Below are 72,089 nucleotides of genomic sequence, written 5' to 3'. Positions count from 1 at the left end.
CCCTGTGCTATGGATACTATGACCTTGTTTTGCACGTGTGACTATTAAAAACAAATAAGAAATGCAAATAACATAAACCCTGAATTATTTCATGAGACACTATCATCAATGCCTTCTACTAAAATACAAAAGCAAAGGCAGAATGGGTTTGTTTCCCATGGCACTGTTATGAGCCAAGCAGTACACTGGCCTTGGTTTTACATTGCTACTACTTGATGACTTGAACCTTTAATTAAATAAATGCAGGAAGCTTTTTAAAACCCCTTTTCAATTACTATTTATGTTTGTTTTAATCATGTCTGACTTTGACTTCCTTCTGGTTGTACATCTCACTCCTATGTAATGACCCAAGAAGTGTTTAAGTCATCATAAGCATATTGCTGTTATTATTGCTTCAATTCTTTTTCTTTCTTCAGTGGTATTTGGCTTTGAAGCTTCAAACCTCAAGCTTACTAGGCAGACAGTCTCCCATATGACACAGATCCCCAGCCCTTTCTTGCTTGGTTTATTTTTGAATAGAGTTTCATGTTGCCTGGCATGGCTTCAGACAGAGATCCTTCTACCTACGCATCCCATGTAGCTTAGATTATAGATATGAACTACTACACCTTACTTACTTGTTGATAGCATTTCACTTTTTTTGTCGGTTGTGGGCTTGAACTCTGGGCCTGGGCTCTGTCCATCAGCTCTTCAGAGCAATGCAGGGGCATTTCACTAACTTTTGACATGGGCTGGTCTGGAAGTACAATCCTCCTGGTCTCTGCTTCCTGACAGCCTAGACTATAGTCATCCATCACTGCACCCAGCCCTGATTTAACTTTCAGAATTGGTCACCTAATTACTATTCAGTCTAAAAAGCCAAGTTTTGCCTTTAAGCATGACGGACTTCAAGAGAAATAAATTCAACCATTTATTTTGCCAAGATTAAAGCTATATATTTACTATATATTCCTTATTTTTGCTGGGAACAGTGTTGGAGGATGAACCATGGAGAGTGATCTGATACCTATCACCCCTCTGTATATCACCTTTATAATAACAATAAAAATTGAAAGAAAAATAAAAATTAATTAAAAATTCTGGAAGGCAAAAGCTGTGGCTGTGATTCCTGAAAGCACAAGGAAGTGAGCAGGGGTTTTGGTGGGAATCAGTAACACTGCATCAAGGACAGGAGCCATTGCCCCTGTGAACCAGCATGCTCTGTGCAGGGGAACCAGCCTTGAGCAGAAATAGTTATTAAAAAGCTTCCATTGGAGGAGGAAGAGGACCACCTGGGGAGGAGGGGCACCTAGTAGCTGATCCTGACCTCTGGAGTGGATTGAAGTCACAAAGGACGGAACGGAAATTAATTGCAATTGGTTGTGTTCAGTGGATGTTTTCAGGATATCCACCAGAGGGCGCCAGACATTAAAGAATCAATATTTGGCCACACCATGCTGCCCACAGTTCATCATGGGGTTAGACAGCCTCTCCGTTGTTCTCTTCGAAATAGAAAATTAACCCAGCCTGGCCATACTGTGGCCCAGAGGTAGGTAAGCTGAATCTACAGCTGTAAATAAAATAGGTGTTGATATCAGATTACATTGGAACATTTAAAATCTGAAAATGGGCAGACAACAGGGCAGCCTGTGCCGGACCCTAGAGCATAGCACATAGCATGCCCTAGGCCCTGGCTTTGGTCTGTGTTAACAAAGCTTCAAGTTGGCTTCTGCTCTGGAGAGCCCACTGGAGCCCAGCTGTGAGCAAGGTACTGAGAGGAGGGGAAGGGGGCATTTTTCTTTCTCTGGTGCAGTCTGGAGGTGGGTGCTAGGCCAGGATGCTTAGTGCAGAACTGGTTCTGTCTGGATGGTCTGTCTGGCTCCAGCTAGCCTCAAGCTTTGAAGCTTCTGCCAAACATGGAGAGAGCAGGAAAAGTCGCATTGCACATTCTGGTCTGAAGGGGCAGAATGAGCAGCAGGAGCTGGGTAGGGTGCACCCAGTGGATGCCTGCCCAGGATGTGGTACCAATGATTATTTCTTTATGAATGGTGCATATGCCAGTTTTATCATGGGTGGGATGCTTCCTAATTCACCCGAATGGTTAGCTATTCTGATTTGAAATTCTACCCTGAAATAATAGAGCTGGCTCAAAAAAAGGTGGTTTTTCATGACTAGAACAAAAACACTGAATGATAATGCTAGCTCATCTCCAGTGGGGGGGGGGGGGAGAGGGGAGACATTATCTTGTGCCACACCTCCAAAGGCTCCCAAAGAGGCTTCTGTGCGAAGGCATCATTTGTGACAGGCCCTGAGTCAATAAGAGTTATTAGGACCTGTCATTGCCTAGCAGCAACCCAGAAGGTTCCATAAGGGAAAATCATGAGGACAAATTCTGAGCCTGCCCCAAGTGTGTTGAGGTAACTCCTAACCACAGACAGGTAACTTGATTCTGCTAAATCTCATTAAAATAATGCAAAAAAAATGATAAAACAGTCTAAGAGGCAGCTAATGATAGGGTCATGCAGAGCCCTGAGCCTTCTTCTATTTATTTAACACGTGCTAATTAGAAGACATAACTGATCCTCATGACGTCATGCTCTGTTTGTGGAGAGCAGAAGTTTAGAGCCCATTCTACCAAGAGCTTGTTCTGGTGAGACACATTCTTGGTAAAATCTCTCTTCATCAAATAGAGGGTTCTTTATGTTCTGGTTGTGCCAGTACTAGGCCTTAAACTCAGGACCTTCTGCTTTCACGCAGGTATTTTACTCAAAGTTCTCTCTCCACCATTTAAACCACCCGAATCATCGGATCTTTTGCTGGTTATTTGGAAATAAGAGTCTCTTGGATTTGTGTGGTTGGATGCATCTTAACCTTAATCCTCAGAACTCAGCCTCCTGAGTAGCTAGAATTATAGGCAGCATCTATCTTTTAAATTTCGCACTGATGAGCGCCAAAATATGTGAGTCACTGTGAGCTTTCAGCAACAGAGACCTAAGTATGGAAATCAAAACTGATTATGATTATTTTATTACAACAGTTGTCGTGTGGAATGAAAAGGAGGAGCCATTTGTAACATTGAGAAACATTTTTAAATAATTTAGATACAATTCATTCAACAAATATTCATGGAGGCCTATTTTGTGTCCCAGATACATGCTACAATAAATGCAGACTTTTTTAAAAACATTTTTTATCTATATGGAAGGTGTTTGGGGACATCTTTGACAAAGGATGCTTCTGGAATAATTTCTTCTATGGTGATGAGTCTCTTGCTGATCTCTTGCTATGTTTTTAAGTATTTCCAGGAGAGATGGAGAGAGAGGGTGGGACCGCATCATTGTGTCCTCCTCTGAAGGAAGTAGGCCGGGGATTCACCATACCAACTGCCGAGCCCATACTCCCAACACGGCCAAGGAAAAGCCAGAAAGTCTGTTGCTAAAGAATAAAGAATGTAGGAGAGAAAATGAGCATTAATAAACTAGGAGATTTCATCATGAAGATAAAACCAGAGAAAGAGAGATACAAGAATGACAACGTTTCCTTGAGGAAAAAACAATGGATTATAGGTGGATGACCATTGTCAAGTGGGTTCACTTGACATTCTATTGAAATTCACTTCAAATTCTGGAATAGTACATTCTATGGAGAAAACACCACTGTGATGTTTTTATTGCACTGAAACCATAAGGCACCCAGCTGGGGGGAAAGACTCAGAAAAGGGGATGGGAAAAGCTACTGAAGAAAAGGCATCAATTGTACCCTCAGAGGCATCAAAGCCCCTCAGAGTCACCTGGGAAAGTTTTCTCTTAAATTTTCTAAACTACCCAAGTGAAACTCATCCACTCCCACATCCAGTCCAGCTTCTCCCCCCTCCTCCACACCCATGCCTTCTTTCCTATCTTATTCCAGTTTTAGTCTCCACCATTCACCCCACCACACTCCTGATACTCATCACATTAACTTTGCCTTTCTGGTCTCTAAAACTAAGGTGTCTAATGCCACAGTCTAACATCTGAAACATGAGCATCGCCCCCTAACCAGTCCCCATCTCTCCCCATCTGCTGCTGAGTGGCAGATAGCTCAAGGCTAAATCAGGGGGGTCAGGGTCCTGCCTACTTTAAAAAGCATTCAGTCCTCTGAATAAAGATCACTCAACAGAGAATTCAAGTTCTTTCAGACCAGTCACAGTGATACTGATCTCTCTCTCCTTCTCTCTCCTTCTCTCCCTCTCTCTCTCATACACACACACACACACACACACACACACACACACACACACACACACACACACACACACATCTACTTGATGATATTCAAGAATCACTCCTTGGTGGGTTTGATCCCTTTGTTCTGTTTTTTTTCTATTTGCTTGCTTTCCTGATGAAGCTTCATCGTTTGCAGACTTCAAGGCACCTCCTCTGTCCCAGGAAGAGGGCTTGCTGGCCACATTGTGCTGTGGCCCCAGGTATGTTCCTCCTTAGTACTCAGCACGCAACTGGCAGCACAAATGTGTGTGTGCAGATAATAGTAGAGCCGGGGTTGCGCTATGCTAGAAAATGAACGAAGGCCAAGAGAGGTGGTTTATCCATATAACCTTAGCTATTTAAGAGGCATTAGTAAGAAAATCATAGTTCAGGCCAACCTGGACCAAACCAAGATATTCTAGATGCAAAACAAAACAACAACAACAAAAAAAAAACTGAAACATAAAAAGAATGGGAGAATGGCTCAGGGGGTAGAACACCTGCCTAGCAAACACACTGAGTTCAAACCTTAGTACTGAAGGGAAAATAAAGCACAGAAAACCACCAAAGAAACAAGATGATGTGGTTTTAAAGGAACACAATGGACGTGAATGAAACAAAGAAGAAAGTAATCATTGGAATGGGGCCAGTGAAGCATACCACAAATGAGAGCTAAGATGGTTTTTATTTTCAAGTGACTTGCCCTGATGTTCTGTTCCGTTTTGCTGTGAGCCCTGGGACCCCGCCATCCTTCCTTCTAAAGAATGAGGGCGCCCTTCATTTCCACATTCCAGAAACACATAATGTGGCCACATGCCTAGAAAACAACCTGATTTCCTCAAAACTGTCACACTAACTGAATAAGGATGTGGGCTAGTAAAAATCAAAACAATGTCTGTCACATGTTTTTTTTTTTTCTGTTTACCCACAGGGACAAAATATTGAGGCAGATGATGCATTGGAATTTTTAAAGAAAGCCCATTTCCCTTCTTCCATACACTAATAATGACGAAACCCTGACTATGGGCCAAATTCTATTAAATTACTTTTAGATGTAGCACACCAATGTTGAAGGTCTTGCCTTCAGTGACAGGGGAGGAGGTAGAAGAGGAAACTGGTGGTAGACTAGCTCTCTTTTTCCATCTTCTACTGGGAAGGAAAGCTATCTTTTTTACATCAGTAGTATCCAGCATCTCCAAGTGGCATGTGGAGAGTTATGCTCACTTCTTTATTCAGAAAAACAAACAAACTGACCGAGGTGGCATTCTGCTGCAGGGAGAATGGCAGACAGAAGATGACGCAATGTGTTGAAGGCTTGCCATCAACCCATGACAAGAGGTGCCCTTTTTATTTTGCAGTTGCAGCCCCTGGTGGAAATTTCTCGGAAAAGAACCGTGAAGAGTGAGTGGAAAATTGAGTTCTTTAAGGAAAGGCCTTCCAACATGGGTTGACATGTTGGATAAAAGCTAAGTCCAACCAAGACTTCCTTATTGTTGGGTCACTTTGGACTGTTTATCATTTCTCACACTCAACACCTAGGTTTTTCAAAGCTTTGTCGTTCTCTGTCTCTTCTTGGATGACTTTCTGTGACTCATAAAGTCTGGTTAGTCCTTTATAACCCAGGGTAACTGTCACTTCAATGACCCTCCCACCTTACCCTGTGTCCCCGGAAACAGCACTCTGCACATACCTTTAATGTAATGTTTATCTCATCGTGGTGAGTGTTCTATGTCTCTGTTTCCCTAGAAACCAGGCCAGCTTCCTCCTCCAGTTACTAGCACCAAGCTTATGGAGGAATGGATTAATGCAGACATGGAAAGAAACATTGAATGCATTTAATTTCCCTAGTCTTAGGTGTCAGCATCCCTTAGTTATAAGAAAATGCCAGGAAGTGGCACTGTGGCTCAAATGGTAGAGCGCTCGCCTTGAGCTGAAGAGCACAGGGACAGCACCCAGGCCCAGAGTTCAAGCCCCACGACTGATCAAAAAAAAAAAAGAAAGAAAAAAAGAAAATGCCAGTAGCTGCTTTCTAAAATAATCCTACTATACAATAACTATGTAATAATGATAACTGTACAACTACAACTTTAGGACTCTAAAGTACCGTTCTGTATTAGTTACTCATTGCTGCGTAACATATGGCCCCAAGAATAAGCTTAGCTATTCTTTCCATAGTTTGAGTAGCAGTCCTTTTGCCTGTTTTATCTAGGCTCATGCATGAGCTGGCTTGCACAGAAAGTCTAAGATAAACTCATGGCACGTCAGGGGCCATTAGCTGGATGCCGAGTTTCCCTTCGAAGAGTTCCCTGGTCCCCATACATAGCTTCCTCGGACAAACTCCAATGCACAAGCAATTATCAAGCCTCTACTTAAGACATGCTAGGATCCCATTGACCAAGGCAAGTCACATGACCAAACCTAGTCAGTGGGGGAGGAAACAAAGCCACAAAGAATTTGTACTCATTTTTAATTAACTATAATTTCCAAGATACCCTATAAAGTTCATTTTGCTGTTGCTGCCATTGTGAACACATTTTTTTTCTATTTTTGCCTCATCCTGTCAGTGTTTGCCTTTAAATTAGAATCCTTCTCCAACTGAATGGTTTCATTCTTGAAGGTCAATGTCAAAAAGTAGTTACAAAGGAACTCCCTCTGAGAAACCAGCCTTGATCCCATCTAAGAACAATGTCCCCAATGAGTTATTCACCCGGGACTACCCACTCCATAACCCAGCACAACTGTCAGCTGACCTGGGCTCTGAGACTAAGTCCAGACTAAACCCTTTAAAGACTGGCCTACTGGAGCCAGAAAACCAAAAGAAATGCTATTGTCTTCTTGAGTTACTAAATTTTGATGTAATTTTTACATAGCAAAGGCCAATTGATTGAATACTTTACATCTTTAAGGTATGTGGAGCCTTGCTGTGAGATCTGAACAGGACTGAGAGATTGGAATTCCATTTCTAAGGAAACTCTCAGAAGGCTGGGGGTTGCCCTGAAGAGATCAAGCAAGGTGAGGCTCAAGTTTCTACCTCATGTGTGAACTGTTTGGGATGAGAGTCAGTGCTAAGGTTAGAATGTTTATTGCTTCCCTCCACTTCCTAAGATAAGGAAGTCAATTATCACTTGTATTCAAACTATGCCCGTTAATGGTTGTAACCCAAGCCTAACTACAGTGCCCTCCCCCTGCACTAAACTCAATAAAAATGCTTGTTAATGGGATCTCAGGATCCAATAGCTGGTGAATTGCTTCAAGTCCCCTGGTACCTCAAATCTCAGTTCTTCGGCTAGGTCTCCCATCATTGTATTGTCCTCAGTCACGTCAGATAGTGAAAAAGATAGACTACATGAAGTCAGGTGCTAGTAGCTCTCTCCTATATCCTAGTTACACAGTAGTCTGGGATGTGAGAATTTTAGTTCATAGTCAGCCCAAGCAGAAAAGCCCATGAGACTCTTACCTCCAATTAACCACCAAAAAGCTGGAGGTGAAGCTGTGGCTCAAATGGTAGAATACGAGCCTTCAGAGAAAAACCTGCTCAGGCTCTAAGTTCAAGCCCTAGTACTGGAATGTACACACACACATACACCCCCCCACACACACACACAATTACACATATGTATAATCAGTTTGGCTGTACTCATATTAATTAGGAAAACCCATTGCCAAGTTCCCTAATGTCTCTTGCAATTGGATTACAAATATGTCACATCTGTTGTTCCTCACCGATGTCCTCCTCCTCTCTCTTACTTTCCTCTAATCATGCAGTATAAAATTCACACACTCTAGGTTTTACTCAAGAAACTTCCTCCTCTCCTAACCATAAATAGATAAGGATGTTGCCTCCATGCAGTAGATTTTATTGCCTGTACAATCAGTAACTTTTCACAGGCAATGTGACTAACTAGTGATGTAGTGAGGACTCTGCATCCAAAGTCATTATGCCTGCTGACAGGTTTCCCAGATGACTAATCCTCTCAATCTATCCCCAAGTCATCTGACAATATTCCCTAAGCAGAAGAGGGAGGGCACATCTCCCAATTAATTAAGTCTATTATTTAGGACAGTCAGTAGCTAAGCAACATCATGAATAAAATTGTCCATGAATTATACTTGAAAGGATGCAATTGTCTGAGAGGTTTCAAACATATTTAAATCAAACACAAATAATATATACCTGGTATCTGATAACAGCATAAGGCATGGGTTGGCCTTGACCTTTAGAAAACAACCTTTTTATTTTGTATTTTCCTTTTCCTACCCATTGGCTTTTGCATCCCCTTCAGTGTCATTTTATTATCCTATTTGGAATTTGATGTTCAGATCAGCCAGTTAGATCTAAATAGTAGAATTAAGAAATGCTCAATTATATTTTGAATGAGTAAAGGGTTCAATAGCAGAGCATTTGCATAGTATGTATGAGGCCATGGGTTTGATCCATAGCATTTTGAATGACTGGGAGAAAAAAATTAATTGGCTTTAGACTCTTGTATCAAAGCTGTCCAGATCTAACTTCTTAGGTTTATACAACCCCTTTGCGAAACTAACTCAATTTAAAAAGTGGCTACATTTTGGGGCTGGGAAGGTGGGTCAGTGGTAGAGCGCTTGCCTTGCATGCATGAGGCCCTGGGTTCGATTCCTCAGCACCACATAAGAAAAAAGAAAAAAGCTGGAAGTGGTGCTGTGGCTCAAGTGGTAGAGCGCTGGCCTTGAGCTGAAGAGCTGAGAGATAGTGCCCAGGCCCAGAGTTCAGGCCCCACGACTGGACCCCCCCCCCAAAAAAAATGTGGCTACATTTTTAACACTTGAATTTGACTAAATGAATTAATAACTTGGGTCTAAGAACAAAGGGGAAAAAGTAAAAGAAGATGGGTTATTGCTAATATTCCATGCTCTGGATTGGTTTATAGATTGTATACCCTAGTTTTGAGATCAAACCCTATGTTGACTGTTCATCATTTCAATTTTTTTTTCCTTTTGTTTCTTTGCTTTCTTTTTGACAGCACCAGAGCTTAAATTCAGGACACCATGTTTGCTCAGCTTGCTTGGTTAGCTGATGCTCTACTATTTGAGATGGGCTTCTTGCCCAGCTTTTTGCTCATTACTTTAGAGATGGAGTCTCAAAGATTTTTTTGTCTAGACTGGCTTAGAATCATGAACCTTAAGACTGAATCTGAACCTTAAGACTTCTGAGTAACTAGGATGACAGACATGAGCCACCAGTGCCTGACTTCAATATATACACAGTATTGTTTGAAACTCTTTGAGAATAGTAGGTTCCCATTTTTAACCTACTTTCATTTTCTAAAATAGTTTCATTATCTTTAAGTAGTTATACAAAGGAGTTGCCATTCAACAAGGCAGTTTATGTCTCTGTATTCACATCTAGCCCTCCCAATCACTCCTTCCCTGACTTTCCATAATCTCCCACACTCATTTTTAATATGTTTGGGGAACACAAGCTGAAGAGTTCTAACAAGGTTGGAATGTAATAGTATTCAATTACAGATCATCATGTTTGTTAATCTAAACACAAGTACTATCTGTAAGTGCTTACTCCATGCTGTATATTTTATAAAGGTCATTTCATTTCTTATAGAAATCCTCCTGAGCAGAGACACTTCTGGAGAGATGAGAACACCACGCCCCCAAAGCACAGGAAGCATAGCAGAGCCTGGTTCATCAGATTTGAATTGTGCCAGCTTTGACACAAATCACAGTCACTTCATTGGTCTGAAAGTCACTTTTCTCCCCTGCACCAGGGCACTCAATCAGGGCAATGAGAGGCTTAGCATCCATGTTCTCTAAGTGTCTTTCAGCCTCATTATTTGTTGACTTATCCCATTTCCCTATTGCTGGGTGTTCAGGGTGTGTCTTAGTCTCTTCGGACTTGTAACGGGGTCAGGAACCCAAGAATCCCAAGGCAGTTGTTCACGTGTTAGGTTACTATTGATCCAAGTGAACCGAAAAACTGATAAAATACCTTCCTGAGGGCAGCCAGTTTCACAAACAACTGACAAGTTTTACAAGTTGAGCAGGTTCCTTCTTGAATTGAATCCACAGTGTGGAGGGGGGTGGAGAATGCTGAATGGATGAGAAAAATGTTTCCCCACCCCAAAAGTTGAACCTTAGAAGCATCTCTATTTTTAACATTCACTTTGTAACTATTAGATTTTTACTAAGTCTGTCACCCACACAAAGGCACGCATGTTTGAAACCAGGATGCAAGTGTAAAGGATATAGCTTCTCTCGCCTTCAGTCAGCAAAATGAAATGTAACCCACTTCTGTCTGGGTGAGGACAGACAGCAGTAGGAGAGGAAAAAAACTTTCCAGTCCAGCTCCATTCTACTCTTAGCAATGAGCCATGAGGAATAACGAGGCTCCACCCCTCAGTGCATCATTGTCCAGGGCAGAGATTATGAGACTCTAAATTTAAAGAGGGAGACACTTGTCTATATATTCTTTATTCATTCCCAAGTCTGGAGGGCCTGTCCATCAAAACTATTTGCTCAGAGGATTAAGTTTTATTTCATCCAAGATAATTAGGTCCAATGGGGTGGGCAATAGTTTATGTAAAACATTTTTAAGCTACATCTTTTACTTCCTACTTAAAATTCTTTTATTTATTTATGTCCATCAAAACTACTTGCTCAGAGGATTAAGTTTTATTTCATCGAAGATAATTAGGTCTGATGGGGTGGGCAATAGTTTATGTAAAACATTTTTAAGCTAAATTTTTTACTTCCTACTTAAAATGTATTTATTTATTTATTTATTTATTTATTTTGTTGGTCATGGGGCTTGACCTCTGGGCTTGGGCGCTGTCCCTCAGCAATTCAGCTCAAGGCAAGCACTCGACCACTTGAGCCACAGCACCACTGCCAATTTTCTAGTGGTTTATTGGAGATAAGAGTCTCACAGAGTTTCCTGGCCCAGCTGGCTTTGAACCATGATCCTCAGATCTCAGCCTCCTGAGTAGCTAGGATTACAAGCGTGAGCCACCGTCATGGATTAGCTATATAGAATTTTGGTCTGTTATAAGGCATAGCACATCTCTGGTACATGGCTCAGAATCTGCATAGCAGACAGCTTAAACACATTCTTAGATCATCATTCATGGGATTGTCTGACCTGCTTAGTTAGCTACCACAAGGGAACAAGATTCAGATTTTCAGCAGGGAAAATAAAGAGAAAATATGCTTTTTTTTTTTTTTGGTCAGTTGTGAGGCTTGAACTTGGGGCTTGGGTGCTGTTCTCAGCTTTTCAGCTCAAGGCTAATGCTCTACCACTTGAGCCACAGTACCACTTCTGGTTTTCTAGTGGTTTATTGAGGATAAGAGTCTCATGGACCTTCCTGCCCAGATGGCTTTGAACTGTGATCCTCAGATGATCTCAGCCTCCTAAGTAGCTAGGATTATAGGCATGAGCCACTGACACTCAGCAAAAATATCCTTCTTAATAATTCTCTGTATATTGTGCTCACTGGGATGACAATGTGTTTTAAAATGACCTCCAGAAAGAAAACCTAAAGTAAAATTGAGAGGTACATTTTTTTTGAAGCAAACAGAGCAAGTGTATTTGAAAGTGAAAGGAAAGCCACAAAAGGAAAGTATCAAGACTCTCCAAAGAGAAGGACTTGGAAAAGGAGTTCCAGGAGGTATAATCAAGTTCAAACGTAGATTGAAGTGGAAATATTCTCATGAAGTTCAAAATCACTGCCAGATCTGAAGCTGGAGGGGCATGACAGATTTATGTGCTGACTTTTTGAAACTGCTGTTGTTGCCATGTTTCTGTATCATTCAGAAATGTGACAACTCTTAGAAACCCAGAAAACACTATGCTACTTTCTTTTGGGATATAAGCAGGTTATTTATTACACCAGCATTTCTGTGACTCATCTGTGTCTAACAGCAAAGTATAATTTAGCTCTTCTAGTTTTCTTGTAAGATTAGGCCTGGTTATGGCCATAGATACTGTATCTGCATTATTATAGGAGAAAAAATTTCTATTGATAACAGCTTTATTTACAACTGTCAAAAGGTAAAAGCAATAGTATCCATTACAAAAGCAGTATCCATTAACACATGGATGGATAAACAAAATGTAGTATATATATATATATATATATATATATATATACTACATATATATATATACACACACATTTAAATTCTGCACAGATAATCCTTGAAGACATTTTAAGTAAACCAATTACCAAAAGACAAATACGCTATAGTTCTACTTATACAAGGTATCGAGAGCAGCCACATTCATAGAGACAAAGAATAACACTTACCATGTGAAGAGGAAGAGATGATTAGAAGAACACAGATGTTTTGTTTTGCACAGTTTTCATTTTTCTTACTGGGACTGGGGCTTGAATTCAGGTCCTCTCACTCTTCTTCAACTTACTTGCTCATGGCTGGTGATTTTACTTGAGCTATACTTCCAGCCCTGTTTTTTGCTAGTTACCATGGAGGTGGAGTCTCAGGGACTTTTCTGCTCAGACTTCGACCCAAGATTCTCTTATCTCAGCCTCCTGAGTAGCTAGTTACAGATCTGAGCTTTTAATCTTAACTGACACCACCTGACTACAAGATTGAAAGAGTTTTGGAGGTTGGTTTACATACCAATGAATTAACTTAGCAGTACTGAACTGTGCACTTAAAAATGGTTAAAATAGCCAGTTGTTGGTGGCGCACATCTCTAATCCTAGTGACTTAGGAGGCTGAGATCTGAGGGTCAAGGTTCGAAGTCAGCCTGGGCAAGAAAGTCCATGAGACTCTGATCTCCAATTTAACCACCAAAACCAAAAACTGAAGTGGAGCTGTAACTCAAGTGACAGAATGCTAGTCTTGAGCACAAAAGCTCAGGGACAATGCCCGGCCCAGAACTCCAATTCTAGGACAGGCACACGCACACACACACACACACACACACACACACACACACACACACACACACACACACACACACACACACACACACACACACACACATGGTTAAGATGGGGCTAGGGATATAGCTCAGTGATAGAGTGCTTTTCCTGGTACACTATAGACCCTGACTTCATCCCCAACACCATAAATAGACAGGAGCAACACAAGTGATTAAGACGTTATTTGTCATTTTCTATAATTTTAAAGACTGCTGTATATCTTCATTTTTTGTTACTATGTAGCAATCTCACAAAACTTCATTTATTTAACAAGTATTGAAACCAATAACCTGCAACACCTCTATCAGGCCCTTTGTTTCTAAGGTCCTGAAGAATGAGTCCAGAGATACAAGAGGAAGAAGTAAAACGACAAGGATTTATTGAAGAAAAAGATAAACATAGCAGCTGCTAGACAGGAGAGGTTCCAAGGAAGGCTACCTTCCCAGGATGGGTTATGCAGGAGTGAATAAGGTATCTCTGGGAGAGAGCTGTGATTTTGTTACATGACCCTCAAAGATGATTGGGCAGCTTGTGGGCCATACCAGTCCCCAGAGCCAATCAGAGGCTCCACACAGCCTACACCATCTCTCCATGCATTATGTAACCCCTCTGACTGGGTGCCCATCTGGGTTCATATCTCTGGGGTCTAATTGGTCTGCTGTTCACAGGCAAGTCTTCCCAGACAAAGGGCAATGACAAGATGCCCAGAGACCTGCATGTGCAACTACTCAAAGCCATGGGGAGGGATGCTGCACATTTATGGGAGGGAGCCTTTGCCCTGATTGCCCAGCCAGACTTTCTGTTTACTTCCAGGATGTCTAGGAACTGAAATAAAGAAGTGAGAGAGAGACAGAGAGAGAGAGAGAGAGAGAGAGAGAGAGAGAGAGAGAGAGAGAGAGAGAGAGACAGAGACAGAGACAGAGACAGAGACAGAGAGAGACAGAGAGAGACAGAGAGAGACAGAGAGAGACAGAGACAGAGACAGAGACAGAGACAGAGAGACAAAGAGACAGACAGAGAGACAGAGAGACAGACAGAGAGACAGAGAGACAGAGACAGAGAGAGAGAGAGAGAGAGAGAGAGAGAGAGAGAGAGAGAGAGAGAGAGAGAGATCAGTAAGCTCTTCACATTTACAGTACAGTGGCTAAACCAAACTAAATCAACAGGTATATAGTAAGAAAATATTCAGTAGTGACAAATGTTACCAAGAAAACAAATTAAGTGATGTGACACTGAGCTACTTGAGAAGACTTTTAACTGGATTTCAGAAGTTATTTATTTTCTTTTTAAAAAAAATTTTATTGTGAAAATACTGTACAGAGGGGTTACAATTACATGGGCAAGATAATGCCCCTCAGTAGATGAATGGATCAAGAAAATGTGGTATATATACACAATGGAATTCTATGCCTCTATCAGAAAGAATGACGTTGTCCCATTTGTTAGGAAATGGAAAGACTTGGAAAAAAATTATATTAAATGAAGTAAGCCAGACCCAAAGAAAAATAGGTCCCATGGTTTCCCTTATTTGCAATAACTAGTATATGTCTGAGTCAAGCAGAAAGGTCAGATAAGTTGATGTTAGGGAAATGAACCCTAAGATATGTATTCAAATGTTTTTTTCTTTCATGCGATTGTTTCTAACACATTTATAAGTTATTTATTTTCTACAACATTAGAGAATGACTGACGTTTTAATATCTTTTATAACTAGGTGTGAACTGAATTTCCCATTGGGAGGCTGGCAATGGTCTCTTGGCTTATCTTTGGAAGGTAAAGTGGGAAGATATGGGCTAAGGACTCTGAGAAATTGTCACAGTGGATCTGGTGAAACCTTCTTGACCCACTTGGTTCTAGCACGACTTTCTATGATGCTGTTACTGCGGAAAGTGGCAACTGTGTTCTAGGCACAAACTGAGGTCCAGCCTGGGCAGGTGACAGGAGACCCAGTCTCAGTCTAGTCAGGTAGGGTCCTACAATCTAGCCTAAACTTTGAGACAGAGTCAATAGATTGCATGAGGGCAGGGCCCATGTTAAGCAAAGAGAGTTGTTATACAACTAAGGATGAGCCCATACAAACTTTAACCTCAGCCATAACCCATTTTACCACTCTGATCCATGCTGTGTGTCTAATTCGCCGTTATGATGAACTTGGGGCCAATGCAAAAAGATGCCAGCTCTATAGTTGTGTCCTGGGTGTAGCACAACCTCTTCTTTTATTGTCACAGCATGAGGCTCACGTCTACTACTCTGTCACATTTCTGGATGTGTGGGATTATGTGCTAACTGAGGACACAGTCATATGCAAGCAAACACCTTTGTCCATGCAGCCATCTGTAAGCTGGTTCTATGGACATTGTGGGAGAACAGAGGACCCAAAAGCTGGTTGAGAAGGACAATTACCAAGACTGTCTTAAGGGCAGAGGATAAAAAATAAGCATAAGTACTGAGCAATTATGGCAGGTATTATTTTGTGCCCATACTGAGGCTTGAATTTAGGTCAGGAGGCCGTCCCTTAGCTTTTTCACTCAAGGCCAGTGCTCAGTCACCTAAACCACAGCTCCACTTCTGGCTTTTTGCTGGTTAGGTAAGATTCTCATAAACTTTCTTGCCCAGGCTGGCTTCCAACCATGATCCTCAGATCTCAGCCTCCTGGATAGCTAGAATTACAGGTGTGTGCCACCAGCACCTGAACTAGAACAAGGTAATATAGTCTAGGTGAAGAAACCATCTGAGAGAAGAATGGATCCAAGCATTCATGCTTTGTGGTTGAGAAGCTGGAGAGCTGATCACTATGGAAAGACAATGGCTTATGTAAATATAGAAGAAAAGGAGACACAAGCTTTGGGAAAATGGGAGGAAAATGCCTTTTTCCTGGTCAAAGCATAAGAAAGAGGAGAGCGCTGGTGGTGATGGGGAGTGGAGTGAAGAGCATAGAACTGGAATCTATCCCTGGAGCTAGACAGTAGAGGCTTCCTGAAGAGTTAAAACAATACTTTATTCCTATTATTATTATTATTATTATTATTATTATTATTATTATTATTATTATTTGGCAGGATTGAGGTTTAAACACAGAGTCTTGCCAGGCAAATGCTCTACCACTGAAGCCACATCCTCAGCTCTTTCTGGAGTTGTTTTTGCTGGGGGCTGGCTTTTGTCAAGACCCTGATACCCTTGCCTCCATCCTAGCTGGTATTACAGACATGCTTCATCACACCTGGCTTTCATATAGGGTCTCACTAGTTTGGATTTTTTTTCTTTTTACTTTTAACTTTATGGCCAGGGATGGCCTCAAATCACAATCCTTCTAGCTTTACCTTTTGAGTAACTAGGATTACACGTATGATCCCCAGCCCCTGGCCTTATATTTGAATTTTACATGCATACTAGATTAAATAGGAGTCAGCTTCAGAGGCAAGATAAAAGAAAGACAGGCAGTAGAAGCCAGGTGCTGGTAGCTCATGCTTGTAATCCTAGCTACTCAGAAGGCTGATGTCTGAGGATCACAGTTCAAAGCCAACCTGGGCAGGAAAGTCCATTAGACTCTTATCTCCAATAAACTGCTCATAAAGCTGGAAGTGGTGCTGTGGTTCAAGTGGTAGAGTTCTAGCCTTGAGGGGAAAAAAGGCAGAAGGAAAGTGGAAGACCTGAAGAGAATTAGAAGGTAGAACATACAGGATCCTTTCCCTCACATAAGTAAAAAGTATTGAGAAAGAGGACTCAGGACATATTGTACTATTCTAAACCACAATAATTTAAACCTCAAGGCAGAGGAAATTGTAAAGTGCATTCAAAAGCAGAATATTTAAAAATCCTCCCTAAGTCCAGGGGCTTATAAACACACGGAGTCCATCAGATTCCATTGTTCTTTCTGTGGATCACTATGTAATAGGACTGGCCCATGGCCTAGGAATCCATCCCAGGTGATTCCTATGATCTGAATAATTGGAGGACTGTTGCACATTGAGGACAAACTGACATTGTCTTACATACTGTCTATATGTGTCTCCCTATGACAAAATTCTAGAAAATACAATCAACTAGTACTGACAGAAAGCAAGTCAGCGTGCCTGGCATAGTTATGTACATTTGTAATCACAGCACTTAGGAAGGTGATCTAGGGCTCTATACCAAATCTCTGTCACACACACACACACACATACACACACAGAATAGATCAGAGGCTCCTGGGGAATAGGACTGGCAGGGAGAGATGAAAGAAAGATAATCTAGAGCTGGTTTTACAGGTGTGTACACTTGTCAAAGGTAATGTGCACAGTGTATTGTATGTCACTTATACCTTGGTTATATGCATTTTATGGACTGTTGCTTACACCTCTGCTAAGAGAAAAGTTTAGACCAAAGACTCCTGTAAACTCTTTTATGTGCTGCAGTCTTTTCTGAGTCTCTTAGATGCTACAACCCCACCTGCCTGGATAATTTGCCTGAGGTGATATTTACTACTTGCTGTCCAGCAGGAGGATTGATTAGCTCTCTGGTTGGGGTCAGGACAGAAGGAAACCTCTGAGTCAGTCTCTTAGAGAATTTATGACCCAAGCCTGGGGTCATAACCTTGCAGGTATTGTTACTGAGCTGTCTAGATCTACACACTCTGATCCTGGAGAGGCCCCAAAGGCCTTGTTGGTATTTGTAGTCAAGCCATAAACCTTGGCAAGCAAGGCTTTCAGTTTTAGTGAAAGAGCCTTAGTTTCAGGTGTTACACTAATTATCAAAGTCTGGCATTCACTGAAGACCATGATGGCTGAAGTCTATAGATGGTGACTCTGGAAGATGCCTTTTAGTTAGTGGTCGAAATGTTAGCTAATCACTATGGAAGCAGCAAGGCTTGGCAATCTGAGCAAACAACTGCTCCAGGAAGAGATAAAAACAAACTCACTCAACTATACCATCCATGCCATTGGTCTTGAGGTAAATTGGGTATCAACAGAGCCACTAAAAATATGTCTCTCCTTTCTCCATTCTTTATACAAATATCTGTGTAAATCCACAGGAAGATACCATCACACTTACCACCATCTTTCACAATGAAATAAAGGCCAAAACACATTTGAAGGGCAGGGGACATGGCTGAAGTAGTAACAACATCTACTTAACAAACTCAAGGATCTGAATTCAAACCCTGGTACCATTTTTTAAAGTATTTTTTGGAACCATAATAAAAATAAATAGAATTCTCTCCGAAGATCCATTTAAACCAAAGGTAATCAGGAAAATTAACATTCGTGTATATAGATTCATGGGAACCTAAAATGACACCACTTCTATGTAACAGTATGGTGGTTCCTTTAAAAAAAAATTAAATTACCCTACAACACAGCAACTCCATTTCTGGGCATATACCATGAACAAGTAAAACCAAGATGCAAAAAGATGTTAGTACCCTCATGCTTCTAATAGCATGGATGATGATAGCTAAAAGGTATAAGCTACCCATGTCCATTGACAGATGATGGGTAAACACAGGTGGAATGCATACTATGAAATATTACTCATCCTTGAAAAAAATAAGGAAATTCTGACATGTGTTACACTGTAGTTGAACCCTTGAGGACATTTTGCTCAATGAATAAGCCACAACTACTGTGATTCCATTTGTACAAAGTACCTATAATAGTTAAATCACAGAGATAAAGTAGAACAGTGGTTGTTGGGAGATAGAGAGGACTGGGAAGTTATTATTTATTCGAGTCAGAGTTTCAGTCTGAGAGGATTCAAAAGTTCTGGGGATGGATGTGGATGAAGCTTGCACAACATGGATAAACACTTAATGCCATTTAACTGTACCGTTACACACGGTTATACCAACATAGGTTATAATATGTATTTTAGCACATTAAAAAAACTTAAACATTTTAAAAAAGAAAATAATTCCCATCTCTGGAATTTTACACTTTAGAATATGAAAAATTATGACAAACCAATCGATTCTTACAAACGGCTTTAATTCTAACAAATTATATAGATAATACATTTCTGTTATAAGACATAAGGCAAATAGAGTCAGGCGTGGTGGAGCATTTACTGAAATCTCTGAGAGGCAGAGATTGAGAGGATAGAAGAAGTTCTGGGTCAACCCTGTCAAAAAACAGGAGTGTCTCAACCAACCAGCCAGGCGCAATGGCACCTGGGTGCAGTTTCATCCAATTATAGAGCAAACATTCAAGGGCATAGTTGAAAAATCAATATATAGTGTATACCATATTGCTAGTCCTGGGCCTGAACTCTGGATCTGGGCTCTTGTGCTCAAGGACCGTGCTTTCTCACTTGGGCCACAGTTCCACTTCCAGCGTTTCAGTGATTAATTGTTGATTAGAATCTCTTGGTCTTTCCGGTCAGGACTATCTTGGAGCTCCTGAATAGCTAGGTTTTATAGACATGAGCCATGGGCGCCGGGCGTGTAAATTTTAAAGGAGTAAAAATCATTGCCGCTTAAGTATAAAATATAAAATAAATATGTTCCAAATAGTTTAACGAGGGGGGAAAAACAGCATGACGTCACAAGCAGTTCAATGGAGAACGCAAACAACTCCTATGTAGGATACAACAGTAAACTGAATTTAGTAAACTGAATTCAGTAAACTGAATCAGTGCTTAAGTAGCGAGCGCGCACGCGCGCGCGCGCGCGCGCGCGCGCGCACACACACACACACACACACACACACACACCTGGAAATAGAAAACCCACGTATAACCCGTCCATCCAGAAATGCACTCCCCCTAGATTGCTTTCACTTAAACTGAATCCGGAGCTGGAGCCTTTAAACGAGTTTTTAGCAAGCAACACGAGTGCAGCAACTTTTGGGGACCCACTTCTCCTCCGATGCGGCCTTTGGCGCCCATCTGCCCAGCGCACCCCCGGCCTCGGGTTCCCCACCCTCACCCCCCGGCTCTGGAGCCGGCCGGGAGGGGACGGACAAGCTCCGTCCGCGGGGCAAAGACGCCTGGAGAAACTTTCCCCGGAGAGATCGCTGGGTAGCGGGGACGCCGCGCCGCCACCCGACAGGTGTCCGGGGTGGGGGGGCAGGTAGGGCAACTGGAGCGGCACCGCCCCTTTGCCTTCCCCGCCCACGGCCAGCTGGGCGGCCGAGGGCGGCTTCGGGGAATCCGGGCGGGGAGACCTTTAGACCTTTGCTCGGTCTCCGAGCCACCGGGGCCGGGCGGAGAGGAGGGCCTGATTGCGGGGTGGGGTGTCGGAGTCCCCGCTCGCCCCGGGCCCGGGGGGTCGGGTCGCCCGGTGGCGCGCCCCTCCCTCCGAGCTGGGCTTGGCCGCCAGGGGCCGCACCCGGGCGCGCGGTTTCGGTCGGCCCTACCTCCGAGCTGGTTTCGATTAGGGACCGCGGTGTCCCGGCGGGAGGGCGGAGCGGCCGGGGCGCGAGGAGGGGACTAAGGGCGAGCGGCGGAGCGGGGACGGCCCCGGGCCGGAGACACCGATCAGCTCGCCCCGAGACCGCAGAGCGCAGCCCCGCCAGCCCGCCTCGCGGCCAGGCGCTGCCCTCGGTGAGCTTGGAGACGGCGGCAGGTGAGCGGTGCCAGGATGCGGACGCCGGTGGTCATGACGCTGGGCATGGTGCTGTCGCCCTGCGGGCTGCTGCTCAACCTGATCAGCACGCTGGCCCCGGGCTGGCGGCTGGTGAAGGGGTTCCTGGACCAGCCCGTGGACGTGGTGCTGTTCCAGGGCCTGTGGGACATGTGCCGCGAGCAGAGCAGCCGCGAGCGCCAGTGCGGCCAGCCCGACGAGTGGGGCTACTTCGAGGCGCAGCCGGTGCTCGTGGCGCGGGCGCTGATGGTCACGTCGCTGGCCGTCGCCGCGCTGGGGCTGCTGCTGGCGTCGCTGGGTGTGCGCTGCTGGCAGGACGAGCCCCACTTCGCGCTGGCCGGCCTGTCGGGCCTGGTGCTTTTCATCGCGGGCCTCTTCAGCCTCATCCCGGTCTCATGGTACACGCACTTCTTGGGGGATCGCACGGTGCTGCCCGCCCCCGCCAGCCCGGTCACCGTGCAGGTGAGTTACAGCCTGGTGCTGGGCTACCTGGGCAGCTGCCTGCTGCTGCTGGGCGGCTTCTCGCTGGCGCTCAGCTGGGCGCCCTGGTGCGAGGAGCGCTGCCGCCGCAAGGCGCCCCCCGCCGGCCCGCGCCGCAGCAGCATCAGCACCGTCTACGTGGACTGGCCCGAGCCCGCGCTCCCACCCGCCATCAAGTACTACAGCGGGGGCCAGCACCGCCCGCCGCCCGCCGCCGAGCCCGCCGCCCCCGGGAAACTCAAGGTGGGCTTTCCCATGCCGCGCCCCGCGCCCAGGTCCTACACCAACCCCGTGGACGTGCTGGACGGGGAGCGGGAGCCCCAGGCGGCCGCCTCGCAGGGCGCCTCCTCCCGCAGCACGCGGCCCTGCCACAGCTCGCTCCCCTGCGACTCAGACCTGTAGACGTCGCCCGGGTCTCACCCCGGCTCCGGGCTCCATCCCGGGGCCAAGGGTGAAGAAGGACTGGTTTCCACTCGGCCCAGCCTTCAACTGTGTGCTGTGTCTGCGGCTCTCCCGGCATGGAGATGGATGGAGCTCTGCGTCTGGAGGGCGATCTCCCTTGCCCCGTAGCCCCGCGAGACTCTTGGGACGTTTATTTCAAGTTTCTTTCAGCTTTGGTTTATACAGTTTTCTTTTCCTGTCCAGAGGGATCAGGTCTTCTTGTGGGATGACAAGCTTCTCACAGGTACAAGTTGAAGGAGATCTGGAACGGGTGGCGTTTTGAATCAGGTGGACCAGGTTCAATGTCAACAAGGCTCAAAACAACAACAACAACAACAAGGCAAGACAAAAATTCAACGGGTGGCTGGTGTCTCAGGACTGTAATCTTAGCTACTCAAGAGGCTGTGAGTTCTGAGGATCATGGTTCTAAGCCAACCCTGGCAGGAAGTCCGTGAAATCCACCACCAAAAAGACTAGAGTGGAGCTGTGGAGCAAGTGGTAGGGTGTTAGCCTTCAGTAAAAAAAAAGCTAAAGAGAGCTCCCTGGACACGTTCAAGTTTCAATACTGGCATATATGCACACACAACACCTAGAAACTACAGTATTCTAAAATACTAATGGATTTTACTGTTATTGTTTTTTTTCCTACTTTATAACTCATAAAAGTGTTAACTTTAAAACTCTCCAGGGGCAATCTGTAACTGCCTGGGTTTGAGGCTCTTAAACTTAGGGTCATTCAAAGCTTAGCAGAGGTAGTGGCTTCTATAAAATGAAATAACTTGGTTGACTCTGATACATGTCTTTCTGCATACATAATAGTATGAGGTAGGAGGACAAACCCTAAAAGATTTAACTTGTGTGTTTTTTTAAATCACTTATTTTGGTGAGAAATTGAGGTGGTTCCAGTTTCTTTTCAAGAAGCCAAAAGAATGAAGACATTAACACTATATTATTGTTCCATTCTATAGATACCTCACAGCAAACAGTAGATTGAATATTTTCTACAAAATAAAACCTGTTAGTCACATTTGGTTAGCGTTCATATATATATATATATATATATATATATATGTTATTTATAAATAAAAGTCCTAAAACATCATTTTCAGTATGCTCATAAAAGCGTATTTGTCTCAGCACTACCTTGGGGAGTTTCAGCATTCATTACCAGCAGTTTCCTGGCTGCCTGGGCACCGTTCTGAAATCTAGAACTCACATCTTTGCACTTCTTCACATAAGATTACTAAAAGGAGCCAAGGGGCCCCACCACAATCCCTGGTTGCTTTGTTTTCTGTGCCAGCCAAGTCTATTGTCAAAAAAGAAAAACTAGGAGCACCAGTTTTCACTTGAGGGGAGAGCAGAAATCTTTTCCACTTCTTGCCCTGGGGCTCAAAGTCACAGGTAGGCAGCTCTATGTTCCATGAGAGACAAGTCTTCATAGGGCTGGTTTTCATTCAAAGCTATTGACTTCAAGGTGCTTTAACTGAGCTGAATCCCACTTCCCAAACCTATCCTTCAGAAGTACAAATGGTCAGTCCAATAGGCCCCAGTAATAGAAAGCTGTGATAGAACTCGTTAAACAGCACAAGCTGCTTGTACAATGGATGGTATAACACCTATTCAAGTCCCCCGCTATGTTTTAGTGCTATTTGCTTTTTGAGACACAACTCTAATATGCAGGCAGATTACTTTGTGACTCTGTGTGTGTGTGTGTGTGTGTGAGAGAGAGAGAGAGAGAGAGAGAGAGAAGAGAGAGAGAGAGAGAGAGAGAGAGAGAGAAAGAGAGAGAGAGAGAGAGAGAGAGAGAGAGAGAGAGAGAGAGAGAGAGAGAGAGAGAGAGAGAGAGAGAGAGAGTTGGTACTAGGGCTTCAGCTCAGGGCTTGGGCCCTGTCCCCTAGCACTTTCTCTCATGGCTAGAGCTCTACTACTTGAGACAGAACTCCATTTCTGGCTTTTTGCTGCTTAACTGGAGAGTCTCATGGACTTTCTTGCCCTGATGGCTTTGAACCAAGATCCTTAGATCTCAGCACTTTGTGTCTGTTTCTCAAATGTAGATTCTGCCTCCCTGGGTCTGGAGCCCTAAAATTGATTTCCTCTGTGGCTAGAAGCAGGGGTCAGTGCTGATGGTCATGGACCCCACTTAAGGTTGACCAGCATTAAGTGTACTCTGATGCATTTATAGTCCCATCTGGTGATGACTGTGAATGTTGCCTTTGAGCCCTCTGTCACCCAGATGTTTTTGAGGGTTTGCTATGTGGAAAAGAGATTAAAGGCAGAAGGGGCATCCGGGATATTTCAGCTAGTACTTTGAAAGACAGCAATTAGGGGCTTGAGAAATCAGAACACAGCAGGCAATATAAGACCCTAAGCTTCTAGCTAGTTCTGTCTCTTCCTCAAATCACATTTCCAAGTGTGTCTAGAGAAGTCTCTGGTAAACACAAAGCCAGCATTTTGTGTGTGTCTTACCCACCCCCACCCACAACTATTCCCCATTGGTTTATGTGTGAAACACCTTTACTCTGAGGATTAAGACTTTCTTACTGAGTTTTAAAACTGAGTATTTTTTTTTGCCCTATCTAAAGAAATGTTCCTTTTAAAAAACACTTCTTTTTGCTATAAAGGACAGCATGAAGGAGGTGGAAGCCTGGGTGGGTGTTAGGGTCATTCTCTGCTGAACATACTGAGAGTGGGCTGAGACAAGAGGCTGGAGGAGGCAGAGTCTCAGGGTGGGGCTTCCTGTGTGGGTGGGAATCTGTCCTAAAGGGATACTGGCCAGCCAGGCTTGCGCACAGCAGGGAGCCCACCTACGTGAGTATTCTGCCACCTCACCTCAGGCTCTTCCATCCGGGATGCTCTATTACACCCACTTCCACTCTCCCCATCAGCACTGGAACTGTGTGTCCCCATTTAATCTGTCAACTCTTTCTACCATTACTCAAGTTTGCCTAGAGATCCAAAGGGCCTGGGGAAGTCTGGCAGGAAGCTTTCTCCCCAGCTGCTCTGCCTGTTCCCCAAGCTGGCTCTCCTAGGCTGCAGGCCTCATTAAGGATGGGTGTGGTGTATCCACCCTGGAAGATGTGGGAGGGGCTGCCAGGTGCTCCCAAAGTCACCCCCCTCTCCCATTGCATAGGTCTCCACTGTTCACAGCAGATGACATTTTGCAAACAGGCTCACCCCTGTAACCCCAGCTACTCAGGGGGCTGAGATCTGAGGATCATGGCTTAAAGCCAGCCTGGGCAGGGAGGTCCATGAGAATCTCTTCTCCAGTTAACCACCAAAAAGTTGGAAGTAGAGCTGTGGCTCAAGTGGTAGAGCAATAGCCTTGAGCATAAGAGCTCAAGGACAGTGCCCAGGCCCTGAGTTCAAGCCCCAGGATCAGCACACACACACACGGATGGTTTATTTTATATAGTACCTGTAGTCATAGGTCGAGGACTTCTCACTGGACTTCCTGGCCTACACAAACTCATTCGGAAAGACATTGAATACAAAAGAAAAGATCCAAGCAAGAAAAAGCTTCCAAGCAAAGTTGATTTATTACTATTTAAACTTATGCTATTAGATTCAGGTGCTGTGTGGAGCCGTGCACATGTATTTTCTTTCCACATCCAATGGGCCTGATGATATAAACTTTTATAATCTCATTTCTGGCACTGAGGATAAAGGTTCAATACCAAGGGATTTGCCTAGGTTGCTATAACCAAGTTTAAGACCAGACTCTTTTTTGTGACCTTATCTACTATCATAAATTTAATACTCTTTATTCTTTACTTGGGTGTAAGCACAGTAGAAACCTGGGAAGACAAGCAGAGGCATTAGCAGGCCAAGCAATGGGTCATCCCCAGCAGGGAGAGCTACCTGAGATAAATCCTGGCGTACATCTACTCCATGCTGCTAACTGTAGCATCACTAACTTCATTATAAATAAGACTTACACAAACCATGTTTCCATAACCATAAAGTATATCTGCTTGCTCTTTTAAATTCAGGATTGAATAACATCATAAGAGAAAGACTTTTCATAAATTCTAAGTGCCAATGTGTACAAACTTAGTAAAGTATATAGGAGAGAAGAAGAAAATAGGGAAATAACACGTGAATACTTGGTACTTTGCAGAAACTTATCCTAAAGACAAAGTGACCACTACTTCTGGTAAAATTAGGAAAATAGATTCTGCAGTTTAACTAGCTCAAAGTTAGCTCCAGAGTTGACATTCAAATCTTCTAGAGCTTCTAATTAGTATTGGGATAGATACCTTACGTTAGAAAACCCTATGACTGACTTCCAACCTACACTACGTGGAGACAGTTCTGATCATACCTATGAATATTCAGTTTTCTGAAACTCACTAACAAACCCAGACAAATTTGTCCAATTTAAAAATTAGTTAAACAAGTAATTAACATGTATCACAAACTGTTACGGAAGTTAAAACAGCACACGATAAAATGCATAAGCAGGTTTTATTTTTATTTAATTGGAGGCGGGTTCAATTCTTTTTTGCATAAGATCAGTCAGTTTGCAAAGGAGTTAGCAAGTCCTGTGGAAAGGAGAGTTGAAGTTAGAGAATATACATTATTTTAAAACAAAACAAAAGTATAGAGATAGTTCACATCTCTATATGTGATGTAGAAAAGTATAGAGATGCTTCACATCTATGATTCTAGCTGAGAATTGAGGTTTGAAGCCAGCTTGGGCAAACAAATCTGAGAGACCCTTACATTTAATTTGACCAGTAAAAAAACTGGAAGTAGAGCTGAGGCTCAAGTGATAGAGCACTAGCTGTGAGTAGAAAAAGCTTGAGGCCTGAGTTCGAGCCCCAGTACTCATGCACACATGCACACACACACATACACACACACACACACACACAAAATTGTATAGATGACAATGGACTAATATCTTAGGGTAAAAGAGCCTACCCTACTCTACCATAGGATGGAGACCTTAGAAATGGACAAAAAGCCAAGATTCTTGCTTATAGTATACAAATCTGTTCCATGCATGTTTCAGCTATTCAACCTTTATTCAAGCCAGACCCTGAAGAAAGAGTTGCCTCACAGTAGGTTAATACACATAATAGAAACAGTCAAGGTTAAAATGAAAACATTAACTACTTTCTGAAAGCTGGACACTTTTAGAAGAGTTACTGTTTAACTGCATCCCAGAATTCATTTTCCTCAAAGAGACTTACCCAACTTCCTCAACATACCTGTTCATCATAGGCTTCATTCACGAAAATCTCACTATTCATTAAATTTTCTTCTTCTTGCTTATTTTCCTCATCACGGTCCAAATTTCTTGCTGATGTCCTAAAACCAAAGAAAGTCAGAAGTAGCTATTTGAGGCAGAAGCTGAGATTGGGGTATCATTACAAAAGGTCAACTTACCTCTTATCAAAGGTTAATGTTATAGAAACTGTACCCTACTTTAATAATCTCCCATTAGAGCAAATAATTGGGAATGGGCAATACTGGAGCAGATTGCTATGTGTTACTAGGCAATCACTTAACTTAAGAAATGGTCTCCCTTCTCAATGGAGGAAATGTAAATAACTGGAGTCCAAGGACAAGTAAGTGGTAGCTGGACCCAACTGAGCAGGGAATATGGCAGGAGAACATGAGGTGTGAAGGGATGTGATCAGAGCCCAAAGGCTGACCAATTATCAGATACTAACTAGCTTGACTTAGGAAAAGATATGCCAATTCTCCTGGCCTATCTTTCAGTCTGTGAAGCTATGGCAGTAGAGAAATATATTGAGATACCCTAAATCCATATAAGTTAGACTGTACTACAGGGTTTCTGATACATTGTGGTAAGCTACGTGCCAGTAATGCTAGCTACTTAGGAAACAGATCTGAGCATCAAAGTTTAAAGCCAGTCTGGACAGGCAACTTCTCAAGACTCTTATCTTCAATTAACCAGGAAAAATCTGGAACTGGAGTTATAACTCAAGGGGTATAGCACCAGCCTCCAGTGAAAAAGCAAAATAAGAATGCAAAGCCTTGAATTCCAAGCCCTAGTACTGGCACCAAGAAGGAAGAGAAGGAGGAGGAGGGAGCAGAGGAAGAAGATGGGAAGAGGAGGAGGAGATTTGAGCACCGTGATATGTGAAGACAAAAGAGAAACTGGCCATCTGCAAAGCAAGGAGAGAACCTACAAAAGATAGGAATCCTGCTGATACCTTGATCTTAAACATCTAGCCTTCTCTGAGAAGATACATTATGTGTTAATGATGTCCCATCTCTGGATCTGTGTTATGGCTCCCCTAGCTAGCAAATACTCATACTAACAAATATTTCCTCCCATTCCTAGCCCTGAACTTGCTCTCTTACTGAAGGGGAGCTCTGCATTTCATTCCTGAGACTTCACCTCTGTACAAATGCCTCACATCACACATAATATTGTTGGTCTGGGGGGGGTCTCACTTGAAGAGAGTTTCAATTCCTATTTTCTAAGTCATGTAACCAGTGAGACCGATTCATCACCTAAATACTTCCTCAGGATTCAAATGTTTATAGTGACTTTATATCTTCAATCCCACTAATCTTATTTTATATAAGCCTTCTTTGGAATATAACTCTCCCATGAAGGCATGAACAGATAGATACACACCTTTTCAGTTTATGTTTTCTTCTGCAGTACACCAGTGCTCCCAGGGCCACTAGAACAGTCAGTATGGCAATGGCTACAGTGAGAACTGTGTAGCCAGAGACAAGTCCCTGTGCTGGCTCTTCACACATTTGTCCACCATATTCCATTGGACAGCTACATCTTCTCAGCTTTCCTTCCACTGTGCATATTCCCCTCCCATTACAGAAGCTGCTGCTACAGGGCACGTGCTTTGCCCTCTGTGTGTTCTTGGGATGGGCATCTTCCCCCTTTTCCTTCATTTCTGGGTTCTTTGTCTCTCTAGCAGACATCAGTGTGGTTAGTGTTTTCCTCACAGGGTATCTCATTTCTTCTTGGCCTGGATATTCAGATGTGGTAAATTTGGTATAAGGCAACTGTTGGAGACCTTTTGGAGAGAACTTTTTCCTGGCTTCTGGCCTTTTAGGTATTGATGGTGAATAGGTTGTACCTAAATATACAATAGGTATACTGGCATCAGTTAAAAACTACTTCCGAAGAGTAAGACTTTTAATTACATTAACCAAGGGATTTGAATTTATGAAATTATTTGTCGTCAAACAAGAAGAACATTAGAAGTTTATACACACATATTACTGTACACTTTAAGGGCAAGTAAATAGGTTTCAGGACCACTGTATTTTACTGATCATCCAATCTATTTCAAAATGAAAGTATACACTGTTTTAACTGTATTATATAGTCTCTATAAGTCACAAATTAAGTTCTTTATATAAGAAATTAAGTGAGATCATCAAGATGAATCCTAATGTAATCCATAAGGTAAATCAAAGTAGTAATTACCTGGCCTAAAAAGATTTATCTGTAATTATTTCAATGTTCTGAATCTGAGTGAGCTGGAAGTCTAGCAAGGTCTACAATATGGAATCAGATTTGTTGGAAATGATAGAAAGGACACATATAGGCAGAGAGGTAAAACACAGAATGCTTCCTGCCAAAGACACATCCAAAAATTAAGTTTGTTTTTCAGATATTTCACAATATTCTTCATTATTGTTGGCATGAGTATTATCTCTCACAAGAACACTGAACTAAAAACTCCTGTGTAGAAAGACACAGTATTAGCAATAAAATTGCTTCTTTCCTTTGTTTTAAGCTAACATCCTAACAGATTTTCTGTTGTAGGTGGTATAAAGTCCTTGATGGTAGGGTGTATTCCAAGGACAGCCCAACTTTACACACCCAAGAGACCACTGGCCCCATCACAAAGTCAATGTGACCTAATTATTAAGGATCAGAGCCAATTCTGGCCTAGGCTACCAAGAATGGGACCACAAGTGAAGATATATTAGATTCCAGGTTTGGCTTAAAAGCCAGGGAATGGGAGTAACATATTTCTCACTCCTTGATTTCCTCTTACCCCTTTTTTCCCTGGAATCTTTGCAAGATAGGGTTCCACCAACCAACCAACCACCTCCACTGCTGCTAGATTACAAAATTATCTCTGGGAATCAAAATCCATTTTCTTTCCTATTTAAGTTAAGGTTACTATGAGTAATAATTGTTTGGTTTTCCAGCTATTAGATTTTAGGAGGAAGTGAATTTGAATTGAGAAAGAGTGACTCATCATTGTAAGATTCCTTTTCAAAATCTTTTGCTGGCTATGACCAGTCTCAGTAGCCTGCCTGTAGTCTCTTCAGTTCAATCATGTGGGCTTGGATACCACTGGAGCAGTAGCTATAGAATCAGAGGGTGAATATTATAGAAGAGTCAGATATTACGGAGATTAAAGATAACTAACAACCCCTTTCCATGAGGATATTATTTGTCATATTATTTTTATGATAACCATTTAAAGCTAGTATTAAGTATATTGAGTACTAGCATAACAGCTTCATGTATATTCTGTGTTCCTTAATAATCCCTGTAAGACACTTGAGATATAAAATTCTGTTTCTGGGACTGGGAAGGTGGCTTAGTGGTAGAGTGCTTGCCTAGCATACATGAAGCCCTGGGTTTGATTCTCAGTACTGCATAAAGAGATAAAGCTGGAAGGGTGATATGGCTCAAGTGGTAGACTTGAGCAAAAGAAGCTCAGGGATAGTGCCCAAGCCTGAGTTCAAGCCCCAGCATTGGCAAAAAAAAAAGAAAAGAAAAGAAAAGAAATTACTGTATCCAGCTCAGATGCCCTACAAGGGATGAGTGGATTAAGAAAATGCAACTAGATATGCAAAGGAATTGTATTCAGGGCTGGGAAGGTGGCTCAGTGGTAGAGCGCTTGCCTTGCATGCTCAAGGCCCTGGGTTCGATTCCTCAGCAACACATAAGCAAAAAGAAAAAAGCCGGAAGTGGCGCTGTGGCTCAAGTAGTAGAGCGCTAGCCTTGAGCTGAAGAGCTGAGGGACAGTGCCCAGGCCCAGAGTTCAGGCCCCATGACCGGACCCCCCCCCAAAAAAAAAGGAATTGTATTCATCCAGCAAGGAAAAAATATTACATCATTCTCAGGTAACTGGATGGACCTGGGAAAATTATGTTACGTGAAGTAAATCAGGTTTAAAGGGCCAAAGGAAGCATGTTTTCTCTCATATGTGGAAGCTAGATCTAAATTACAGACATATATGAAAGCATATACAAGTCCATATCCACACATATATATATATATATATATATATATATATATAAACAAATTGATTAAAGTATGGGATATGCAGGAGGAGAATTCCAATGGTATAACTCCTTTAAACAACTAACATAGTTTAACACAAGGAATACCAGGAAGCAGAAACGTGGTTTGTCAGGGGACACAGGGCGGAGAGGCCAAGTGAAGGGACAAATGGAGAGAGGTTGGGTGGACAAGTTTAGTCATAATACTCAATGTACATAAGTAAAAGTAGAACTAGGGAACTTGAGGAGATGGGTGGGGTTGGGAGAGATGGGGAAGAACAATGAAAGGAATGACGCTGATTATGATAAACTGACACATGAAATTCTTTTGTACAACTACTTAAAGATAATATAAATAGGAAAAGGAAGAAGGAAGAAGGAAGGAAGGAAGGAAAAAAGGAAGGAAGGAAGGAAGGAAGGAAGGAAGGAAGGAAGGAAGGAAGGAAGGAGGCTGTTTCCTCTTTAAAAGAAGGAACCAGCAAGGCAGGTCAAATGGTTTATGTAATCTCCTTCCTTTAGGTTTGGTGACTGTTATTCAATTTAAGTTGACCAAATCTAATCTAGGATAAACAAATACTATTTCAGAGAACATACACACTGCCTATTTGCTTGGAGCTCCCAATCATACTGCCTGTCCTACAATCCAAGAAGGAATATTAAATTCCATAAGAGACACCCACCTTAATTTATATCCATTTTTCCATAGTTACAAATTTTGTATTATTTGGTTTCATATATCTATGACAGCAAGACAATGATTTAAGGGATAAAATTTTACTTAAAGAATGTTAGACTTCAAGCCCCATGACCAATAACAACTGGATATTCCTAAAAGCCATGCACACTCATGCATAGTGGTCGCAGCTGGGGTTACTTACAGTTTACTTCATCAGATCCATCCAGACAGTCGGCATGACCATCACAAACTTGCTCCATGAAAATGCATTTCTGACCATCCTTACAGTATTGGGATGGTACAGAGCATTGGACAGCTTCGGCACATTTGTTTGCATTAGCTAAGTAGTACCCACTAGGACACTTGCAAGTCTGTCCCTCAGGATTTGGCAGACAGATATGGCTACATCCTCCATTGTCTTTTGAGCAGCTGTTGTTACCTGTGGATTCCCCATCCACACCCCAAAACATATTAGATTAGATTAGGTTTTAGGAGAGTCTTCTGAAAACTTTTTGCAAATATATTATTAGGGCTACATGACCCAGATGCTTTTCCAAATCTGATAGCTCTTCTACTTGATTTTTTTTTCTGTTAACGAGGCCCTGAATAGATAGTGGTTCTTTAGACAAGGAACTGGTTCAAGAAAAAAATGAGGGAATCTCTCACTCATTCAAGATTATAATGCAAAGCCTCTTCATACAAAGCTACCCACTATCAGAACTGGAAAGGCCTTGAAAATAAAACAAGTTTTAGATGAAAATATGAAGGTTGTAATGTTTATTATCCTGTTGGCAATATGATTGAGTCAGCCATTTATAATTTAGCATTATTATTCAAGACTTGTGTCTCATTCTTGAACTTCTAGAGAGGTCTTTACCTTGTGAGCTATCCAGGCACTATCAAATAAATATGTATGTGTTAGAGTTAAAACCCACATGAAGTTAACAAGGACACTACTGGCTAGAGAACTAAGCAGCAGACCACTTGAAGGACAGTTTATCACACTGAAATGTGCTAAATACATTCTCCCCACCAAGCCAAGGCCAAGAGTCTAAACATGACTAATGCCATTTCCTGAAGTCTGACTTTCAGAAACAATGCAATTGATCAGTGCCTTAGTCTTACGACCAAGGTGCTCATCGTGCAAGGAGGTGTGTATAGTTAATTAATTGAGCTCGTGTTGCCAATATTAAATCTCAACAAAGAACAGATTTTATCTACTGCTATTTTATTAAGCCCATTATTACCTGACCCAAGCATTAAATTAGATATTCCAATTGTGTCCATGAAAAACATCTAAGTATCCCCAAGTTGATATTACAAGGATCAGTTAACGCCAAAGTAGATACAAATGATGTTGGGTAGAATGAAGACTAGCACCACTTTAGAACAAGCTATTATTCCAATTCTGCTATTAGTGTTGTAATTCAGTCTACAATAATAAAACAATATTGAACTCATGTATTATAGCTTAGATCACAAATGCCCCCCATAGGTCCATTTGACAAAAGTATCGTCCTAGTTTGACACTCCCATAAGGTGGCAGAAAAGTTTGAGAGAGGTGGCTTACTGGGAGACCTTTAGGTCATTGGGGAAATGCCCCTAAAGGGGAGTGTGGGACCCCACTCTTTTTCTCTTGTGCTTTCCAGCCGTGAGGTGAGCAGTTCTGTTTTAGCACATGTTCCTGCTGTGATGTGCTGCCTTACCACAGGCCCAATGAGATCAAAGCACTGAGGTCAATCAGCCATGGGCTAAAATTTCTAAAACTGTGAGTCCAAATCAATCCTTTCCCTTTATAAGTCAAGTATCTTGGGCATTTGTTTCAGCAATAGGAAGCTGACTAACACACCGTATCTATCAACAATTCCTGATGTACTTACTATTTTGTCTGATGGATTAGTAATAGGGCTAATGATAAACCTCAACCAGTCTGTATATAACGACATAAAGACAAGAGGATTGTGCAGATCTATAGAAATTGCACTTTAATGTAATGAGAAGCTCAAAAATATTCCAAGGAAATAATGCATAGTAGAATATCCCTTCCATTGGTAATTGGCAGACTTTAGTGTTGTTATAACCATTGCAAGCTTACTTACCCTCTTGACTAAATTTGCTATAAACTTTTAAGTCCACAATCTTCTGTTCCACTTGGAACCATCGGTTTTCTAACCCTTCTGCTTTGCTGTACCAAACTTTAGTGATCTGGGCTAAAACAAAAGCCAGTACATAATCATTAACCAAAATTAATTTGTATTTTAAGTCAACTTCTTAGGCAAAGAGCTTTGCTCAATATAAATCCGTTAGCTCATCTTTTCTCAACTCCAGTTGAGTAACAAGATTTTTATAGAAGAGACATATATTGTTCTAAATTTTATTTCTGAGACGTTCCAAGAGAAATAAAAAAAACATCATAGACTTTCCTCCTTAAGAAAGTCATATGTTAGTATGTTATAGTACTTATATCCCCCTCCAGTCCCAGCTTGAGGATATGTGACACTTAAATTCAGCCCATGAGATTAAGGACCAATGGTCTTTAAATTCATTAGAAGACAATTTCTGGAAATGGTTTATCTGTAACAAGAACTCCCAGGGGATGTTAAGTAGCTGGGAAAGAAAGGTCTTACCACATACCCAATAAAAACGAGCATTCCTGAGATAAGATCTAAAAACCTTGGTTTTTTTTTTTGTTTGTTTGTTTTTTTTGCTATTCTAATGTGCCCAGTCAACTGGGTTTTGAAAATGTAAAGGAATAAATTTATTTAAACCATATATTCTACTTCTATAAAGTCTAGACACTAGTCAGAAATGTATACTCAGAAGTCTAGTGTGAATATAATAACATACTAGAACATGTGATTTAGGACGATCCCTTGGAAGTATTAGCAATGCTATGTTAGAATGCTCTATGACTCATCTGGCACTTTCACATACATTTACTTAACTAAGATATTTTATAGACAAGGTGTTATAGCTACTAAGTGACAGAGCAGATATACCACCTCGTTTCAATGACTGACCAACTCATGTCTATGCTGTACAATTGCTATGATTTGGGAAAGTAACCTCAAAAGGTTCATGTACTGAAGGATCAACCTCAGCCTAAGGCACTAATAGAGGATGGTGGTATATTTAGGAGCCAGAGCCTCATATAAAGATCACTAGGGGTATGCCATACAAAGAGATATTGGCCCCATAAGAAAGAATGTTGGTCCCTCTCTTTTCTCTCTTTTTCCTTCGTGATGTCCATGAGCAGCTTTCTTCACCACATGCTCCCACCCTGACATATCTCCTCAACATCAGTGGGGCTAAATGACTGGATTGAAACTTATGCAACGAGCCAAAAGAAAGCTTTTCTCCTTGTAAGTTAATTGTCACATAGCCACACACCCATGTGTCCTCAAGAGCAGAGAGCTTCACATAAGAGCCAGATAAAAATATAAAATATCACAGCAAGCATTAGGCCCTGAGTGCAAATACAAATACTACAAAAGAACAACAGAATAAATTAAAGCCCCACACAAGAAACTAAATCACTGTTACACATTATTCTTTAGGTTAGGAAAGTTTGATACACACACACACACACACACACACACACACACACACACACACACACACACACACACACACACACACACACACACACACACACACTCGTATAGTCACTGCCCAGGATAGGTGCTAGCAGTAGCAGGTACTCTTTGGATTTCTCAGAGTAAGTGCAATTCAATCAGATATACACTGAAGACTCACTATCATCGACTGTTGTCCAGAATATCATGCCTTGACCACAAGTGAAGAGGCTGAGGCTTTGAATTCCTCTGCGTTCTATTCTGTGTCCAGAGCCATCTTGTTGAATGCTTTCTATGAATCCTTGCCCTAGGAAGAGAAGTTCCATTCATTTCATTTAGCCTGGTCAGTTGTATGATGCCCTGGAGCTCTCTCTGTCTTGTCTTGTTACCACATGCATACTCCAAAGCCAGCTTTGCTTCAATCTTCTTGAGGAGAGAACTTAATGGGGGGTGGGGGAGCCAAAAAACGAAAACACCAAAAACTTCCTTTCCCTCTAACAGCGATTGACACACAAACTTGTTCACACATATTTCTTAAATGTAAACACAGACACGAAGCTAACTATAGTTCGGGCTGAAGACCAGTGAACTGAACTTCTCTATTGCTCTTTGGCTCCCATTCCCCCAAGCTTATGTGCAGGATGTAGAAAAATAAATTGCCCACCAGTATCAGCCCAGTATAGCCGGGTTCCTGAATCCACAAAGGCCAGGCCTACAGGCACCTGGGATTTCCGCCATATTACTCTTCTTCTGCTGCCATCCATGGAAGTGCATTCAATGCTGGAGCCAGGCCGCCCATCCTCCTGGGAACCCAAGTCCACAAAGCACATGACTGCAGAAGGTGGGTGGAGCACAAGACAGGTAGGGTGGTAAAGGTTGTCACTCAGCAACACCATGGGATACTGGCCTTTTGAGGAAGCCACATTGATGTGGGGATTCTCACTGTCAACCCAGTATATGTTTCCACTCAGCCAGTCCACAGCTAGATCAGTCACAATCCCTTCCGAAGACAGGATTTTCCTCCAAGAAAGTGCCCCTGATTCTTTAAGCCTCAACAGCCTGATGTCACCATTATTCAACTCTGACAGATAGAGAGCCTTTTCCTGGACCAGATACTCAAGTGATGCAAGCTGGTTCACACTGGTAAAGGGAAGTGTTCTGTGCTGCGGTAGACTTGCTTGTTGGGATGAAGCTTTGAGATTTTTCAGATAAATCTATAAAGAAAAAATAGGTAAGTGGCTCTGGTTGAGTCTAGTCTAGTCCTGCATCTTGATATTGTATTACTGTTGGGAATCTTAAAGTCAGATTTTTCAGAGCAGTTATGTTGCCCTCTCCCTGAAGCTTTAAGCACTGTCAATTTCTGGAATCTCAAAGTGTTTTTTGAAGAATTGCTCCCTGTTAAAAAGCCCTCTTCAGCTGTGTATGGTGATATATGCCTATTATCCCAGCTGTGTGGGAGAAAGAGATGAGAAGATAGATACTCAGGACCAGCGTGGACAAAACCTAGTGAGATCCTCCAAAAACTAAGCTGGGCATGGTGGTGTTCATTTGTGGAGAAGGGAGAATCCTGGTCTGAGGATATCCATACAAAAAAAAAAAAGTCTGAGACATATTCAGTGGTAGAGTGCTTGCTTGCCCAGTAGTTGTGAGGATCTGAGCTTGAATTTCAGTACAAAACAAAACAAAAAAACCCGCAGTTTTAAAAATAAATTATATATATATATATATATATGTTGTTGACATAGGTAGATAGTAGATGCTAGATAAATGTAGATACATGATAAGGAGTAGACATATATGTCTAGATATATGTGTAGACACATATCTATCTATCTATCTATCTATCTATCTATCTATCTATCTATCTATCTATCTATCTATCTATGTCTCAAGTGTAGCCCTGACTGGTATCAAACTTGAGATCCTCCTTCCTCTGGCTCCTTAGCAATGGGATTGTAGGTGAGCCACCAAAGCCCTCTTTCTAAAATGAGACTCCATTAATACCCTACTAACACTGAAGTCAATCTTGCATCAAAAACTTTTGTCATTTTAAAATGACAAAATTTACAAGTGTTCTAGATAGTAATAGATGAGGATAACCTGCTTGTTAGTTCCTTTCATCTTCTTATTAATTTAAGACAAGTTTCCTCAAAACATACTTTCATGTATGCCGGCCTAAAACCTGGCATAGCTGCTGGTATTTGCAGTTACTCTATTTCCTCAGCTAGGTCTTTGTACGTCTAAGCAAAGGTAAACACTCTCCGCAGCCCTAACTTCACTGTGTTCTGGTGAGAAAGCATGTCTCACCAGACTTAAAGTATAGCTAGTTTCATTTAATTATTTTAAAAAATGTTTAATCCTGCTAGTCTTTTTAGCCTGCTCAGGATACTTTATTGCAATCACGATGGTACCTGGCTCACTGTAGAACTTTCTAAAAGAAAGAGCCTCTCGTATATGCAACTGACAGTGGAAAATTCAAATACTGGAAGTCTGAAATAGAACATACACCAAGCACAGACATAACAGAACAAGGAATGTTCCGGGAAGTACCTGCATGATAATGGTGGGCAATGCCAGAAATACAAATGCTGAGTCCTGAGGTGAAACACAGTTGACTCCATCATCTGTAAGCAGGAGGCCAACTGGGCAATGGCAACTCCCTTTGGCTCGTGGGCTCAGAAGGCACAAGTGAGAGCAGCCAGTATCCAGACAAGGGCTAGAAGATCTGGGCTGAAGGACATCATGCATGATCTGCAAGAACATAGCTAGTTCCTTAAAAACAGGAAGTGATTTTTTTTGCAGTGTTGGGAATTGAACTCAGGGTCACTTCATGCTAAGCAAGCACATACCCCTGGACCACTGAGCCACATCCTCAGCTCAAATTTTGCCTTTTAATCATATAAATGGCTATCACTGAGGTTGGTGCTTAGGCAGCTTGTGCAGGTTATTTTCCAGAGGGAACTATGGGGCTAGCTTGGAAGGGATTCTGTATACCTTAAGTCCATAGGGCTGTTCAGAACGCTTGATGAGGACATCCCTGCCCTTGCCTGTCATCTTCTCCATGCGCTGTACTGTTCCTGCCTTCATCTCAGACCAGAAGACTTCATCTTCAAACACAGCCACTGCAAACGGGCTCCTAATCTGTGTCAGCTGTACCATCTGCAATGGCAAAGGTGAGCTGGGATAGATTTTATAGAAGACACATGACATTTTAAACAAGTCAAAGGCTAACAGGACACTTACACTAACGCCAGTACCATCTAGGTTGACAGAGCCAATACAGTGAAATTTGTCATCAGACCAGAATATCTTCCAGCTTAACTGGTCCAGAGCTATGCTTGTTGGCCGGCCAAGACCTTGATCAATGAGTATTTTCCTGCTGCTACCATCCATTCCAGCTTGCTCTATTCGGGGTTTGTCTCCAATTTCGGTCCAGTACATCAATCTGTGTGAAGACAGTACATCACCAAAAAGAACACCATGCCCAATTATTTTCCCTCACATTTTAATCGATTCCCTAAATCTCTTCAAAAGGAACTTTCTTGAAACTTAATGGTAATTGTTTAATCCTTGTGTGAGAGTAAAGAATCTGTAATGGCAGTTGTACAAAAATACTTGGAATACATTAGTCCCCAGCTGGAAAATAATCCAGGGAACCTGACTACATTTTTTCCCCTATAAGTAAGCAAGCTCTACGTGCAGATGTGAGCCTAGAACCTCATTCAATTTTGGGGTTTTTTGGCACTGGTACTAGGGCTTAAACTCATCCCCTCTTACCCTCTCCTAGCTTTCCACTCAAGGCTGGCACTCTACCACTTAAGCCATACCTCCACTCTGGCTATTTGCAGGCTAATTAGAGATAATAATCTCTTATGCTTGGCTACCTGGGCTGGCTTTGAGCCTTGATCCACAGATCTCAGCCTTCTGCATACCTAGGATTACAAGCATGAGCCACCAGTGCCTGGCTATATGCCATTACATATACATCAAAAACTTCCACTAGTTTTCCAGGGACCATGCTGTTAAATTCCTAGTTGAATGTATTTAAAAGGTACCAATGTGGGCTATCTTTGGATCCTAGGAATTCCTGTATCATTTTCATACATGTGAGACACATATGGCCATCTCTGTAGGGAATGGTGTGTTAGCTTTAAATTCCTTTGCAGAGAGAAAAGACTCTGGACTCACTTCTCATTTTAAAGCTGTAATAAGTATGCTAGCTACTGAGGTGTATTAATTTACTGAAGCTGAAGAAAGTATCAATGGACCACCAGGTGTGTCACACTAACTTCTCATATTAATGGCATAAACAACTTTTCCCAGATGATTTTTAGGCTCCCATGTTACAGTTAACTCACATCCCAATAAGATTAAAGTCAGATAAGTTTCCTATTCATTCATTCTAGATCAAGATAATTTCTACAAGCAAAATAGAATTAAGGAAGAATAGCCAATGAGAAAGCAGAAAAATTTGACACCTGGACTCACCCATTTAGGGGATACAAAGCCAAAGACTGGGGTTGAGTCAAATTGTCTTCCAGAACAATTGTGTACTCAGATTTTCCACTCCAAACAGCAGAGAGCTGAATGGCCAAAATCTGACCAGCTCTTCTATCAGTCCAGTAAAGATTCCTTCCAATCCAGTCAACTGCGATACAATCTGATTTTATCCCTAAAAAAATTCAACATTTGTGCTTATGTTATGTGTGTGTGTGTGTGTGTGTGTGTGTGAACATGGGCACACATACATACTCTGGGATTTAAATCCTGAGCCTTGTACTTGCTAAACAGGCACTTGACAACTCTAGCCACACCTCTAGATCTTTGTTCTTTAGCTATTTTTTCCAAATAAGATCTAGAGGTCTTGCCCATACCAGCCTGAGCCATGATTCTCCAACGGCTCCATTCCCACAGCTGGGAATGCCATCCCCAGCTTACGGGTGTCACTAACTTCTTTGTCAAGGCCAGCCTTAAACCAAAATCTTCTTGATCTCTAACTCATGAACAGCCGGGATGGTGAGGCATGAGCCACTCTGCCTGGCTGATACTTTATAGCTTTTCTGTGTTTGATCTCATAGACTCTAGACTTGCATGCCATATGAATTTACTTTCCAACAGCTGTATGCATTTCCAGATGAGAAACCTCCTTTCAAATGTGTTCAAGTTCTACTATACAGGTAGAACAGCATTAGAAATTATTGCCAGTGGCTGGTAGATTGGCAGAAAGATGATAACACATCTTTTTTTTTTGGTCGGTCGTGGGGCCTGAACTCTGGGCCTGGGTGCTGTCCCTCAGATCTTCAGCTGAAGGCTAGCACTCTACCACTTGAGTGTCAGCCCCACTTCCAGCTTTTTCTGCTTATGTGATGCTGAGGAATCGAACCCAGGGCCTCATACATGCAAGGCAAGCACTCTACCACTGAGCCACCTTCCCAGCCCCATGATAACACATCTTTATATTTCTTGTCAACTAAAAAGACTCAAGGGAGATAGAATTTGCCAATGTTTAGAATATCACTGGCCATTGGTTTTATTTTTATGTTATGTGCTTTTAACAAAGGTAAATTAGAGGCTGACAAAAGGAATGCATACCTTTTGCCACAGTCCCTTTCGTCTTTGTGTCCATACTTATCCACCTTATACTTTCTGAATTCAGATCTGCCCAGAAAACTTTCTGATCCACTAAGTCATAGTCAACAGAGAAAATCATCAGGTTCTTGTCAGTAGTTGCCAGAATATCTTCTTTCAAGCTTCTCAATCCATACAGAAATAGGTTAAACTGAATTGCAACAAGCAGGATTGGTTCAGTACCTGTCAAATAAGAATTGCCTTCAACATAATCATGGAGTAAACAGTGAAACCCAGCACTGGCAAAGGAATACGAGGACACAAAGTCTTTATTTTCTCACTGGAAGGACTAAAATACTAACTAACTGAAATCAGAGTAGTTCTTTGTAATATAATGATTAGAATCACAACCATAGTTTAAAGTTACTTAAAATAAAGGGATTAAAATAAAGCTCATTTTGAAAATATTTTAAACTCAATATTTAGGGGAAGGAGGGTAGAAAAGAAATATCTGACCAGACAATCCAAGGTTGAGTCATGGAAGCAGAGCTCAAAGTTATGGTTTCATTATAGCAACCCCTTATTACTAGGGGAGTTAATCAGAGTCTGATTAAATGTGAGACACAGTGGAAGGATGGCTCTGGGGACATACTAGGCTTTCTCTAAAAACAAGCAAGTATCAGGAACATTAAAAGGTAAGGAAGAAAGAATTTTCTGGTATTGCCAGAGGCCTTAAGAACTCAGAGCATGTGGCCTATGTACCTGTTGCTTTACAAGTGTGGCTGTCAGGCTCCAGTGAGTAACCAGGGTGACAGGTGCAGAGGTATGAGCCCTTGATGTTGATACAGGTCTGACTGCAAGGTGGACTACCCAACTCCTTGCACTCGTTCACATCCTGACAGATTTGACCACTGCTGTCCAGCTCAAAGCCTGGCTCACAAGCACATACCTGAAAGACATGAGAAGACCTTGACTTTTCCCAAAGACAGTGATGAAAAGATATATGAAGCATACATGGGGATTTATCCACTCTGACAACCACTACTCTTCTCAGAGTCAGCTTTTCTTATAGTCACTTCACTAGCCATCACTCTGTTATTCACCTGCCTGCATCCCATACACCAGTATGGGTTCTGAGTTAGTAAGGGTAACCAGGCTCAGCCCAGGATATCTAGAGTCCCAGCACAGTCAACGAGAGGAGATAGATCTGGACTTCATGGAACTGACTACCCGCCAAGAGACGCTAGTATAATCAGGGATCAGAACCATTTTCTTGTGCTTGCTCATGATATTCTAACTCACTGTGTTCAGCCAATTAGTGCTGGCCAGAGCACAGACAGTTGTTAAGGGGATACTGGATTCCAAGTATTCATACAGAGCAACTGTATGAACTGTAGGTAGTCAACTTCTCAATCTGCAACATGAGAAAGATGCTTGGCTTTCCAGAAGTTTCACAACACTTCTCCAAGTATCCCTAAGTGTAACTCACAGATTATAGTAGGATAGTTTCCACAGGCTGAGTAGCAAGGGTTCCAGGACACTTGCAATGAGTGGGGAATTAAACAGGATTCACCAGGAGCCAAGAAAGGCTTAAGCCCACCCCGGTGAAGGATTAGGACAGATCTGCCATGTATTGCTGTAGAGAGGACAAGCTGTAATTTGAGTATGTCATCCACTTTCCCCACACCAAAGGTATGGCTACCGGAAAACTATCACTGAAACAACTCACGGGCCCAGCAGGGGACTGGTAGCAGGTGTGGGAACACAGTCCTGGTCTGCATTCTGTCAACGAGCACCTTCCACCTTCATCTGATCCATCTGCACAGTCTTCTTTCCCATCACACAACACGCGGAGGCTGAAGCAGGCATGGGCATCGCACTGGAACTCAGAACCCTGGCACTTCTGAGGGCGGCCTGCAGAGGATGACTTTCTACTTAAAGTTTTATGATCAATTCCTCCCCCAATATCCCTCCCCATGGATGATCAAGTCCCCTCCAGCATGGGACAGGAACGAATGACAGGTCCTCGCAATTCCCATGGGACCCGTTGCCCTGTCCCTCTGTGAGGTGCCCTGTACTCACACGCAGTCTCATCACTGCCGTCCCTGCAGTCACTCTGTCCATCACAGTGCCACAAGTCCGGTATGCACTGGTCTCCACTGGCACAGGCCCATTGCCTTGGGCCACATGGAAGCATCTCAGTGTCACAGTCCTGAGGAGACACAGTTACTGTCAGCGGCCCCCGCTCCATTGTCCAGGAAGGGTTCCAAGATGAGGCCTAGGCTAAGAGACTGTATTCATGTGCCCCTCCCCCCGTCCCACCTTGCAAGGAGGTTATATGGAGCCTGAAAGCTCAGAAGTAATACAAATGATAAGAAATTTCCCATAGCTGGACTATAGGTAAGAATTTCTATATGGTGCCAACCCAGAATAAAAACTAGGGTGAAACATTTTATATGTATATATATTATATATATAGTGTATATATACATATATATAAACCTAGTGAGAAGTTATAATCACATTGAGGAAACAGAAGCAAAGGAATAGATTTCAAAAACTAACCTGTCATGTCTAACACAGACCCTGGCAAATGAATCATCTCTTCTGAACTACTCAGAAGGGAGGAGACACATTCATGCACCTGCTTGATCCTTTGGATAAATTCATGACCCCGAAATACTAAGTTGTTTTAGGTCACACACAAGCAGTGTGTTCAAGTCCAGAGTGCACCTTATATGATGTGGCAGCTTTTGTAAATGTCATGGTAACAATTAAGTGAGCTGTTTAGCTCCTCAGAGCATATGTTCAAATAGAACATTGAAGACACAGCTATCGGGGGCTGGGAAGGTGGCTCAGTGGTAGAGCGCTTGCCTTGGATGCATGAGGCCCTGGGTTTGATTCCTTAGCACCACACAAGCAGAAAAAGCCAGAAGTGGTGTTGTGGCTCAAGTGGTAGAGTTCTAGCCTTGAGCTGAAGAGCTGAGGGATAGTGCCCAGGCCTAGAGTTCAGGCCCCATAACTGACAAAACACAAACAAACAAACAAACAAACCAAACAGCTATATCCTGTTCCAATACTGGTAAACCTACTACAATGGAAATATCTCTTCTAAGTTTTACTTTCAACAGCTTTCTGTGAATACTTTGTCTCTGTTCAATGCAGCTATAAGTAGCTTTCTGGACAGTGATTATATTCAATTTTTTTTCTTTTTGTGCTTTTTCAAATTTTCTAGAGAAAGTATGTGGTACTGCTATGATCTATAGTCAACTCTTCAAATCCATGCCTTCTGCACCCAGACTGCTATGATCTATAGTCAACTCTTCAAATCCATGCCTTCTGCACCCACAGATGTGGAACGAACCAAAGGTCAAGAGATTTGAAAGCCAGGAGCTGGTGGTTCTGTAATTCTAGCTACTTGGGAGGAGATCTGAGGATCCAGGTTTAACATTATCGCAGATAGAAAACTCCATGAGACAATTCTTTCTAATTGAACAGCAAAATGCCAGAAGTAGAGGTGTGGCAGCTCAAGTAGTAGAGTATCAGCTTTGAGTGAAAAGGTTAAATGAGAACTTGAAGCCCTAAGATCAAGTTCTAAGTACCAGTACATACACACACACCCAACCTGAAAAAAGAATTTAAAATGCATCTGTGTTAAACATGAATGTTTTTCTCATCATTATTTTTTAAAATCATTAAAACAACATTTACATAGCATATACATTGCACTAAGTAATCTATGTAAAGTATGTAGGAGATATAAACAGGTCCATATAAATCCCATGCCATTCCACATGAAGGATCTGAGCATCCACAGGTTCTGGAATCCTTGAGGGTACCAGAACTAGTCTCCTGTGGGTATTGAGGGGCAAATATACTTCATTTCTGGAAAATGAGTGTGCTACCTTCTCATCAGTTCCATCTTTGCAGTCTAGATCATGGTCACATATCCATTCCATCAAAACACATTCTCCACTCCTCGGGCACTTCACCTCCCATGATGGGCACTTCAGAGGCCAGGCAACAGAGCAGCCTTCTTCATCCGAGTGGTCCAGGCAATCTCGGTTCCCATCACAGTGCAGAGAGGAAGATATGCACTGGCCATTCTCACATTGGAATTCAGAGGGGCTGCATTTTTCATGAACTGAAAAGATAAAGCCTTAGGTAAGAACTTGGGTATGAAATAATTCAGTGATAAAATGACTTGAAGACACCCCACTGCCCCTTGGCTTCTCCCAGGTAGCAATTGTGCGAACTAAGTCCCAGCAGGTATTAGGGCAGGTTCAAGTTGAGAGTTGCACCAGGAAGGACCTACACAGGATCTCATCCCCTACAAAGAAATCAGCTCTCACTCCAATTGCAAGATCCTTATTTTTGTACCAGAAAACAGGGCTTAAAAGACAGGGAAGGGAAGACATGAAGAAGAGCCTTGAGAAAGGCAGAATAAGGACTATCCTCTGAGATCATTATTTACCTATAAAAAAAAAGAAAATTTTCTACAACATCCAAAACATTCTGTACTTTAGATTCTTGGGCTCAATGCCTACAGATAGATATTAATTGCTTTTACTTAAAGGGAAAAAAAGAGCCTGGTGCCAGTGGCACATACCTGTACTCTTAGCTACTCAGGAGGCTAATATCTGAGGATCAAGATTGGAAGCTAGCCCAGGCAAGTAAATACATGAGGCTGTTATATCCAAAAACTACCAAAAAAAAGCGCCCCAGAACAGGAGTAGAGTTATGGTTTAAGTGGTACAGTGCTAGCCTTCAACAAAGAAGCTCAGGGACAGTACCCAGGTTGAGGTGAAGCCCTAGGATGAGTGCTAAAAGGGCAAGAAAGGAAGAAAGAAAGAAAGGGATGAAGGAAGAGAGAAAGGAAGAAAGGAAGGGAGAAAGGGAAAAAAAGAAAGAAGGAAAAAGAAGGAAGGAAGGAAGGAAGGAAGGAAGGAAGGAAGGAAGGAAGGAAGGAAAGAAGGAAGGAAGAAACAAAGAAACAAAGAAGGAAAGAAAGAAAAAAAGAAAGAGAAAGAAAAAAAGAAAAGCAAGGAGGAAGGAAGGAAGGAAAGAAAGATCAGGTTTTGGAAAAACTATAAACATATATTAAAAAGGAAATTATACTTTGAATTCCTCCCTACTTTGTTCTTGTATCTGGTACCTCCTGACATTCTAGCTACTGACTCCAAGTGCAATCATAGCTGCTGGCTATGGACCCACCTCCCAATTCACCTTTGCCCAATTCAGTTCTTAATATCTTCTTTTCTACACTGGTCCCACAAAGTAATGTGAGTCTTTGAAATATTTCACTAGTAAGAAAAAAATAAAGACTCTCTATGCTGTAAATGAGATGGCACATGATATGAAAAGACTTAGGACCAACATTTAAACCTTCAAAATGCTACCTTCTAACTCAACAAGAAATAGGTTTGTAAAGAAGACTGGTTTTCCACTAACAGGTCAATTGTTTAATCTCTAAAATCCTTTTCTCAGTGCATCTCTGATATCTGTGGGGTCCATATTTGTACATTCCACTGCTCACTAACATTTCTGTGTAACCCCAAATCAGTACTTGTCACTGTCACAGTCATTTGCAGACATACCTAAAATATTCAAGTCATTGAATGTGGGTGTTCCCAGCTGGAGTCAAACAAAGTGGCACTGATGGTCAGTGTCGAAGATGGTGACCAAATGTCCCTTACTTGTAGTCAGTTTAGGACCACACTTTTTCTAATTGTGCACTTTTTGGTAATCATGCTGTTTAAAATGGCCTGTAAACAACTGAAGTGCTGTCTAGTGCTCCTAAGCCCAGGAAGGATGTGATGGGTCTTAAGAAAAAAATGTTTTGTCAGATAAGCTGTTCAACATGAGTTATAGTTTTGTGAGTTCAATATTAATGAATCAAGATAAACACATATATGTGTTGTCGTCAAAGAGAAACACACATATACTTATCTACTGACAAAAACCTTATAACCTATGACTCACAGGAAACTAGCTTTGAATTTTTCAAGAGCAGTGGTTCAATCCCTGCTGATTCACCATTCACAGTAACATTACAGAAAACATGAATGAACATCACCATGAATAAGAAGAATCAGATACAGAAAGGATCAAAATACTCCCAGGAAGCCCAGCAGAACTTACTGCATCTTTGTTCATCTCTTTTGTCAGAACAGTCTGGGTTCCCATCGCATAGCCAACTCTTGGGAATACAGCGGGTGTTGTTATCACAAAGCAGAGAACAATCTTCAATTGGCTTCCAGCAGCCCAGCTCATCAGACCCATCTGAGCACTGCTGAGCCCCGTCACAGTGGAATTTCTCCTCTATACACCCGCTTCCATCCAAACACTGGAACACATCTTACACAGAAAGGCCCAAAAGCATCAGTCACATGGAAGATTCAATACTAGATAACTAACTTCATTTGTGTGTGTGTGTGTGTGTGTTTTCTTTTTTGTTGGTTGTGGGGCTTGAACTGGGAGCCAGGACACTCTCCCTGAGCTCTTCTGCTCAACGCAAGCCTTCTGCCACTTTGAGCTACAGAGCCAATTCCGATTTTCTGGTGACTTTCCCGCCTGGGCTTTGAACTGTGATCCTCAGATCTTAGCCTCCTGAGTAGCTTAAGTTATGAGCCAGGTGCTAATGAGCCACCAGCGCTTGTTCTTGTTCTAGGATCTTACTCTCAAACTAAGATCATGTGATCCAAATTCTAGCATCTAGTTGATTTGTAAACTAGAAACTTAACTAAGTCATTTAAATAAAGCCCCATTTGTGTGGTTACATGTTAGATCACTACACATCTTTAAGTGAGCCACTGAGGAAACTCTATGGCTCAGCTCATAGAAAGGCAAATACTGGAACACTTAGAAAATTTGAAGAAGCAAGAAGGCAATAGGTAAGCACATGATTTAAGTAGAAAACATGTATATTCATACTCTGCATTTTGAAAGAATGTGGCTTTCATCGATGCTAAATTGTTGGGGGAAGTTGGTCTGATTAGAATTGAGTAAACTCTTGCAATTCTTATCATGCACCAATGTTCCTTGCATAAAAGACAGGAGAAGGTAACAGACCTGGTCTGTGACAGAATTGAGAACAGTGTTCTTCGTCGGAGCCATCCTGACAGTCACGTTCACCATCACAAAGGAACTCCTGAGAAATGCATTCCTTCTCATCTCGACAGAGGACAGAGGACAGGAGGCAAAGCACAGGGGGTGGAGGTGGGAGAGGAGGAGGAGGGTGGATGGCAGGGGCTGATTCTTCATCCTCAGCATCTAGAGCAAACTGTAGCTTCAGCAAATCAGTCCAGGAGGAGCCCACACTGTGAGTGTGCTCCTCCTACTGTCCCCTCTTCCAGAAATCCATGTCTACTTTTATAAGAACAAAAAAATGAAACCAATCCAAAGATTATGTCCTGAGTTTAAGTGTGCTTTCTTAAGGCCATTGGCTTTGAATTTGGGCAAATTGTCTTCTAACTGCTGTGGGACTCCATAGCTCTATGTTCTAGCACCTTGTGGCCTAGGACAAGAGCCAACATAAAACACACTCATTTGTTGAGATGCATAAAATTATACCATTGAAAGTTATCAATTAGTGCTCTTCAGCTGCTATTATAGCAACTGAATTGTTGTGTTAGAATAATCAAAGGTGGGATTGTTCACTTTATTGACATGCTTCACTACCTAAGAAATGCATCCCTATACCTAATGCTTACTAACTAGTGGGTCAAAAAGTAAGACAGACAGAAGGAAGACTGCTACTTTTCCTGGGGCACAGTGAGCATCCCTAATCCAAAAGTCTAAAATCCCAAATACCCCCAAATTGGGGACTTCGTGATGGTCTACATGAAGTTACAACAGAAAATTTGACACCTGATTTCATGGAACAGGTCACAGGGAAAATGTGAGAGCCAAAAACTATTGCATTAAGATTCCTTCGGATGGAATGTATGCAGTGTATAGGAAACCCAAATGAATTTCATGGTTATACTTGGAAACTATCCCCAAATTATCTCATTATGTATAAATAAATACTCCCAAATCCAAAACACACCTGTTCCCAAGTATTTTTGGATAATGACATATCCATACCTTGGAAGTGTCACAAAGTTCCCTGCAAGATGTTACTTGCCATGTCTTCCATGAAAAAAAAAATGGAGGAGGGTTCTTTTGTAACCTAAGTGGGAAACTTTCTTAGCATAAACTGATTTCATTATTTCTAGATAAAGAGCCTTAGAGTATGCTAATGTGCAAGGTGATATTCCCAAAGGCACCGTAATATGAAAAGTTCTTTGAGTCCCACCACAAGCCATCTCATTTGGCCACTTTGACAAATGTGTTATATTTCCAGAATATGGACAAATTAGGGAGAAGGCCTGCTGAATTTGTGGCTTGGGACAACTGCCAAGACAGACTTATAGATACTCAGGATTTTATGGTCAGAAAGATACACTGAAAAGGGCACTGTGAAGCAGAAAGGTGAAATCACAACTCAACAAAGGAAGACTTGCCTTGTCCTTCCTGGTCCTCTGCCAAAATGATCATTTTCCTTATGTGTGGCTCCTTCAGTACAGAGAAGGGCTCCAGTGTTTTCCTGTTCCATAGCACAAGATCTGTCATGTCCACAGTTACCAGGTAGGGCTCGTGGGCCACTATAATCCCTTCACTCCAGCTCCAGGACTTGTTCAAAGAGTATGTTCTGTTTTTCAGAAGACTCAGGCTTTGCAAGCCTAAAGAAGAGTTAGGTCTTAGAAGGTGATGCAGAATAAGGGTCCTAGGACCTAGAATGAGGGTGTACTGTGTGTATGGATTCTAGCTGAGTGGGGTTCAAAGGCCAAAACAGACAAGAAGAAAATACTCTTCCTATCAAGCTTCGTAGGTTTTAGTTATATATATATATATTTAGTTTTATATATATATTATATAGTTTTTATATATATATATTTAGTTTTATATATATTATATATAGTTTTTTATATTAGTTTTATATATATTATATATATATGTATATATGTATATATATGACAAACACTAGCAAGTGTATTCAAAAACGTATTAAGTAGAATACTTACAAGATTTTCTATGTTATGAATCCAATAATAAGACTTTTAGATAGATGAGTTTGAGTTGTGACTTATCTAAACCTTATCAGTCAAAATTAAAAGTTAAAGCTTATGTTTAACTAGTGCTTAGGATAACCAAGATAGGCAGAAAAGATGATTTTGTAAGTTCTCACAACAAAGACATGTTTGAGGTGATGGATATCCGAATTACCCGATCATTGCATAGTGTTTGTATGTGTCAAAGTATCAAACTATACCTCATAAGTATGCACGATTATTGTGTTAATTAAAATTAAATATATATATGCCCAGCACAGACCCCCCCCAAGTAATAAGAAGTGTGAAAGGAATGATTAGAAGTACTACATTAAAGCCAAGACTGTTCAGAGCTAGCTCATCCCCTCACACTTCTGCCTACTGCATTCATTGTACAGTACTTACCTGATTTTTTGGTGATCCAGAGGATACTAGCTGAGCCCAAATCTAAGGCCATCCGGGTGTCTGCCATCCAGGTGCCTCTCTGGACTTCCTTTCTGTTTTTGCCATCAAGGGTCATGCTTTGTAATGGCTTCCCACTCTCCACCCAGTACAGTGCCCTCCTCGGCCAGTCGAGCAGCAGCTGCAGTATAATGCTGTAGGCACTGTAGAGGGTGTGTGTGTCTACACCAGGAATTCTGGTTTTCTGGATAGTACTTCGGTCACAGGGCAGCCAGTACAGGTTCCCGGTTGATATGTCCACATTTGCTGCACAGACTATAGGAGGAAAAGTAGCAGCTCCATTAGAAAAAGGTTTCAAGCACATTCCTACAAAGGCTCAAACAGGATCAAGGAGATAAGACAGACAAGGGAGGAAGGAAGGATGTGAAACCTTATAGTTCTTATTTACGAGCTGAGTTTCATCACATGCTTACTGGTGGTCCAGTATCTTGCCATAGGAGTTTCTTAGCTTCTCATAGCTACCTGGCAAGGGTAGTAGTCACTACATTTTATAGAGTGGATGTTTACATACATGGAAAAGCTTACATTTGAATGCATATCCACATTCCTTCTTCTTATAGGTAAATATGGAAATCAGTCAGTTACATGCCCAGCAAGTAGAACTGAGATTGCCAAAGGCAAGCAGAGATCCAGCTAGTGACACCACTCCAGTGTATGGAAGGTCACTTATAGAAAGCACAGACAATGAAAATATATACATCTAGAAGACAGGAGTATAATAGGGATCAAGTGTGTGAAAACCAAAGGAGCCATTTTTAGATGTGAATAATTGGATCAGGCACCAACCTTCAAACTATTCTGACTATTCCTACTACATCCACTGCAGCTAGGCCAGAGCCAGCTGGGGCTAAGTTAATCTTGCATGAGGTTTGAGAACAATACTAAGCTGTCAGGCCAAAGTGCTTATTCCATTTGGAAGGTGTCAACTTCCATACTTGTTTCTGGAAATGCACATTCAGAACACGCAGTTCTACTCTTGTAGGATTGTTTTGCGAATTAGAGTTAGAATATATAAAATAGAGTCTGTTGTTTTTCAGCAGGGTGTTGATGCTAAGTTACACAGTATCCAATTACTCAATTCAGGAATACTGTAAGCAGAATGGCCAATAGAGAGAAATAAATAATGTATTGATTTACTAAAAGTACTAAATATTCAACTCATAACTTGTTTTCCTATATTTTACTAATATAGGTTCAGTATTCTATATCCAAAATGCTTGGGATGAGACCAAAAGTTAAACACAAACTTCATTCATGTTTCATCATACCCCGTACAAATAGGCCAAAAGTATGTTTTATACAATATTTTCAGCACCCTGGAAATTTGCAGCTCAACAAGAGTTCAGGGGTAGAATTTCCCATCTATCATATCATAGGGTTCATAGGCTTTCAGATTTTGTGGTTTTGGAGTACAGAGTTTTGGATTTGAGCTGCTTAATCTGCTACCTCTACTTTAGTTTGCTTGTATTAATTGAATCTATACAATAGAGCTTTGCTACCACTTTCCAACTGCATATGTCATCATGCCACACTTGAGCTTGTAATCTGATATTGTAGGAATATTTGCACCATGAAAATCGTAAGTACTACAAATCAAGGTGTGGTTGTTCTATGTAAATTTTTCCTTTTCTTATCTGAACTGGCAAGTAATTGCCTTGTACCAAATCCAGGCTGTTGCCTGCTTTTAGACATATGTTTGGTGAACCTATACTCAATTATGTATCCATTATCTCTGACTACTTTCATGATACTATGGGTGAGGGGTTATCACAATGGAAATATTTACTATTGGGTCTTTTATACAAAAAGTTTGCCAACTCCTAGTCTTGACATACAAAAGTGATAAACTATTACTAATACAGATTAACCATAATGTGTCGTATCTTTGATTTTTAAATACCACAAAAATCAAGGCCATTTTTTCTATTATTTGAAATCTATTATCTCACTCAGGAAATCAGTAATTTATGACCCTGATGGAGTAATTCTTCATCACTTTACCTTTGTATCACTGATTAAACAAAGGGGTCAAACTACACCCATATCAAAACCACACTCATTCAATGACTTCTTTACCTGATTGTGTAAAAAGAAGATACTTACTAATAGATTGTTAAATCCCAACTATACATTAACTTCCAATCCAAAAATTCAATATAAAAAAGGATTTTGACCATGCACTGGCAGCTAGGACTTGTAATTTTTGTTACTCAGGAGGCTAAGATCTGAGGATTGAAGTTCAAAACCAGTCCAGGCAGAAAAATCTGTGAGACTCTTATCTTCAATTAACCAGCAAAAAACTAGAGCTGTAGTTCAAGTGGTAAAGTGCCAGCCCTGAGTGAAAAATCCAGGGGAGAGCTTGAGGCCCTGAGTTCTAGTCCTAGTACCAGAATAAAAACAAATAAAAAATAAGTTTGTCAAAAATCATTGAAATAGCCAGGCACTGGTGACTCACACCTGTAGTCACAATTTAAGGTTAGACTTAGCAGAAAAATCCACTCAGCTTCATCTCCAAAATGACCAGCAAAAAGCATGGCTGAGGATGTGACTCAAGTGGTAGAGCATTAGCCTAGCAAGGATGAGGTCCTGAATTCAAACTCCTATACTGCCAAAAGAATAAATAGTTGAAACAACAATAAAGATTTTACAATAAAGAATATCACATATTTTGTCATTTGTAGAAAGTATGTTACATATACTTCATAGCAGTAAACTTTATGATATGCATTTGCCAAATTCTGTACACACACTTATTCCTCAATGTGCTAGAAAGTTACTCATCACCATGACAAAATATCTGAGCCCACATACTGGGCTTTAGGGTGCAAACTATTCTTTGGATTTGTATAGGGGAAAAACTTCCTCAAAACCATACTTCGGATTTCTCTTCATGTCTGTGAAATCATTCCTGCCTAGATAAGTTGACATAGGTAAGATTGTCAAATTAGTAAGAATAGGTATCTCTCCTCTCCTGGGGCTCTGCCATCTACAGAGAATTCATATTTTTGTCTGTTACAGATTTAATTGAAACCTTTAACAGAATCCAGGTTGAAAGTCCAAAGTGCCTGGATCATGAAATGCTCTTTGAGCAATGTTATACTGATTCTTAAAGACATATTTCATTTTTAAAATGGAATTTAGAATTTTGACTAGGAATTTAATCTGAAAATGTTTGGCCTCAGTTCTCAACATGAAGGGCTGGGCGGGGGTATAGCTCAAGTGGTAGAACACCTGAGTTCAAACTACAATACTACCAAATAATCAACCTGAAGACAATATTAATATGTACAAAATAAAACATGAACAACATCAATACACTTGGATGAATAAATAAGCTAAGAAGGCCATCAGCTTATGAACAAGTCCAGATAGTAGGGGTGATACTATTTGCTTTTGTCAAGTTTTTAACCACTGCAATATTTGGCTCTTGAACATTCTTCAAAGACTCATGTGTTGCTTCAAAGACTCATGTTTTCCAGGGCTGAGAACCAAACCCAGGGCCTTGCACGTGCCAGGTGGGCGCCCTTCGGCTGGGCTAAACTCCCAACCCCTAGTGGTGGAAATTTTAAGAGGCAGGGTCCAGTGGCTGGTCTTCAGGTCACTGAAGCTGTGCATGGCTTTGAAAAGGATTGTGCATACCCAACTCCTTCCTTTCTCTCTGTTTTCCTCCTTGGCCATGAGGTGTTCAGTTTTATTCCATAATGCATGTCCTGTCATTGTCAAGCAAGCACCCTTGTTCCCCCCCCCCCCCACCAAACAAAAGCAGTGCATCTAAACAAAGGAAGAAATTCTTAGGAGAGGATCACAAAGGCTCAATAGCTATGTGCAAATGATTATATAAAATGATGCTTATTGAGCTGGGTGTTGGTGACTCACACCTGTAATCCTAGCTACTCAGGAGGCTGAGATCTGAGGATCATGGTTCAAAGCCAGCCCAGGCAGAAAAATCCATGAGACTCTTATCTCCAATTAACCACTCAGAAAACCGGAAGTGGCTCAAGTGGTAGAGTGCTCGCCTTGAGCTGAACAGCTGAGGGACAGCGCTCAGGCCCAGAGTTCAAGCCCCATGACTGGCAAAAAAAAAAAAAAAAAAAAAAGATACTTATTAAAATGAACTCTTTTTCTTTTTTCTTTGGTCAATTCCCTTTGTCACTGTTTTTTATTTCTGAACCCTTTGTCTTATATACAAGTGTATCTGATTTGGGGAGGGGAAAGGGAAGCATAGAAACAGTGGGACAAAGATGAACTAATTCAGCAGTGATACTCACTAGACACTATGTTGAAAATGAACTATACAACTCAGGAAGAGGAAGGTCAAGAGGGAAAAAACTGGGAGAAAATGAGGGAAGAGATGACACTGTTAAAAACAAAATGTACTCATTACCTGACTTATGTAACTGTAACCCTTCAGTATCATTTCTCATTTTCTTTAAACTTTTTCTCTTTATAAGTGGTTATCTCCACTATTTATTGTAGGAACAGCAAGCTGACCATCACAGCCACCAAGGCTCAATACTCAACACTAAATCCAACACACATGAAATCATCCATCTTTCACATCTTCTTGATCATTGAAACACAGAAACTACTTAACAAGATCAGCCAGATGAGAGAAGCCAGATTAATAAAGGGGAAAGATATTTTCACTCATGGGTCCCCCTAGACGGCCCTCGGATACATGGGACTATGCCCACCCCTTTCAGTTTCTCCTGAATACTTTCTGAGCCAAATATTGGGAGTATCTATGCGTCAAATATTGTGCTCTCCCACTAGAGTGTGGATAGGTTATACTGTATTGAAGGATGGCTCAGGAGCCTGTATGTCAAATGATACTTCTTGCAGTAAAACCTATCCTTCATATTCGGCCAACTACCCAGGGCACAGATATTTAGAAATCTAATTACTCACTCCAGAGCTCAACTCTCAAGCTTTCTTTTCTAGAGGTGTTTGCATTTTAGATGAGTACAGGAAATGTAAGGATGGGGTGTGGCTTTTTGGAGCGTAGGAGGGAAGAGAAAGCACCTATTAACATATTAACAAAATGTTTTTGCTAGTTCTCTCTGAAATCTGCACTGCAAACTGCTTCTATATTAGTGTAAGAAAAATCTGCAATGCAAACCTGAAGAAGAAAAGGCCCTTTTCTATCTTCCCCTGACTTAAAGCCAGAAGAACTTTCAAACTTATTTCTATATCTCAAGTATTCTCTAAATCATAACCTCCTGATAGTCTGCACCTGCCACCTAAGAGTGAAGGGAAATCAGAAAGCTTAGCATTTAAATTAGCTAAGATCATCCTTTGTTATGAAAGCTTATTCACAGTACTAGGTATTTTAGAATCAGAAAACAACAGAGAACCGGGAAACAAGATGGCCACCTTCATTTACCTGTATGCTCTGTCCAAATCTCTTGCATTGGTCCTGAATTCCCAGTTGAGTAGACCAAATGTCCCTGGGCATTTGTCCAATAAATCAGGTTCCTTTTCCAGTCAATATCCAATAAATAGATGTTCTCAGGATGCTCTTGAATCAGAGTTTTCTCTATAGCAGATCCCATAGAGCCAACTTTTAACAAGTACAGATGTTTGCCCGAGGAAAACACAAGTTTTAACTCTATGAAGGAAGAGGAGAGGTTTTTTTTTTTCTCCAACTGAGCTGCTTTTATTAGTTGTATAAGGGGATTTCATTGTGAAATTTCCATGCCTGTACAATCGTACCCACATTACTCTCTCTTACCCCTTCTCTTTCTACTCTCTCTTATCTTCTTAAAACAATTTCAACATGTGTAATTGTTCTCTTGTCATATATGCAACCATCCAACCTGGTAGTATTCCTCTTCATCTACTCCACTTTGTGAGCCCAACTACCTCCAACTCACAGGTATAACCCATACACCTACAGAGCACATTTTAGTTTACTGTGTCATTATTTTGTAGTGTATATTGAAATTACACCATATGGTTTCACAATGGTATTTTAAATGTACATATATTGTGGGTTGCTCAGAATAAGCCTTTGTATTTCTTTCTCTTTCCCTGCCCAACCAAACCCCTATTGATCAACAGCTTTTGAGACTCTTTATATCCTTATATATAGTGGCAATACATTATACAATTATTCACCTCTTAAATTTTTCCCTCTCCTCTTCTCCACCATCTCCTAAACAATTACACAGCCATGATTCCCTCTTAAAGAATGGTCCTGAGAAAGGGTTCTTCTACAGTCTGTGCCTGAAGCACACATACAACTTGACTGCCATTGCTCCTAGAGGAGTGGGTTACTTAGTCAAAGTAAGGCACCAGCTCATCTGGATTTTTGCTGAAAGGCTAATGTGGAATTATGAGGAAAAGTAAAGTAATGATCTGCTTGATTGAATACCATTTTGGTATAAAAGAATTTTATGTACTTTATCTTCATTAATGAAAAATACTCAGATATTTGCATTTAACTGTATACAATACATAGTCCTCAAAATAAAATAAAGTCAGCTGATGAGTTTTCCAGTACAGTTTATTACACCATGATTTCATTCAGACATAATCCTTTAAACTGTATTTAAATTTAAAAAAAGATAGCTTGAACCAGGCACCTGTGGACTCATGGTTGTAACCCTGACTACTCAGAAGGCTGAGATCTGAGAATCTCAGTTTGAAGCCATTCTGAGCAGGAAAGCACAGAAGGTCTTATTTCCAATTAACCACCAAACAACAACAAAACAAAAACCACACAAAACAAAACAAAAACCCACAAGTAGAGCTGTGATTCAAATGGTAGAGTGTTAGCCTTGAGTGAAAAAGCTCAGGGACCATACCCAGGCCCTGAGTTCAAGCTCCAGGACTGTCATACCCACACAAAAACAGTTTGAACACAAACATCAACTGAGGCATGGCTAAAATGATAGTGTACTTACATAGCAAGCTCTTAGAGTTCAAATTCCAGTGCCACAGAAAAATTTAAAGCAATGCAAACACTTAACTAATTTATTCTTTTTAAAACCTCAATATTGTGTCGATAAAAGCCAAATATGTTGGATAAAGATGTTCAAGTGGTTTATGTATGTAGCATTAATCTTTTGAAGGTAAACTAGCGTATGGAGAATTTACATTAGCAATACAAAAATAAGACAAAATTGAAGAACAGAATTCCTTGTACCAAAAAAATTTACAAATTTTCTTCATATGACTAAGTGGTATGAACTACTTTTTCCCTGATTGAAAAATAACCAGTGACAATTACACAACAACATACAAATAAATAAAATATGGTAAATGTATATTATGAAGAATTTACATTAGCAATACAAAAGTAAGACAAAATTGAAGAACAGAATTTCTTGTACCAAAAAATTTGCAAACAGATTCCTTTGGGCAGAAAATAGAATTGTAGCTGACAGGGACTATAAAAAAGGGAGAAAGTGAGGGCCATGCTTAATAGGTTCAGAGTTTGGGAAGATGAGGGAGCTTTGCGCATGGTCATGTTAGCTGCACAAAGATGAATGTATTCCATGCCACTGTTCACTTAATCATACTACTCTGGGCTTCGCTTCCTTGAGTTCAGCCCATTTTACCTGGTTTACTTACCACTGCAGGTGCCAGAAGGTAAAAGAAATAGTCCCTCTGGACAAACACACTTATAGCCCTTGGGGTGGACCGGGGATAGGAGGCATAAATGGCTGCAAGAACCGGGAACACATGCTGGGTCTCTGCCTAATTTGAATAGAGACATATTAGAGAATATTTCAGATTTATTTATCCAGGCCACTTGAAAACTCAATAAAGAAAAAGAAGTAAGCCTTTTTTGCCTTAAGAAAAGTCTGAATATACTTCATGACTCTTGGTTATGGATCTGATCTTTGAATCCTAATGGTCTCCTGATTGTCTTTCAGATAACCATTATCTCTCTGTCTTAGGCTAGAGCCAAATAAAGCTTCAAGCAACAGCATCTTCTCCCTTGGAGTTAGGACAAAAATGACTATCTCCCTGTATTAGTGGAATGTTCCCTCAGAGAGGAAAATTTTCTGATGAGTTTTTCAAATCCACATAAGACACATTATCTGAATTAAACATGAGGTGGAATTTCAAATTAACAACAAAAATTCTAACCTCTTTCTCCACGCAAGGTAGCAGACTTTCTTCAATTTTCTTTTTTGTCAGTTGACATGAGAGTGAATAAGCTATCCCACCCAGCTTCTCTGCAAATAGTTTCTTGCCCTAGGTTATCTGTATTTCAAACCTTAAAATCTGGCTGATGCTCTAGACAGACACAGGGCACATAACTTGGGATGTGTCTCCTGGTATTGCTTTTGTTACATTCATCTTACTTAGAAGTTCCATGTAACTCTAAGATATCCAACTCATTTCCTTTCCACAAAAGAGCAAGTACCCAGGAACTGAGGTAGCACCTTAGGCAGTTACAGGGGTTCATATTCTGATTCATCAGCATTTTAAAAGTAAGGCTTGTACTTACTCCTAGGCTGCTGGGACTTGTGAAGGACTGAAAAAGCAGACACGGAGGCAACCAATAACACCTCTCTCTCCCTTGGACTGTGGGGTGAGGTGTGAAACAGCTGTGTTTTATTTGCCCAGAAGAAAGAGTTCTCAAATATGGCCAGTCCTACTGGGGCTTCATATTCCAAGAAGATCTTAGGAAAGGTGTGCTTCCCATGGCCATCCACTTTGACTGTCTCTATAGACTGAAGGAAATCTCGTGAGAGCATGAGAACGTTACAGATACTGATGATGTTCGTGCCACCCCCAATAGCTTGGACATTGATTAATATCTGTACTTGAAAACGATTTGAGGCAAGTGAATAAGAAGATTCATGGATGCTAAGGCTAAAGTCAATAGATTGCATTGCTTCTTGTATAGATGTGCTGGAAAAGAGACTAATTCAAATATAGATATTGAATAAAGTGCTTTCTCTCTCTACTCTCCAACTGCCTTATAAGTTTGATATTTTGTAACTTTCAGAGAGGGCAAGACAAAGGGTTCTCAATGAGGCAACAGAGCCAGACAAAAATCACAGCTAGGAAAATTCAGGCCTAGCAGGATGACTCACAAGCCTGTGATTTTATGCATTCTTGTCTTTTAGCTTGGCATTTCTGAAAATGTGATAATGTGAGCTGCAATATTAAAACTTAGAAATCTGAGTATAAAAAGTACCTCTGAATTACCTAAGTAAATACTAAAGGTATAACATAGAACATGACTTGTACTACTGGGAACTGCCAATGTGATTTAATATAGAGTGTGTCAGAAAAGCATATCAGGTCTCCCAGCTGCATTGCCTAGAAATGCTGTGTAGTTACACCTTGTCTGCTCTGTGTAGAAACATTATGTAGTTACACCTTATTTTTCTCAATTTTCACAGCCAGAAGGTAGTTTAGAGTTGATGCAAGATATAAAAGAATATTGTAATTAGCTACTTAGCTATAGAGTCATACCAACTTTCAACCAAAACAGTATTTACTTTTTCCTTCAGACCTATCTGGGTACCTTTTTATAGTCACTGATCCAGTAGAGTCTGCCATTTAGGTGGTCAAGTGTTAGTCCTAACGGTTCCTCTGCAGTCACAACCGCCAGCACCTTCCTGTCGGAGCCATCCATTCCTGCAGCTTCAATAGTCCTCACCCCTTTCTCACCTTGATTTACCCAGTACAAGTACCTGCCATCAGGAGAACAAGGTGTTAGAGGGTCTTGCTCACTTGCATGCATGCACACATTATTCTCAACAGCCCATTGAGAATAATAAGCTTTCTCATGGGGATTTCAAATCACTACATGACTTATGATGCTAAAGATTTCTGCTTTAATACGTAAGAAAAAGTTTGGCTCCATACAATTCAATTTGAAGTATTTTGGGGAAGCAAGTGACATCTAGTTTTTATTTATGATTTAAAATGAGAAGATTTTGGATATACCCCAAAAGAAAGTCTACTTACTTCTTTTCAGGAAACACAACTAGCTGTTCTGGCACAACATCCTTTTCCAAGACTTTGACGTAGCCTCGGCCATCACTTAAGCCAGCATAGATGCCTCTTGAAGAACTACTAGCCCAGTACAACTGTCCCGTGAACCAGTCCAAAGAGATACTGTTCACTGATGTAAGTTCTGGGGACACAGAAGAAAACATTACATTCCTGCATTCCTTTTATTTCTCTCTTGGAAGCAGAAACTTGGACCTGACAATTCTAAGTTTTCTGATTTCAAGTTATAAAGTAGGATAAATGGAACCCAAGGAAGAGAGGCCTGAGATGAGCAAGGGTGTTTTCAACATGCAGAAGTTGCATGGAAGGAGGGAACCTGAACAGAAGAAAAAATAAGGAATCTGAGCGCCTGCAGCCTCAGCTCAGGCAATAGTCAATGGGAGAATTGCCATGAGCTCTGCCACTTAATTGTACCCACAATATTTCTCTGTTCCCACCATATGCACTGTCTAGTTTAATTCCCCCACTCACCCAGTGAGTACTAGGCCAATCAAAGTGAGTAAGAACTTGTCCAAGGTCACAGAACTACCAGAGACTATATACCTTCCAGTCACAGGTAATGCTCTATGATGTTCCCATGCAGCTAAACTGCCAGTCTTACATCAAATTGGGGTTTTTATATACTTGTGACAAGTGAGTCAGAGTGTGCTTCTTACATTATGTCTGACCGGTGTTATAGTTTGGAAGTGGGATGTTCTTTAAAGTTCTATGTGTTAAAATCTCAGTCTCCAGACAGGAACACTATTAGTAGAAACTTTTAAGAGGGGAAGCCTAGTGGAATATTTTAGGTCATTGTTGGTCTTCCCTTAATTGGAATGATGGGACAGCAGTCTTTTCCTCCTTCTCTTTGCTTCCTGGCTTTTATGCAGGAGAAGCTTCCACCACCAAATACTAATGCTATGATGTGCTTATCTCATCACCGGCCCTGAATAAATAGGGCCACTGACTGTGGACTGAAACCACCAAAAGTCGTAACCACTTTTCCTTTTTTTTTTTTAAGTTGATAATCTCAGATATTTTGTACTGGTAACAGCCAGATGGTTAACACATACAGCTTAAAGCAGCTAAGACTCTTAACCTGGGTAGAGGGGAACAGAGTTTGGCTTCCCAAGGAAAAACACATTTAAAACTTCATCCACCCAGAAGTAAATGCTTCTTTCAAGGTCATATGCAACATAATGAGGCCTTGATTTTATAGGTATCAGAGTCTCATAGATGCCTGTCTTTCGGTCCAGGATACCAAGCTCTTGCTCTGATGCAATAAGAATTTTAACATCATCATCTGCAAGAGAAGGAAATAGTGACATGTTAATATGATTCTTTCTTTCACATCTTTCCTGTTAACTAAAGATATTACCCTATTTTCCTTGTCCAGATCTACTTATTCGTAACATCTACACTAAGCACATTCATTGGACATCATTTTAAGACACATTATAACTTACAGCTTGGGCAATGAATATTATGACTGCTCCTGTACAGAAAGAATAGGATCATCTCTAGTACCAATTGTATATGTCACTGTACTCTATAATAATGGCTAAGAATAAGCAGGAGGTAGGACTTCTTAACTTGCTTAACTTACCTATAACTCGACAGTCAGTGCCATTATAAAGCTGGTAACCTTGAATACAGTCACAGGAGTAAGAGCCTGGTGTATTGTGACATAGTTGGCCACATGGACTGTATTCCACAGAGCACTCATCTACGTCTGATGACAGAGAATTGTCAGTCAGATATATATATATATATATATATATATATATATAGTTATATATATAGTTATATATAGTGCATATAAGTATATAGTTATATATAGTGCATATAAGTATATAGTTATATATAGTGAATGTAAATATATAGTTTTATATATATATTAAATATAAGTTAGCAGAAACTTAAATATAGGCTCCTAAGGTATTTGGCTAGTACAGAATATTGACTTTGTTATCCTAGCAATATTCCTAGAATTTTTCCAAGCCAGACAGACATTATTACAGAATGACAGTGGTAGGATGTGGAGTCCACTGGGTGCCATGGAATATCTCTTCTAAGATGAAAGAAAAGGTATAAAGCTCTTAGGTATTGTTGGTAGACTTTAATAAGATGCAATTGACTCCCAAAGCCTGATCATAGAGACTCTTTAGATTGTAAGTTACAAAATGAGGGGAGATTTATTTATTTTTACTATTAAAGAAAATGGTTCCTGAAGAGTTTTTACTGGAACATATTTTTCCTTCCAGAGCTACAAGATCCCAAAGGAGAATAATGCCCTCTTATTCCTGAAAAATAATCAGTGCAGAGCTACTGCCAACTCAGTGGCCAATCAAGTCCTACCATAGATCAGAAAATGAAGTAGGGGGCTTCAGGATTCTGGAGCAGGATGTACAAAACCTACATCCATCTGAGTACAATCACCAGCTTTAGATAAAGAAGTAGCAAATGTAATAGATTAAATTATTGATTTAGCTTAGAAAAAATAAGTTTAGATATTAAGATTTACTAAAATTCAATTAAAATGAATTAACTTTACATAGGCTCATAGAAACTCTTAATAAAGCATTAACATAAAAACTACTGTAAATTTAATGCTTCTTAGTAAATCCGTTTTTCTCTTACAGTCCTCCCAGGTGACTAGGGTTACAGGTGGAACCAGGAAGAAAGGGCATTAGTAAGTAGGGATAATCCTTGAGGCTCATGGTAGAGAGCTGATCTTCCCTTTAGGTCAAGGCAACAGGACAAAGATCCTTTGTCCTGCTCATCATATTTTCATCTAAAATACCGCCCTGGATTTTTTTGTATACAAGTACAACAGGATAGAACCAAAACCTTTTCTAATTACTGACAGATAAAGATAGGTGAAATTTCTTTACCATGTATGTACCATAATCCCATTTGACAGCTAAATGCAACATAAGGACTGCAAAACTAGAGGTCAGCTAGCCGGAACATTCGGGACATTCAGCAAACTCTAATTTTAGAGTTTATCCTGACACTTATTCCATGGATCTTAGGCATGAAATAACAAATCTATTTATTCCATGACAGAAACTTTTTAAGCCCTACGAAGGAAGGATGCAAAATCTGACACAGTCTCACCCGGCAATAGTTGACCTGCAATTGCCACAGGAAGATGAAAATAAGCATTGGCAGGATTTGGTGGGAGTATTAAATGGCGCAGCCACTATGGAAAATTGTTCCATGATTATCCAAAAAACAGTCCTTCTACTTCTGAAATACACCCAGTGAATTGAAACTAGGGATTCAAACAGGTATTTGTATACCAATGTTCCTATGAGTATTATTCACAATAGCCCAAAGGCAGTAACAACCCAAAACTTTCATCCATAGATGTGGTCTATACGCACAATAGAATTTCATTCTGCCTTAAAAACAAAGGTAATGTTGACATATCCTAAAGATACGCTTACTGACATAAACCAGACACAGAAGGACAAACATTGTATGATTCTACTTATATGAAGAACTTGGAGTTTACAAAATCACAAAAGACAACAATTCTGTAGCATTTACTGGGGACACGGGAGAAAGGAGTGAAGACTTACCATTCTGTGGGAAGACAGTCTTTACTGGCAACAATGGAAAAGTCTAGAAATACACAGTGAGGATGGTTACACAACATTATGAATATACTTAAGGCTAACAAATGGTACACTTAAACATAGCTAAAATGGTAGAATTTATATTATGTTATCACAATAAAAGGTATCTGAAGAGAGAGGAACCAATGAGTTCTGACCTCCACAACTCTGCCCATCGGATTGCAATTGCCACCCTGAAGCACAGGCACACCAGACTCCCCAGGGAGTGTCGCTGCACAGGCCCATGCAGCCCCCATTCACTAGGGAGCAGTTTCTACCTAGTGGAGACAAGGCAGCAGTCAAAACAATTGAACACCATGGAGGACCAACATCTGAACTGTGCTTACTTCTATACTAGCTGAGGAACAGATGACTTTGTTATGGATAACCTTTGACCTAGCCTGCTGGCCTGGGTACCTGGAGCTCTGAGGGACAACTATGAAGGGAATGATAGGAATTCCAGCAGTGGCATACAGGCCAACAGCTTAGACAATCTCAAGTACTAGTGTCTTTATTACTCTCCTGCAGCAGGGCTGTGTTTTCTCCTTACTTCAGGAAATAAGGTACTGATTTCCACACCCCAATGAATTCTCTACACAGAGGACTCAAAAACCTCTATTTTGTTCCATGGTTCATGCATTTAGTATCTTTTACTTGTGTTCCTTCAAGTACAAAATTTCTTTGGCAGCTTTTAACACTACTAACGAGGTTTCACCAAAAAGATATATGGGAAGACTTGGTGTTGATCTAGGAAACAAACTGACAAAGTGATAAGATGAGATACCCACTCTCCCCTTCCCCTGCCAAACCAACAGCGATTCTTTCTTTCTTTCTTTTTGTCAGTCGTGGGGCCTGAACTCTGGACCTGGACGCTGTCCCTTAGCTCTTCAGCTCAAGGCTAATGCTCTACCACTGGAGCCATAGCTTCACTTCTGGCTTTTTCTGCTTATGCGGTGCTCAGGAATCGAACCCAGGACCTCATGCATGCAAGGCAAACACTCTACTACTGAGCCACTTTCCCAGCCCAGCCAACAGTGATTCGTGTTGCAAGAGCCAGAAAGGTTCTGCTTTTCAGTAGCCTCTTTCCTCATTAGAGAAAAGTTCTTCCTGAGTCTTTTTTTTTTCCATTGACTCTTTTGAGAATTCTCTATCTTGTCTTGAACAAATGTATTACTTCTTCATTAGACATCTTGTAGTTGTCTTTGTACTCAATTTGTAAACCGGTTTTAAGAGTCATATAAAATCTCTGAGCATGTAAAGCTGAAATTGTTGGTCATATACAAAGACAATTACATGCAATGTGGTCCTAGAAAGGCTTCCTATAAAGGCAGGTCAGGGGCAGTGTAGTCTGAGCCACACTGTTGCACATGATTAAGCCAAAACCTCGGTATAGAATTTTTTCTGACAACAATGCCACTGACATTTGAAGGCACATCGCTGGCTCTATATATAATTTTTATTTGCATCCTGAAGACATGCAAATTTATATTTGCATTTCAGAAACCACATATTTTTCTAAAGTTACAAAATGAGAATGGCCCTTCAAGTTTTAAAGTTTTGTTTTTTTTACACTCAAAGTCTACAGCCAAATGCTAAAAGTTATAACATATAAGAGAATCCATTCTTGAAAGATAATAAAGTATGAATCTTAGTCTGAGTACTTTCTTGAAGAACCAATCTCTATGATAACTAAGGCATTAGCTGTTCAATCCTGTTTTCTCACCATCAGCTAAGTAATTGGTTTCTTACCACATGAAATGGGCTCATCAGTACCATCTGCACAGTCTGCTTCTCCATTGCACATCAGAGATTCTAGGATGCATTTGCTTTCATCACACCTAACTGTGTTGGCTGGACAGGAAGCTGTGTCAGGAATTAAGCATGTCTTCATTAGTACTTGTGGGGAGGATAACAACAGACAACTTTTTCAGTGAGTAAAGTGGTAATATTTCTATAACTCAGGGGAAATCTATGAAGGAGAGAATCTTGTATCTTCTCAAAGCTATTTATCAAGGAAGTAGATCTTTAGATTTGATCACAAAGGTGTTAAAATACCTGGGACTGTATTGAAACCATTGATGGACCTAGAATTAAATAGTTATAACTGGAATGGAATATATAACTTGTCATCTAAAAGCACTCTCTTAAGAAACTGGATTTCACTTCATTGTAAAAATGTTGGAATCTGAATATAGAAGGTATGACAACGTTAACTCTAGAAGAGATTGGGTGGGATCGTGGTTTATGAAGAAGTCGGAAAAGCTAGTACATGGAGCATGTGGGGTCCAGGGGGGAAAGGTAGCATTTGTCGAGCTCTTGGGGGTGCTCCTCCTTGAAGGAGTAATTGGCCCTTTCTATAGTCACTACACAAGATCATGGGTCATCTGCCATTAGGCTTCCTTCATAAACAGGGACTTAGGTGTTCTAAGATCATCTATACTGGGAGCTTTTTCAGGCAATATTTAAAGCATTCATTTCAAGAGTTTCATTTCAAGCACTTTTGTACTTTTCCATGGATAATTACGTGCTGGCTATTGCTAGGAGGCATCTTGCTTTTATCTTGTTCGTATACATTAAAATGCAAGTTGCATAAAGCCACCCACATAGTCCAACCTGCCCTTGAAAACAAGTGAGGAAGCAGGACTCACCACAGGCCTCCTCATCTGAAGAGTCACCACACTGGTCAGTGCCATCACATTTCCAGTTGTCCATGACACATACCTTATTCTTGCACTGCCACTGCCCATGTGGGCAATGGCTCTGGGGACAGTGTGCTTTGTCAGACTCATCTGCATAGTCCTGGTGGACATCACAGAGTTCCCAGGCATCCAGACACTGAAGCGTCCCTGGACACTGGACTTTTGGGTATGGACATGCTGTTGATCGCTCTGTAAGGCAGGAAAAGGTGGCTGGTTGAAGTAGAAGTGGACCATGAGCCTGTGTATCCACATGATGTATGGCTTGCTCATGGATTTAGTCTATAGAAAAGCAAGAATTAAATGAGATGCAAGCCACTGGGGACATGGTCTCAATTGTGTATATTAAGATTCCACTCCAAAGATGTGTTTAAGAATTAATAAGGTAAAGTAATCACTTATTTTGAATCTGCTTGGGAAAAAAAAAAAGAAAAGAAAAAGAAAACAAGTGAATTTAAAAGTCTCTTATAAAGCCAGAGATAGTATAACATCTGGTCTTATTGCACATGGCGCAAGGCCAGCTAATGGCTTCCTTGTTTGATCAAGTGTTGTGGGTGCTAACAAATAGTGATAATAAACAGAGGTGACTGAAGAGGAAAACTAAGTCATACATACCACAATTGACCTCATCAGAACCATCCAAACAGTCTCTGGTGCCATCACAAAGCCATCCAATGGAAATGCATTTGCCATCATCACACTGCCAGGCGTGGCCGTGTCCCCCACATGCCTGCTCTGAAGGCCAGTGGCAAATGTAGAACAGCAGGTAGGAAGGTGAGTTTGTCAGGATGCAGGTAGCTTTTATTTTTTTAATTAGCAAAGCACTCATTTTTCCCCCAACTTGTCATTGGAGTCAACCATGGACTTGATTATCTTTTTCATGCTTCCCCTTATGATAACCCATAGTACCTCTTCTTTACAAGGGATGACCGCCTGGCAGCCCAGTAAAGCATGCTCCCCATCATTCGTCTAGAGCACCACTCACTATCCAGTACAATCTGCTGTGACAAAGGCAATGTTTCATATCTGTTCTGTCTACAATGGTCGCAACTAGTCCTATGTGACAATTGAGTACTTGAAATAGGTGGCCAGCAGGACAGAAGAATTTTATTTTATTAAATTTGGTGTATTTAAATAATTTTAGGTTCCCATGGTCACCACATGGCCATTGCAGTTTTGTAGTTTTATGATTTTATGGTTTTCTTCTATAAGTATATGTGTGTGTGTGTGTGTGTGTATGTGCATGTACATGTGCATGCACACGCACCAGTACTGGAGCTTGAGCATGAAAACTTTAACCAGTTAATTGTATACAAAAGCAATTCTGTGCACCAGGATCTCCAAATGTTTTCTGTTCTCTGGATTAGTCTAGTTTGAATAATATTTCTACCGATGATTAAGCCTACATGGAAGATCTTGATATGATAATGGTGATACCAACATTTGAAGAAACATCCCTATCCTACCTAATGATAGCCTGCAACAACCAAGCTGCTTTATGTGAGATCAGAAGTATTTCAGATTCCAGATGTTTTAAATGTTTGGAATATTTGCATTAATAAGATGTCTTGGGAATAAAACCCAAATGTAAACACAAAATTCATGTATATTTCATCTATACCGTTTCCATAGATCATTTTGAAATGATCTTTCCTGCATTGTGCCTATAACCCATCACCAAGATCTGGATGCAGAATTTTCCATTTGTGACATCATTTGGTGCCTATAAACTTGTGGCTTTAGAGCAGCTCAGATTTTCCCATTTGAAATGCTCAATGTCTACTTGCCAATCAGGGCCAGATTCATGCGATGGTCTTTTTTTTTTTTAATACTATCTTTAAGTAGTTGTACCAGGGAACTATCATTTAACAAAGCAGTTGAAGAGCACAATGCCCCCTGATTAATGTCACCCACAGCCTTGACTCGTGCTTACCACACTGCTCATCGCTCCCGTCGGGACACTCTTGCTGGCCATTGCAGAGCCAGGTCACAGGAATGCATTTTTCTCCACAGGCAGCCTGTCTTGTCCTGTTACACTTCACTTTGTCTGCATTAGATGACCAAGAAGCAGAGCCATGAGAATGTCTGGCTTCCTTGGGTACAAGGAGCATGTTTTCACCATAAGCAACTGTTGACGGTCATTTTTGAAGACCTTTCTTCCACTAGGGAGGAGCTATCACCCCCAAATCCACATAGCTCCCCAGTGCCATTCCTTACAAGCAAGTTCTTGCTGATGCTGTGGAGTTGTTCTTGGAGCCTTGCTGTATGCAGGCCTGTTTAACTGGTAGAATGGGGGCTCACTCATAAGTGTACACACGCTAGTCTGGAACTTTCTTCAGCTCTGGTTAAGTCTCAAAGCCTTGTGGTGTGAATACCAACAGTATTTTGACTCATTTACTCCTAGGTATGTACTGACATATCTTAAAATAGATTTCAATTGTTGGTCCTTAAAAAAAGCTTTTTTTAAAATAAGAATATCTCTAGTAGCTAGACATAAGTATTTCTGAGTTTTCAGTTATTTGCACGAGATTGATGTATATTGTCTGCTTTAATCAAGCCCTGTCCTTATGTCTATAAACCTCAAACATTTAATGATTAAAATCAAACCTCAGCTGAGTACTGATGGCTCTTGTCTGTAATCCTAGCTACTCAGGAGACTAAGATCTGATGATCATCAAAGCCAGCCCAGGCAGGAATATCTGTAAGACTCTTATCTCCAATTAATTAGCAAAAATCCAGACATGGAGCTCTGGTTCAAGTGATAGAACACTAGCCTTGAGCAAAAAAGCTAAAGGACAGCATCTAAGCCTCAGGATTGGCATAACAACAACAATAACAACAACATCAACATCTCACACACTCACACACACATATACACACAACAAGCCTAATATGCAGGGTCCATAGAAAGAAACAACAGAAAGGCCTGAGTATACTTAATTTGCTATACTGACATAACAGTCCCAGAAAAAAAAAAGCTAATCATCAGTTCCTAGGAAACATAAACCATGTGATACATACCATTTGTAAGGAAGAGTCAGCAAGTCCTACTTCCAAGTTTTGCAGCATTGTGGGAGTGAAATGGACCACAGAAGGCTGCTGTCTAGATTTCATCTCTTAGTTTACACTCAGGAAATATTGTTTATTATTGGACAGTTAACCATGTTAGCATCATGCACATTCTAGCCAGGCTATCTCAATGAACTGCGACAACACTATTAGATTGAGACCATTTGATGTCAGTAATTACTACTATGGGAGCAGGCTCCGTCAACAGGCCACCTGGGTTAGAGTTTAGATTGGACCACTTGCTGGCAATGTATCCTCAAGAAAGCTATTTCCTCTCTTTAAGATCTCATTTTCTTGTCTATTCAATGAGGCTGGTAAATAAGGCATTACAAGAGGGAGATTTTGGGATTCCATGAGCACTCAGCATACTTGTTAAACAAAAGCATTAACTCCTATTGCTTCTTCCAGTTCATCCTACCAAATGGATTTCAATTAGGATTGACTGTAACCCTCCAAGACTAACCCCCATTAGGTGAGTTGTAATTTGAACAGTGTTTTGTCTTGCAGATGGATTCTATGCATTATTTGCAGACTGGTCTCAAAAATTACATTTCCACCATAGGTAGCTACTTGCTATATACCTATGATGTATAATGTACCTGTAATAATTTGTAATGGATTTATATATTAAATTATCTTGCTAATATATCAAGTACAATGATTGCATGCTGTTCTAAAACAGATATAAAGATGTCTACATACTAGAAAGGGTTGACAATCACTACTGAGTAAGGGAAAAGAAAAAGAAAGAAAGAAAGGGGCAAGTAACAAATCCTGTTTCAGAAACAGCAGGGGAGGTAAGTCACAGCAGAGACACCACACAGGATCAGAGCAAATCCTAGGGGTTACAATCCCTCGTGAAAGATGAACTGTTCCTTGTTTAATGACAACTCCTCCATTCTGGTTAACAGTGGGTCAACGAAAAAAGAGCCTGCATAAATTTAAATGACTTCCCTGCTGGTGCCTGGTCTTAAGCCACCTGCTACTCAGAAGGCTGGGATCTGAGGATCATAGTTTGAAGCTATCTGGAGCACATAAATCTGAGAGAGTCTTGTCTCCAATTAACCAGCAAAAAGCCAAAAGAAGAGGTGTGGCTCAAGTGGTACAGAGCCAGCATGGGTGGAAAGGCTCTGAGTTCAAGTTTGAGTACACACACACACACACACACATACACACACACACACACACACACACACACACACACAGACTTCCCTTCCTGGAGGGGAGAGGAGAGGAAGGTTGCTGTCTGGTGAAGCACTTGCCCGTTGGGATTGATATGACTTGCCAGAGCAGGTAACTTCACAAATGCTGGGCCACTCCAACAGCAAGTAGTAGACACCGACTTCCCCCTTCAGGGACCATGTGATTCACAGCCACCCAGGACCCCCATTGGGCTCACCCCCTCCCTGTGATCTGCTTATATGTAAGTTGTATCAACAAGTGCCACGACTTAGCGGTCCCTCGAACTCCATCACCTTTCTGCTGGCCGCTTCGTCCAGGCAGGCACCTCTTCCTGCCGTCTCCTGGGGCCACATTGCTGCGGGAGACCAGAACTAGAAAGCGAACCCAGGGGGCCTGGACCTGGGGCAGGGAAGAGTCTCGGAGGGAGCCCGCGGGGTGGAGAAAACCCCTTTTCTCCCCTGTGCGAGGATGCCAAGAAGGAAAGGCGCCCGCTGCGTCCCTGAGCCCACCCCAGCTCCCTCTCACCCGCAGATTTGGGGAGCTCCCCCACCCCATGTCCGGACTCATCTAAGGAGGTCTTTCTAGGAGGCTCGGCCTCGTCCAGCCTCGTCCAACCAGCAGCTGCAGAACTGGGGACAGCACGCACCAGACAAAGGTGCCCCCAAGTTCTTCACCTCCGGCCCCTGAAAAGCCCAGGTAGCATGCAGCCTGGCACCCCGCAAATTCCCGGAGTGGTCCCCTCCGAGGGAGCCCGCGAGCCCCACTCACCCGCCACAGAGCCCCTGGTGCTGCCCAGAGCGACCCACACCAGAGAAACGAGGAGAAGCAATGTCCCGCACCCCATCGCGGGGACCCCAAGCTCGGTGCTGGCTCCCCGAGCGGTGCTGGCACGGGAGGGAGGAGCATAGAGGCGCGCGGGGTCCGCCCAGGGCGGGCTCTAGTTTCCGCAGCCGCCGCTCATTGGAAAGGGGGTTGGGAGAATAGAGGTGGGGACTTTGTCGCCATGGGATTCTGGGGATGACTTTAGTCTTCTTCCTCGCGACCTCGGACGGTCTCCTTGGCTCCTTCGTGGAGAGGAGTGGTGGAGACTTTGTGACTCCATGCGCCAATAGGACAGCAGAGGTTGTCAGCTTTTTCAGGGCACACACATACACACCTTCCCAGATTTAGGGGCAAAACAACAACACAAACAAAAAACCAAAAACTATAAAAACCACACAAACACAAAAAGCAGTGATCTGTGACACTCAGATGCTCACCCATCACCTGGAAAACTTTTTCTTTTTC

At 41.4% G+C, this 72,089-nt stretch overlaps 2 protein-coding genes across 2 annotated transcripts; one reads left to right on the top strand and one right to left on the bottom strand.

The window, feature by feature from the left end:
• The first annotated feature begins 20,207 nt into the window (after positions 1-20,207).
• Cldn23 (claudin 23) lies at positions 20,208-22,723 on the top strand. Its single transcript, XM_070016275.1, has one exon. It carries the CDS (start codon positions 20,718-20,720, stop codon positions 21,600-21,602), a length of 885 nt encoding a protein of 294 aa, XP_069872376.1. The 5' UTR covers positions 20,208-20,717; the 3' UTR covers positions 21,603-22,723.
• A 3,380-nt stretch (positions 22,724-26,103) lies between these two features.
• On the bottom strand, positions 26,104-71,680 carry LOC138823205 (low-density lipoprotein receptor-related protein 2-like). The gene is made up of 33 exons (XM_070016274.1): positions 71,571-71,680; positions 68,485-68,598; positions 67,167-67,286; positions 66,504-66,743; positions 65,605-65,718; positions 64,014-64,133; positions 61,839-61,964; positions 61,332-61,535; positions 60,209-60,377; positions 59,763-59,931; positions 58,734-58,959; positions 57,848-57,973; positions 55,656-55,880; positions 50,216-50,527; positions 49,223-49,441; positions 47,787-47,987; positions 46,857-47,072; positions 44,621-44,859; positions 42,798-42,927; positions 42,445-42,629; positions 41,478-41,664; positions 40,740-40,958; positions 39,636-39,819; positions 38,391-38,592; positions 38,142-38,306; positions 37,698-37,898; positions 35,812-36,361; positions 35,329-35,454; positions 33,672-33,782; positions 31,775-32,011; positions 28,258-28,723; positions 26,855-26,954; positions 26,104-26,182 (listed from the first exon to the last, which is right to left on the bottom strand). Exons 1-33 carry the CDS (start codon positions 71,644-71,646, stop codon positions 26,153-26,155), a joined length of 6,309 nt encoding a protein of 2,102 aa, XP_069872375.1. The 5' UTR covers positions 71,647-71,680; the 3' UTR covers positions 26,104-26,152.
• Between the last annotated feature and the right edge of the window lie 409 nt (positions 71,681-72,089).

The sequence above is a fragment of the Dipodomys merriami genome, unplaced genomic scaffold (assembly GCF_024711535.1).
Source record: "Dipodomys merriami isolate MVZ:Mamm:240054 unplaced genomic scaffold, mDipMer1.0.p SCAF_12, whole genome shotgun sequence".
NCBI classification, from domain to species: Eukaryota; Metazoa; Chordata; class Mammalia; order Rodentia; family Heteromyidae; genus Dipodomys; species Dipodomys merriami.
The sequence above is the reverse complement of the archived record's forward strand: the minus strand, read 5'-3'. Positions and strand labels throughout refer to the sequence as shown.

What these genes read in the sequence shown, in the direction of transcription:
- Cldn23 (XM_070016275.1), top strand. Translation starts at nt 20,718, where the DNA reads ATGCGGACGCCGGTGGTCATGACGCTGGGCATGGTGCTGTCGCCCTGC.
- LOC138823205 (XM_070016274.1), bottom strand. Translation starts at nt 71,646, where the DNA reads ATGGGGTGCGGGACATTGCTTCTCCTCGTTTCTCTGGTGTGGGTCGCT. An exon ending in TCAATTCTGTCACAGACCAG is followed by an intron (nt 47,073 to 47,786) that starts GTCTGTTACCTT and finishes TTTCTGTGTAAG; the next exon opens with ATGTGTTCCAGTGTTTGGAT. An exon ending in CGGCAGTGATGAGACTGCGT is followed by an intron (nt 42,630 to 42,797) that starts GTGAGTACAGGG and finishes CATCCTCTGCAG; the next exon opens with GCCGCCCTCAGAAGTGCCAG.